The sequence below is a fragment of the Lissotriton vulgaris genome, chromosome 5, assembly GCF_964263255.1.
Source record: "Lissotriton vulgaris chromosome 5, aLisVul1.2, whole genome shotgun sequence".
Taxonomy (NCBI): domain Eukaryota; kingdom Metazoa; phylum Chordata; class Amphibia; order Caudata; family Salamandridae; genus Lissotriton; species Lissotriton vulgaris.
Window position 1 is genome coordinate 225,648,400 of NC_141693.1, and position 72,089 is coordinate 225,720,488.

A 72,089-nucleotide genomic window follows, 5' to 3' on the forward strand; every position below is an offset into this window, starting at 1 on the left:
CTGTCGGGACCTCTAGGCGTCCGCGTGCGGGATCCACTATAGTGAGGGCATCTGCCCATCCAAGTGCGATCCCCGTTGAAAGAGTCCGATCTGACCGATGTCCAGATCCTCACATCCCTGGGAGACGGAAGAGCAGGGGGTGCGCCGCTGCTAGTGATGCTCCTCCAGTCTAATGGATCCGGCCAAGGGGACAATGAAGTCCGGGCGCCGTGTTGGGTCGCACTCCGCAGTTCCACAAACTTCGATTTTCCGCCGGGTCACCACTCGTTCGGACTGCGCCAAGGGCCCCGGCAGGTCTCCGTCGGGCCGATCAACAGAATGCGGGGGTTGGGGTGCCCCGCAGCCTCCGATTTACAGGATAATCACGGGCTCAGTCCCGGAGCCGAGCTCTCAGGCGACCATCGCCATCGGCGCCCAAGCCACGCCCCCCCTCTGTGTCTCTACTATGACTAACAGTATGAATGTAGGCTTTCTTCCCAGGGGGTTGGTGTTCTTCGACAGAGGCAAAGACTCCTCTCTGCGGGGCTGCACGTGGGGCGTAGTGGGGCACCTGCATCAGGCGGGGGGGGGTCTTTCTGTACACCACGGTGTTTTGTTTCAACTCGGTCCTGGCCTTTTGTAGTGCTGGGCTTCTCCGTCCCTCGTAACAGGCCCCTCAGTCGCGCCCTCACCGCAGAGTTTTTCCGGAGTTCCAGGAGCGTTGTATGCCCACTCGCCCCCAATCAGAAATGGGCCTCTTTTGCCCTATAATTCATGGAGCCCGTCTGGGCAGGCAAATCACTCAAGGCCGCGGCTTCCACCACCAAATAAGGCCGCCAGTCCAAGGCTGCTGGTGTCCCCGGCGATCGTCGAAGCCGTCGTGTTGTGAACCCCGCACTCAGCCGTGTCTGGTCATGGACGAGCTTCGGAGCCTAGCCTTCCGATGTTTAGAAAGGTTGCAGTTCTTTTACTTTGCCAGGTCTCCCTGTCCCATGCTTTAGGCCCTCTGGCCTACCTCGGCGTCTTCACTGCTCCTTATGAGTATTGGGAACAGGCCCGCCGCTCCGCCGAGGCCACCGCCACCGCACTTTCCTTCGAGTTCTTCCGGGCAGTCGAATCACTCGAGGCCCCGGCTTCCATCGTGGAAGTAGGCCGCTATTCTTTGGTCTCGGTCGTCCCTGGTTATCTGCGACATTCAATGCCGCTCGGTCACGGACATGTGCGGGTGCTCCAGCCTCCCGTTGATTAGCAGGATAAGTGGTCGGATTTATCGGGAAGGGCACCTTGACTCCGGAGCTTCTTCTGCAAGCAGCCATCTTTGCCGGCCGGTAGCCACGCCCCCCCCCCCCCAGTATTAATTATTTTTTTAAGGTTTATTCCATTTCCCCCTGTAACACCTTGCCTAAAATAGGTGCAAACCAGCATTCAGTTTTTAAGCATTATTCAATTTTCCTCTGCACATCCATGACTGCCACAGGTGTCTCCCTTAGATGCACACAAAGCAAACAGTTACATCTGTTTGTTGTTATCCTGATTGGAATTTAAATAATATGCTAAGGTGGTGTGGTTTGACTTTGAAATTCACTGTTGTTGTTAATTGTTTAGGATACAAATAGTAACCACACTAAATTATATTGTCTGTAATAATTCAAAATGCCACATTGCACTAAATGTTTTTCTTGCTTGTTTGCTTTTAGTTGCTCAAGAGACATCACCTACAGTACTGCCTGTCAGTCAGGCGAGTTCTCCAATCGCTTCCGATGTGCAGTTGATGGCCCCAAAGAAAGGTGGTGCCAAGAAAGTGGCCAATGGGGAGATATAATAAGAATCAGATTTCCATCACTGGCATGTTGGCGAAGAGCTGCAGCACCAGCCCCCTCGGAGCAAGCTGGGAGCAGCAGTCCTGAATCAACAGCACCACCCCACCCTAAGCCCAAGGCCATGACTCTCAGCGAGGCATCCACTGCATTCATGTCTATGCCGACGAGCAGTGACATTGAATTGGATTTGTCTCTCTTGGAAAGTAGTACCCAATCGTTATAGGAAAATGAAAAACAGCTGCAGCCAGCAATGCATCTTACTGAAGTAGAAGCAGAACAGGAGGTTGAGCTTCCTGCTGAGCAAAACTTCCTCTTTTACAACCGTTGGCTTCCAGATCTCAAACAAGAAAAGGGAAGGTATTCCACCATCTTCTCCAAGCCCCCCATCTGATGATGTGGACATGGATTGGACCCCGCTGAGTCAAAGACACGGTAGGAAAGGCTCAGGAATCGGAAAGTTCCTGAAAGCTTTACATTTATGGAAGGGGATAAGGATGACAAGCCGGTCATTGTAGAAGCTGTCCACAGGAGATCGACATTACTCCTCCTAGTATTCAACATACTCAGAGGGATGTGGCACCAGTGCCAGCCTCTATATTTGTTATCCCATAGAGAAATGCATTCATCATAAGCTCAGTAGAGGTACTCACTGCAGAGATCCAATCATCAACACACCTGCCTACCTCCAGTTCTTCAGGCATTGGCAGTGGCCCACTGAAAAGGTACACCGCTCCAGTTTGAAACTTCTTTATGGTTAGCAAGCAGAAGGACATTGCAATATGCTCCATTTGGAACGCTAGTGTTTGTCGAAGTAAGCTCCGTACACACTATGGTACATGGCCAAGTAACCTATTTGAAAAAACATTACACACTCTGCTGGGAGGTGCACCTTCATCAATTTTCTGCACTTGGTGATGATCAAGGGGATGTGAAAGGGGATCGTCTCCAGAGGCTCCGATCAAAGTGGGAGGTTATATAACATCTTTATTTAGATATATAAAAACATATCTTTAAAAGTTTCTTCCAGCACATCAATACAATCTTACAGTTTAAAAAAGATTAAAAGATGAAAGAGAATAAAAACAGAATGCAATGTGGCTTTCTTATCAGTGCTTACTGCAACATGTCAATTTAAAGGTTAGCACTCCCAGACAATGCCGGTGGGGTTAGGTACACATTATTCTGAACAGTGGTCCAATTTTTCTAAAAGCCTGTAGGCATACTGAACGAATTTAGCAAATTTTATGTTTAAGACAGTGTTCTCTAAGGACAGAGCAGCAGTAATGGCATGTATGCAAGTCTGAATTCCCAACCTGTTCCATTCCGGCCTGAGTAGGCGTCTGCGTTGGGACATGAAGAAGGGGCATATACAGAGCACGTGCAAAAAGGTTTCCGTAGCTGACCCGCACCCTTTGCACGTTTGATCAGCCCTTTTTGGCGCCATACAGGGAGATTTTGTAGGAAGCGCCAGTCTCCAAGTCTTAGGGCGATCAGGCATTGCTTTAGATGGTAAGAGAATGTTATTGAAAGATAATTGGCCGGATAAAGTCGTTTTTAGGAGTTGGCTACTGCCCAAGCATGGCTACGTTTCGCAAGGAGAGCTTTGTCCATGATCAGGGATTTCAGTCTTATAACTTTTTTTATTGTGTTTTTGAAGGCAGTCTGGCTTGGGTTGAGGGCCCAGAGATCCGCAGCAGACGTTTGTTGGATGTAATCATTTAGGAGGCGGCCATATGTTCCTCCCGGATTGCTCACACTAATTTCATTCCAGACCAGGAATTCCAAGGTGCCAGCTTCTGCCTTCCTTAATTTGTGGATCAGATTAAGATATGAGCCAACATTAGAGGATTCATAGTTAGTTAAGCCCAGCTCTAGTCTGACCTGTGCTGGTGAGGAGGAACTCTGCAGGTGGAGCAGTTTCTTATAGAGTTTGGTTGTCAGTTTGTTTAGAGACTTATTCATTTTTCCCTTGAAGATCTCTATGCAGTACGAAAGTGTGGGGCCGATCTTTGCTCTAAGCACTTCCAGTAAGGGCAAAACCGTGGGACCTGAGAGTCTCCTCGATAGCTTAGCCAGGGATATCATTAACACTGTTGCCTTGGCTGCAATCACAGTACTCTGTTTGGTGAAACTGCCCCTGGAGTTCAAATGGACCCCTAGGTATTTGTATGATTGGCCGATTGAGATGCTTTCTTTGTTTATTGTCCAGCCTCCACCGCTGTAGCGTTTTTTGCCAAACGGGACAACCATAGTTTTTTTCATGTTTATTTCTAATTGGTTGTTTACCGTGTATTGCATTAAGGCATCCAGAAGTCTCTGTAGCCCCACTCTGGTGAGACTGAACAGTGCCAGGTCATCGGCATATAAAAGATTGCATAATGCCGTGCCTCCTACTTTTGGTGGATGACTAATTACTTCCTCTAGCGTGCTTGATAGGTCCGCTATGAATAGATTGAAGAGAAGGGGAGCCAGCACGCATCCTTGTTTGACACCACGAGAGGTCCAGATTTTCCGGGAGAGATGCGCGCCAGACCCTAGCTTCACTCGGACCCATGTGTTGGAGTACAGCAGGATAATGGGATTCAAGATGTTGTCTGGGATTCCCCACTGCTTCAGTTTTTGCCACAGCGCTGCCCTAGGCACCCTGTCAAAAGCTGCTTTGAAGTCGACAAAGCAGCAAAAAATCGACCTGGAATTTGTGAGTGCTTTATCGATGATGGTGGAGGTTGCCAGTAAGTTTGTCATTGTTCCTGATTTGGCAACAAACCCTGTCTGATTAAGAGGAATCAGATTTTTTTCCTTTGCCCATTGTCTAAGATCCTCCAAGATGAGGCCTGCAAAATGTTTTGCTTCTATGTCCAACAGGGCAATTAATCTATAGTTGTTTGGGTTGCCTCGTGGACCGGCTTTATAGATGGGATGGATAATAGCACCTCTCCAGGAATCCGGGATGGTTTTATGGTTCAGGGTGTAGTTAAAAAGATTTAATAGCACTTTGGACCAGAAAGGGATATCGGACTTGAATAGCCTCTGCGGCAGGCCATTCGGGCCTGGTGCTCCATCTTGTCTCCCTTTGGTCAGAGCATTGACTACTCTTTCTTCTGACAGTACCTCGAGTGAGGAAGGCCCCTGCATTTGATCGAGTGGAGGGTTCAGTGTTGTACCTGTGCCAGTGTCAGAGACCCGTGTTAATCCAGGGCAATCAGGATTGTCTTGTGCCTGGAAATGCTCTGTTAGGTACAAGATCCAGTCTGCTTCCTGGATGTTTGCTGATCCGAAGGATGTTATATTCCGATCAATATTGTTAATGAGTGACCAAAATGACTTTGAATTTTGTTGTTTGCTTTCCCATACCAGTTTAACCCAGAATCGAGCTTCCTGATCCTTTCTCTCTTGGGTAACTGCCCTCCTAAATGCCTTTTGGGCTTGAAGATATGTGTCGAGGAGGCTGCTGTTCTCTGGAGATTTTAAGAACAACCTCAGTGCGTTGTTTCTCGTTCTCTTTAATGTTTTTATCATGGGGAGTGCTGTTGCTCCTACTGGTGGTGTGCGGTTTGGACCCTGCCTTGTCGCTGGAAATAGTCTGATCAGATATGTACATAGCTGCAACCATGTTGCTGTTGGAGAGGCCATTTGGTCAAGAGCACACATGATAAAATCCTTGCTTGTTTTTAGGATGCACTGTCCGTTAGACTCACTCCATTTCAGGCGTTTTAGGTTGTCAGAATGTATTCCTTTGCAAGTAAATGGTGCCTTTTTATGGAGGACTAAGTTTGTGGCAAAGGAAACGACCAATGGCCTGTGGTCGCTCTCACGTCTTGGCAGGACGGAGAAGCTGGCCAGATTGGACAGGAATTCCGAGTTGCAAATAGCGAAATCCAGGTAGGATTTTGTTCTTCCATTTGACCAGATCCAGTTTGGGGGGGAATCGCTTGCTGATCTTTCATTCACCACCAGATACCCTGCGTTGTAAAGTCTCAGCACGGTGGTCTCGCCTAATGTATTGGAAGTTTGCATGGGGGGTTTAGATTGGGGGACATCCTCAATAATGCTGGTCAGATTGGGTCCGTCTGAGTCTGCTATATTGCCCTGGTAAGGTTCGTGTTAAAATCTCCAGTGATGATGCGGTCCGAGTTGGGATATTCTGTGGCTATATCGTTCATTGTTTCGCAAAATCTGGCCAGGTGGTCTTTTTTTGTGCGGGTGTTAAGATTGATATACACATTTATAAGTAGGAGCAATCGCTGTCTGTTCCGTAATTTGATTTTGACCCCCAGTAGCCAGTCTTCTTTCAGGTTAAGTTGACTCAATTCACCTTTTAGGTCGTTGGATATGTATATGGAAAGCCCGCCTTTAGGGTGGCCGAAGTGGCTATCCCTCAGTGCCTGCTTCCGATATTCAATGAATCCTTCAATGGGGAGACCCTCTAGCTCCCAGGTTTCCTGCAGGGCAATTGCCACGTGGTCCCCCAGGAAAGACATAGTGTCTTCATTTTGGATTTTATGGTGTAGGCCACAGATGTTCCATGAGCACAGTGAGAAAAGTGGTTCCCCCTTGCCACTGGCCTCATTGTGCTGTTGTACCCCTGGCGGAGGGAGTGGTTTTAGTGCCTTGTGTGTTTTTACTGGTGGGCCTGTCGCAGGTGGTCAGTTTCTGCTTTTGGTGGCCAACACTGCTGGCAGCCATCCCCAGGCGTGATCTGGTTCGTTGTTTGTCGCCGCTTTTTCAGGGCATTTAAGTACTGTATCTGGCCCTGAGGCGTTTTTTAGAACAGAAAACGGCCTCCCATTCTCTGAGTTTTTGGTGCAGGCCGGCTTGTTGGATGTAGTTGCTGCTGATAGCAGTGTGATTGGATACCCTGGCGTTGAGTAAGGGTGCACTCTAATCCCCCAATTCCGCAGTGTGGCCTTGTGTTCGAGGAAGGCTCCTGCCCAGCCTGCCTGCGTGAAAGTAACAACAGTGACCTCAGAGGGTTGATTTCCTCGTGGGGGAAGAAATTCAATGGATTCAATGTTGTTCGTATCCAGTCCCACTAGCCCCGGTATGCCTTCCGCTAATTTCAGCAGATTTGATCTATTGAGAATGTCGTGCCGCCCCTTAGATTTGTACTCGGGGGCTAATAAAATCCGATGACTCGATTGGTTTTTGCTTCGCGGCTCAGGTGCAGTTGTGTGTTTGGGGATCAGTTTTTCGATTGTTGCATCAGATCTGTTTTGATATGGCTTCTGTGGTGGTTGGGAGGGAGTCTGTTTTGATTGTGAAGTATGTCTGATCCGGGCAGCTATGTCATTGCAAATGGTTTTAGTAAGACTCAGTTTTGCCGTTGTTTTTTCATTCTCAGAAGGGCGGAGATCCATTAAAGGCTGAAATGTTCCTGCGCTATCTCTTGCCCAGTGTTGCTTGACCTGACTGGACTCACCCTTGTGCTTGACCTGACTGGACTCACCCTTGTGCTTGTTGCAGGATCACTGCCCTCTGTTTTCATTACCGGGGCAATTGTTGATGTGCTTAGGCTCTGAGGGCTCCTCGCCAGTTGTTGGATGGGTAAGTCCACAGTTGGTCCATTCGAGGTTGTTGTTGGGTTTGTTGTCGGTACCTCTGTGCTGGGGTCCGGAGAGGATTTTTTGTTTTCGGCTATCGAGAAGATGGGGAAGAGGTTCTGATGGGCCAAGTTGGAGTTAGGCCTGAGTTTATTCCTTGCTTTTCGTTGATGTTTGCGCTCTCTTTTGCTGCATGGGGGAATCGGCCTGGGAGAGACCAGGACTGATGGAACGGGCGAAGAATCAGGACTATTGATTTGTCCGTCCTCAGATTTGACATGCTGGTTTATAGGCCCGGTTGATGATGGAAAAGTGCAGTTTTCAACTGTCAAGGTTGGATTTATTAGAGCGCTATGGGAGTGATCGTTCATCGATGGAAGGCGGTTAGTGGATCTTTTAGTTTCCGCTTCTTCTTCCTTTGTTTTTGTGTTTTTGTTTCCACAGTCCTTCAGTGATTTGTCCTGTTCTTGATGTTTAGTAGGTTGCAGTATGGCTGACACGTTACCCCCCCCTCAGCTGCTTTACTTCCCGGATAACTGTGGAGAGGCAATCTGGGAGCAGGGAAAGGGAGTTGATGATTGGAGAGCAGCAGCACATTGGTTGTGCAAGGTTTGCGGATGCTTGCGCTCTTAAGATTAATGAATTCAATTGATCTAGTTTACCGTCAATCCCTGACGTAAAGAGTGCCAAGGTGTTTAGTAGATCCACTTGGACTTCTAATTTTATTGAATGGTAGTTAAGAGCGGTCACAATTTGTTGGAGGGTCTGCAGTAGTTGGGGCCAAGCGCTGGTCGTGGTGTCCTCTTCTGTGTTCGGTTTGTCATCTAGAGTGAGACTCGGGTTTGGGGAATTTGAGGTGGTTTTAAAGAAAAATGACAAATTCGGCGTGGATTGATCCTTTGCTGCCTTCTGCGCTGATTTGCCTTGACATAGAGTTCTTGTTTGGCCGAAGGGTGGAGATAACTTGTGTAATGGACTTGCATCTGTTGGTTCTGTTAATGTTTTTGTTGTTGGTGAAGTTAGCGAGTTTGGAGGTTGGCAACTACCATTAAATTGCGGTGGCCCGTGGATTTGGGCCGTCGTTGTTTGCTGTGGGAAGCCCGTGAGTGGCTTGATCGGGAAATGTGGAAGTTGTAGCAGCAAGGGAGAGGCTTCTATTGAATGCATTATGTCTTCCAGCTGTGAATGCAGTGGAGAGGCAGTCCCGTTATCGTCTGCCAGAGGGGTGGAGGGCTTCTCCGGAGTAAGAGAAACTGTTTTGGTGATTTCCCTGTTTTGGTTAGTGCAGGTGGACCCGAAAAAATAAATATCTGGCGGCTCTTTTGCTGGCATTTTGTTGAATACCCAATTTTTCGGTGATGCTTTAAGGTCAAACCCTAGGAGGTCAGAGGTTGTAAAGGTGGTTGCCTCCAAGGTTTGCGGGTATTGCTCTGATTGTTGTATTAATTCTGCGGGTTTAAGCGGGGTCTTTCTGAAATAATCCCGTAGAGTTAGGCTCTTGAGTTTCTGAGGTTTTAGGGTGTGCTTGACGTGGCCCTGAGCCCCAGCTGCGTCTAGTTGTTTGGACTTCCTTCGCTTGGGAGCAGTGTACTTTCTTTCTTTACCGGATCTCATTGCTCCGGGAGGGTCTTGGCTTGAACTCTTTTTCACCACTGCGTGTGAATCAAAGAGAATAAGTCTATTTCCCCGTGGCAGTTTATTTATTTGGATTATCTGGTAGGTGAGTGACAGTGGGAGGGGGCCACTTCAGATTGCAATTTCATTAGAGGTAAAATGATCAGTTAGATGTTTGTAGGCTACATACAGTTAATTAGCAGCTGATTAGTAGTGTTCTCTGTCAATTTCGTGGGGGGCAGAAAATGCTTTCCTACTGGGGTAGCTTTGTCGTGTGGCCACATACCTGGGTCAGTTGGTGTGTTCTTCGTGTCCCAGGTTCTCTAGCAGGCGGCTATCCCAGCTGGTCGTTCAAGCAAGGCCTCTGCCTCCCGTGGGTCTCACTGTATCGCTGTGTGGCAGATTGCGGCTCTCCGTCGCACTGTGGGGTGACTCTTCGCCGCACTGTGGGGTGACTCGCAGCTCGCAGCTCAGCAGCTCACTTCCGCGCTCAAACGGGCCCAGGGATTCTTGCCGCGTTGAGAAATGATTTGCGGCTCCTTTGTAGGGGATTGCAAAGCGTCCAGCCCGGCCCGGGGCACTTGGAGCTCACGATAGAGCACTTCGCCTCCAGCAGCAGAGGTGCCGGCTTCAGCGTTCTGAGCTGTAGGAGTAGTATTGGAGGTATGCGGTGGAGGTGGGGGTGGGTGTCCCGGCTGCCGATGCCAGCGCTCGCGGTCCAGGCGAACCGCTCGTGCCCCCCCCTTCCCCGCGGCAGGGCTGCTCCCTCCTTGCAGCTCCTCGCAGGCGGCAGCTCACCCCGCTGGCTCGCGGCTCGGTCCAGTGTCACCGCTGCCGCTGCCGCTTGACTGCGTCTTCTCGAGGAAGGAAGGGAGGGGCGGGGGATAGAATGCCAGCAGTGTCCGCCGCGGCCCCCGCAGTTCATAGCGGTTCGTGGCAGTTTGTGGCTGTGTGGAGCCTTAATGGCGGCGTGCACTCCTCACTCCTCTCCTCCATCTTTCCTCGAGTACCTCGGCAAAAACTCGACTCAGCAGCGCCACGTACTGATGGCTGAGGGGCGTGGGAGGTGTAGGTGATGAGGAAGAAGAGGAAGACATCTGTATACAAAGCAGCCTGGTCCTCAGCAGTGCACCAGTATGACTCGCCTCAGCAACCTCAAAATGGCACAAGAGTCAGATGGAGACACCACAGCAACAGCATACAGTGACTGCCCCAAGACGTACATTGAGAATACTACTCCCTAGTTCTCTCTGGAAGTCGCCTGCGTCAGTGGTACCAAAAAATGACAAAAAATCCAGGCTACAATTATGAACATGCTTACTCAGGAGGTGCCATACGGACATAACCAATCAATGCCATGTTTGTACAACGGGAAGCTGGCTAAATTGATATCGCTGGATCTCCTCCCTTTTTCTTTTTGTGGAAGGAGTAGGTTTTTTTTAGTTTATGGCATTCATTTGCCCGAAATAGAAGGTTCAACGCAGGACCTACTTTGCCAGAGTGTCCGTTCCTGCACTCCATCACGATGTGCTGGAATTGGTTGTAAAAGCTTTGCAGCAGAGTGATGTTCAGACTATCCACCTGACTACAGACACGTGGACCAGTTGTCAAGCCACTGATTACATGTATATCACTGCACACTGGATCGCTTTTGTGGGGATTAAGCAACAGATATCCTTTGGTCTCAGCACTGAATACTTTGAAGTGTGTTAGGTGGCGTGCAACATCCTGCAATACTTTAACAGCAAGGTGTTTGAATGGCTTCAGCCCATAGGTCTCAGAATTGGGTTTGTTGTCATAGACAATGGCAATAATATAGTTATGGACATGGCACATGGTGGCTATTACAGGGTCCCGTGTTTACACATTGCATCAACATCATTGTCAAAATGAAGACCTAGTTAGCAACTTACTGACTATCTGCAGAAGAATCTGCACTAATTTCAGCCATTCTTTTAAAGCCTGGAAGCAGCTGAGGATCATTCAGCATGCTAATAGAGTACCAGTTAAAGTCCTCAGACAGGAGGTGCCAACAAGTTGTAACTCAACCTATTACATGTCGCAATGTCTGTTTGAGCTGTACAAACTGATCAATGAGTATGTCATGCAAAGAGGAAGGGATGTAACTAAAAGCATGGCCATCGGGATGGACAAATGGAAACTAGTCAAATGCCTAAAAGAGATGCTACTTTCTTTTGAGGATTTCACTTGGGAAGCCAGCAAGGAGGACAGTACGTGGGCCAAAGTATCGGATTGTTGTATTTACTAAAGGATCAGTTAAAAAGCATGTCTGACAGTTTCGGAGCTGTGGGCGATGAAAATGAAGATGCGTATACTTTGGTTCAGAGCTTAATCCTTTGCTTGGCTGAGAATACAACTTTACAAAAAAATACTGGCCACTTTTATTCCTTTTTCAGAAGGGGATGATTCAGAATAAAAGACGTGGATTATTGAGCGAGCTAGAGTCCAGGGAGAAGAATGGCTGGAACACAGAGTCCCACTCATGGAAAGAAGTTTTGGGATGCCGCCTTCAATTTCTTCAGAAGGCAGACCCGTTGTCTCACAGCAGCCAACACCAGCAACAAGAACACCGGCAGCAAATACAACAGGAACTCAAGAATAGTCCACAGCCTCTGAATTGACTTGGTGTCAAAGGACAGGGCTTAAGTCCAATGCAGAAATGAAGGTAAAAGAGGTTGAGCAAGTGGCCGCAGCAATGACTACTGAGAGGGTGTTCCTTGAGTATTTAGATGACCCAAGAGAGATCTATATTGATCAAAACCCATTGGTGTTTTGGTATGTGAAGATGCACCAAAGGCCACAGCTGAGCAGGCTGACACCAAAGTGTGTGGCCTGTCTGGCAGCCAGTGTGTCTGCTGAGCAAGCATTCAGCGCATCTGGTGCAGTCATCACAGTGAGAAGGACCAGTCTCTTGCCTCAAAGAGTGGAGAGATTGACCATGATAAAAATGAACCAACTATTTATACCACTTAATTACACAATTCCTGAAAAACTACAAGAGGAGGAAGAGGTTGACTGGTCAGACTCATATCAGAGATGTTAGCTGACCAACTTTCGGCCGAACCAGTTTGATGATGAACTCATTAATATTTTGTACCTACCTAAACCTTACCTTGCGAAGACTGTTAGTCCTCTGATTGTTAACACGTCGAGAGCTCTTATAATCAAACAGTTATGTAAGCCTTACCTCATTCCTTCTCAGGAACCATGTACAAGCAAATGATTTTTTCTACTTTTCTTTATTCCTTTATTTACAAAAATTAATAAACCTTATTTGAAATCAAAATATTCTGTTAGAATGGACTTTGTCTCTCGATAGCTATGAATATTGGAAACATCTTACCACCTCTTACAGAAAACTATTAGCTTTTCTTTCCAGCTCAATTTTTTAATGCTGCTAATTCCATTGAATGTGACTGAAACCAAACAGCATTTGCATGCCACATGGCTTCAGTACTCCATGAAATGTTATATACAGATTTTAATATGACTTCCTATGATACGAGCCTATACATGGGACAGATTACAAGAATAACCATTTGCTTATGGAGAATGATTATTTAATACATTTGTGGAGTACCACGTGTCCCAATATGGTGACTTTGGGATATTAATTCTGCAGTAGTGACTGATAGAAAATGTGGTGTTTTACTGATTAAAGTCTAACCAGACATGAGTAGTAGCTCTCATTTAATATTCCTCAGCCATGAATGGCTTAATTTTGAAGAACATCATGAATCGCAGGTGAGCCATTCTGCTGAGCCTGGGATTTTAGGTGCACCAGAGACTGGGTCCCATAACTGTGAATTAAGCATCAATGCTAGGCCAAATAAATATCCAGAACTTCATCGTGGAAAGTTGTGATACATTGTGGATGAAAATATTATCTATCGATCAGAAAATATATGGGCTAAAGTATCTTCTGTCGCCGATTATAATTGTATTGCAAGAGATTTTGGAGTTCAGAGACCAGAGGTAAAAGGATGAAAGATGATTTCATGTATGATGTCACAGCTTTGAGAACTTTGTAATATCCTTATATATGACAGGGTATTTTATTCCTCATAATAAATGTGAGCACCATCACTCGCACTCTTAAATTTCTATTTGCTTGCTCCTTCTAGGAAAAAGATACAGCTACAGGTCACATAAATGTGCAATGTATATTCAGAAAGTTAGAACCTGCTGCAAACCATGTTTTAAGCAACTGAAAGTAAGCAATTAACAAAACTGCTGTTCTGAATTTAATATTCAAAAAGAATCCTCCCTCTGTGTAATGAACTATGGCAGTGCAATGCACTGCATACCTTTGCTACAGTGGCTGAATTTTCAGGCAATAAACAAATAATTAAAGCAAACTAAAACTTAACTGTCGCATTTTTGAAGCATCAGTTGCAATGCAAGAGGGAATTATTTCCAGGCAAAATATCCACTGACTTCCTGGAGCGCTGTTCACACATTCAAAAGCAAGCTTTGGCAAAGCCAACATTTTGCATCTTTGAAAGGTCAAAACTGACCTATTGACTTTGCCAATGCTTGTTCACAATGGCACTCCCATGTTAAGACACATGCGTGCCACAGAGATGCCAGTACAAACATTATAGGACAACATGTGCACACAGCCTGACTTTGTGAGTTTATTGGTGGGGATGGTTGGCGCAAGGCTTCCTGAGTGTGAAAATTACAAGAGACTTTACTTTTTGCATGTTCATATCGGAAAACGGTGTGGGCTGATACCAATGCCGATGAGAAGCCCTGTGAGCCAATTCCAAAAGTTAGCTCTAACCACGGTGGCTAGTGTCTGAAAAAATATGTTCAAAACCCTTTTCTGTATGTAATTTTATTATTTTAGGTTAGTAGTATGTTACAGCTAGATTGTGATAAGGACATTTGATATATTATCATCCAGTTATTGCAAGCTTCCATGTATTGGGAACGTAAATGAGGAGTTCCTTGACAATATAGACGAACGAGGTGGAAAACTGAGTTCCTTTATAAGGTTATGGAACTCTTGTATGATACAAGGGGTATTTTATTCTTTATAGCACATGGCCACACCATTTCAGTTCCCAGAAACCTGTCAATTCCTTTGTGTATTGCTCTTTCATGTTCAAAGCAGACAAGAAGTATAAAAGCAGAATCTGTACTGTATAATTAAACAAGGACAAAAGCAATTAGAAATATTTGCAAAAAAGATAATAATTTGGTTAATAAAAGTCAAGTTACAGATACTGTTGCTCTGATTGTTTAAAAGCAAGCAAAAATGTTATCTTTCCCCAATGATCCATTCTATGAAAACTAATAGACAAGCTGCCATAAATATCCCCTTTTTGCTGATAACTTTTTTCTTTTTAGATAAATTTATCAGAAGAAAAAGCCAGTTCTGATTTTCCTTGGTCAAACTGCGACTTTAATTAACTTCCGGGACAGACCTTTCTCCCTGGCTACTGGCTCTGTCAGCAGGCATTGTGACGTGAGAACTCAACTGTAAAAACGTATTGCAGTTGAGCAGCTATGCAATTTCCTTATTACAGGTGATTAGAGGCAGCAGCAAAAGTTTCCTGTATGTTTTGTATAATACAAGGAAGCCTGCAATTCTGAACAAAAGATAATCTCTAACCACCTTATTACAGTGGAGTTGTCATGTTTGTAGTCACCTGTAACATGAAAAATATGTAAATGCTCAACTGTTAAATGTTATTACAGTTGATTTGTTACATCAATGATGCCTGCGGTCATGGTGAAAGTCATGTCAGAAAGCATAATTATAGCTGCAGTTTAAACAACGAAAATAAGACCTGTTTTTTCTTTCTTCTGACCAATTCTAAAATAACCAGTGATCAGAAGAAAGGAAAAATATTTGGCAATTTGTTTATTTTTTGCATGTTAATAGTCATTACCGGAAACACAGAATCTCTGCATGTTTCTACACATTCAGAGTTACAGCATTTTTTCAAAGTCTGACTTACATTAAACTGATTCTAATATCTTTTTGTAGCAAACTACCTGCTGCTTTTTGGTGTTTTTAATTTCCACAGTATAGTTTTTACTTGTATAGTTCTTTTCTGCAAACATACTATGTATTTCATATGAAAGAGGAAGACACTAAGAACCTTATTTAGAATTTGGTGGGCCAAGTTACTCCATCACAAATGTGACTGATATCTTATCTGCTATATTACAAGTCTTTTGTGATGAGGTAACCCATACACCAAACTCTAAATCAGACCCCATGTTTTAAGTGGTTTGTGATGCTGTGGCCATGAAGGAAGTAAGAAGGTACCCTCCGACCTATGTTCAATGGATATTGCAAATCACCTCAAAGTTCCATTACATTTTAAAGGAACTGTGTCTTTGGCCTCGTTCCTATATACTCAACGAGCTCCTCGATGACTTGCAATATTCTTATAATGTATGGCAGGGGAAACTTTATCCGTCTGTAGTCTAAGGAAAATGCCAATGCCTGTGGTAGTGCTTGGTTGGACTGCAGGTGTTGTGAAGCCACAATTAGCTTTCTGTGGCTTACACTGTCCATATATAGACGGAGGACCACCTGCCCCATGGCCAGCTGTAGGAGTGTTGTAGTAGTAAAGATCAACAGGTCCTTAACAGGACAGTGTGAGAGCTACTGGGGCAAGTGATTACAACTTGAGAAGGAGCAGAAGGATAGTTTGCATTGAAGATGCTGTACAAGTGCATTTAAAAGCAAAACAAATGAAAGAAAAGTAGTCACTTTATTTTATATAAAATACTTTTCCTTTAATACTGATAGACACGATACAAATATATATTAAATCGAAACAACAGATGTCTTAAATAGACACTTTTTACACTCTACTGCATAGATACAATTTAAAAAATCGTGCCTCAATAATGAAGCAGGGTCTGAAAGAAACACTCCACTGCAGTGAAGTCTATATACAAAAAGATGCATTATACCCCCACCCCATTAAAATACAAAATAAAAACTTTTGATGAACCTAAAAATAAAAAACAAGAAATCAATAACGTTTTGCCTTCAAAAGGCAAGTCAGAGGGGGTGCCCAAAAATATATCTCTTTATGTATTATACACATTGCAAAGTACACAGTGCTTCCCCACAGTTGAACACACACAGTTAAGACTTATATACAGAATCTAGAATGTATATCAATTTAAATCAGCCACAGTTTCCAACTTCAGGCTCCAAATAGTCCTTTTTATGTTTTTTAAAGGCATGTGACTGTCTGTAATCTCATAGAGGAAAACTACAGATGGGATTTTTCCTGCTCTATTGGGGTGCTGTAATATTTCTGTCATTACTTGGTCAGACGTGGTGGTCAGCATTGCTATACACAAGTGTAGATTTGCAGAGTTCCACATTATTGGCCTTCACGCATTTTGTGGGGTTTCATGTATTTCCCACTGCTGAACATTAGTATTCATACATCCCACAGTAAATAATACTGTATGGTAAAACTTGCTACAAGTAACAAAATACCTTTTCTTTTTACCCTTTATTGCAATTCCATACTGCATGATAAGATGCTTTGAGCTCAGAGGTGGAGGAACAATGTTGGCATGGGAGTGCTGGCCAGTAGAATCACCTCTCTAAAAGCATAGGGAATATGTGGCAGTTGGTCTTTGAAAACAGCAACGTTTGAAGGGCCTCTGCATTGTTCATTCTCCATCCAAACTCAAGTTAAATGTGGTGCTTCAGCATGACCCGCGCCCGTAGTTCCAGTGCCATTGTTTGACCTTTAAAAAGAGCATGTTGTACAAAAGTGTATGCCTGTATAGCTTTTCCTCACAGGAGACCGAACACTTACACAGGAAAGGAGTGCCTAGTTATAAATGTGTACAACATGGTGAAACTGGGGTCTACTGACATTGAAAAGCCTCACAGAAATTGATTTTCACTCCAAAATCCCATCTTGTAGAACTTTAAAACAAACACATTTTCTCAGATTTTACAAAGCAGAGCCATCTTCGCAAGAAAGAAAAAGCATTGTAATCATTCACACCTCTAGATATGCATTTCCCATCCTATTGATAATCTAGTAGGACATGCCTGGCTGTGCTTAATTTGAGCTGGTGGTTGTCAGTGGACCCCACTGGCACTAATTTTTGAGTACCAGCATTTATTTTTTCTCATCAGACTTTGACCCAGATCAAGAGAAAATAAAGTTCAAAAAGGGGAAGAAAGAGGAAGAGAAAGATGGAAAATAATTACAAAAAATAAAGCAGGGATGAAAAAGACCCTAAAACAGTAAGATAAAGTGATTGTGAGTTTTGGGTGGTGATGATAGAGGCATGAGGTAGAATTAAGTCTACATAGCCTCGGTATTATGCACCGCAATTGTGGGCAGCTCAGGCCACAAGCTTCTGAACAAAACTGGGAATTAGCACTTATTCTTTTTCAAATTAAGCACTGTTGCCAGGACTGCTCCATGTAAATAACAAGCAAACTAGGTGTTTCAACAAAATTATGGAAAATGGAATTAGTTGTGGCAAGCAGAGTGTGCATTGGTGTAGGTTGATAAATCTTGACTAATGAAGAAGCTCAATAAACTTCTGGTATTACTGTTCCACAGTAATCAATATACTAATGAGATGGACAGGGATTGCAATCTTTTGGGTTCACACAAACAATCAGAGTCAATATGGCCCTGTTGTGTGTTCAACATTCACAAAGCCTCATTCATTATAAGGCTTTTTCTTTATTTTGGTCATGGCTTGCAGAGCCAGTCAGTTGTTTTAGCCTGAACATAGATGAAAAAAAAGGAGAAGGTACAATAATGTTGATCGCTGAACAATGGATGTAGTTTGTTGGAGAGTGATTTAGGATTATCAACCACGGGGACGCCCGCCGGGTCAAAGTCCTAGCATCACAAATGGATCTAACTCTGTCAAAGTCCAGTAGATCTGTGATGATTTCACTAGATCAAACTTCCATTGGTTCACTTCTGGATCTCAATAGGTCACAATGAAGATTTGGAAATGTTATTCATGAAATGTGTTCGTTTTATCGTTAGTTTATTATCTTGTTATGTTTTATAACTGTGCCGTATATATTGTATTATTTGAGTAAAAGGCTGCAGCTGAAAAGTTTACCTATAAAAGTTTTTTAAAAATGGGCCACAGTCCCACTGCTTGACTAATTGATCTCCCTTTGTCAAAGTCTAATGCACCACTACTAATTGGACAATAATTTCGAAGGCATACACAGAATTGCAGCGCTACTAACAAAACGTGCAGTGTTCATGTGTAGAAGGCAGAGCTCATGGCCCTTCCTCTGCATTTGCAGGAGTTTAAAATGCAGGTTCGTTCTTCTATGGATCAACCCAAACGCTTCTGCAAACAGCGCCACAACAGCGTTCCAGCTCAAACTTATGACAATCATTAATTTCTCTACTGTGTGGTCACAAGAAGGAGTGTAGCTCATGGTCATGAATAACTCCACCATTAATAACTATTTATTATCCTCAAGTGAAACATTACTTAAAAAATAGGCTCTCTAGATGGCTGACAGTAATGCAACTCGCTAATGATTCATATTTTTGCTGTTCAGTCCTTCTCCATCACAGAGTCCTGGATCATAAGCCACTTGGTTAGTCGAATGTTGTTTGGTGACATTAGTCTGTTTTCAAGTCTACATAATGCTCAGTCCCATTTGTTATTTAGGAAAGTGCACGCAACCTTCTATGTCCCAATATTCTATGGGCAAACCCAAGAGGAATAACAGTGAGTGGCCCCCTTCTAATATTCCTCCAATGGTGATCTCGGGAATCCAAACCTGGGGACCCAAAGCCACATGTCACAGACAAAGGGAATCTGCTGCTTGTGCAATTATAACAAGAAATAAGCCTCCTTGATGCGGTGCATACATAGATAGATACCAAAGGGTGCTTCCAATTCTCCCAAAAAAAGTGTCTAGCCATGCTTCAGCAATAAGTGCCACAAACGTCAAGCTGTCCCAGGTATTTTTCCACAAGTCAATAGTGTCTGGCATAGTGATGCATTACTATGTTTGCGAAGGGGTTGGTGAACATCCAGCTATAGGATCGGGCATAGGATCAAACACACAGATTGCTTCATATGAGGGGACTGGAAATGCATTTTACAAGGCTATGTCTCATCCAAGTATTTCTATTTTTGTGACTCACGAACAATAATAATTACTTATTGCTAATGAGGTATTGAAGAATACAGAGGCTTTCCAGGTGTTACACAACGACAGCAAACAGGGCGCAGGGGTTAATTAGTACTGATGAAGGGCAGCGGTTGCTTTTTGTTCAAAAAAACATATGTCTTTTAGTTCTAACAAAGACTCCTAATAAAACATTTTGTCTTATTTAGGAGGTCTCAAAACCAAGTCAATTTATTTATAATATTGATTACTGAGCCTACACTCCCGTAATATTGCTCATATTTCTAGTGTCCAGTACACAAAAACAAGCAGAAGCAGTTTGTGGGGAATATTACATATTCTCAACATTTCTTGAAGCTTTCCAACTAACAGTAGAAATTTTAGGTTTACAGGTTTGCATCCATTTATTCCTTCATTAGGTGCATCCAAAATTGAACATAAAGTAATTCTTTCAAAGAGGCAGGAGTATCTCAACAGTCTTGGAGCTGCCTCCATCTCTGAGAAAACACATAGTTCTAGCTTGAATCTCACACCCTATTTTTTCCTGATGTTTTAAAAATAGCACATGTTTGGCAACACTTTTATGTTTGAAGTTGTCAAATACTGTCTTTGCAGCTAGTTTTCTTTTTCAGGCTGTGCACCCACAGAAAAAGCTAACTGCGACCAATGACCCCAAAGTTTGACATGAACTTCAATGATGGGGCCCTTAGTGCATCATTATCCACAAGCCTTAAGGATCTGAATAAGTACAAGATCCGAATCTAGTTCATAAAGTGTCATCCACACAAAAACAAGCACAGGTGACTAGCAAACCGCAGGGATTCCTGGAGTATATGGTTGTTACATATGGCAATGTGGTGACACCTCTAGTTGTTCATTAGGTATACGCCTTCTTATTCTATGCAGCTAGTATTCTTCATACCATTCCCTCATGGACACCATTTCTCCTCCACAACATGATAGGCCACTCATCAAGAACCACCCGGTATAACACCATATAGAAGCATTTGAGCCTAAACGTCAGAGAAGCACAAGCGAATCCTACTCCACTTTTGCTGTTGACTACTTGGTATTGTTTTCATTTAGACAGGTCAGCTTTTCATTTTCCCCAAGAGAGGGTCATGACTCTTAAGTTACAATCTGTACAGCCTCCATACTTAATTACAGGTTTTCAACACTACTTATCCCAGCCCTCATTATTACACTTAATAGTGGCTGGTAACACTAGGACGAGATCTAGAACAGAAGCAATTAATGAACAATCTGTAGCCAAATACCAGAAAGCATTTAACAATACAGTCATATATACATGTTTGGTGGTTAGGCAGAGATTTGCGAAGGCTCGCACAAACATGAGGCTAATGGTGGCACTGGTGAGCCTGGAGGGCTACAAGACCTGGGTGGAGAACTCACAAGTAAATCATGACTTGTGTCTACCACATTTGTTGTGCATGGTTCTACAATGCTGCACATTATTGGAATAATGTATCTCCTAGTGCACAAGTGCAGCAGAGTAAGGTTGAATTGGGTTTCTAGAGCACACCCAACCAGGTGCAGGTACACATATACCTATGTCTAGATTCACTGTGACTTGTGTTCATCAAGATAGACATCCCAGCCACACAAGCCACAGGCACTCGTTGGCCAAAGAGACATTCTGCTGTTTTGATATGTGCACCATCGGGTCATAAGAACATATCAATGTATACCTGGATGCCCCTTCAGTATTATTCATGAAGAACATAGGCCCGCATGCCAGGCAATGGCACTCTCTGGAACACAGAGCACTTGTACACATGGTAAGGTGCGATTCCCACATAAGCCCTGGATTCTAATTTAACACCACACCGATTGGCGGGAGAAGACGAAGAAGGCCTCTTCCAGGGCGCTATAGTTTAATCATTCGGGACCCCAGACTTCACGGGGGAGTTGGTACTGCCAATGCTACTGGAGTGCTTCAGTCTGTGAACCTGTGAATGTCATTGTGAAGCCGGTAGTGTGGATAGGACAACTCGCTGTGGTAAGGACAGCTGTGGTGGCATCGGCACTTCTCAACCCACATCATGGCTTTGCGGAAGGTCTCACCATCCTCACAACGGAAGCGGACATGTACAGTGCGGGTCTTGGCAGGGGTACAACAGCGGCCATCAGCGCATGAGCCGCAGAAGTGTGGCTTGTAGGTCCGCGTGCTCTGGCAGCCTGAAAAGGTGAACTTGACGGAGTGTTTCGATTTTCGGGTCCGGGTGCACTTCTTACCATGCTATAAAAACACAAAAACAAATGGTCAGCATCTTACTTGCTTTGTACAAACGATATATTGAAATTTAATATCTTAATATTAAAAATGAGTGACTGTGGAAAAAACAACAAATGAAAAGCAAATATTTTATTGTGCATTACAAAGCCACTTTAAGAGGCAATGCCAGCTCTTTCCCCAAATTCTCCATATGCGCCATTGTCAGCAAGAAAAGTTCTCCTCTCTAATCAGCCCCACTGGTGGGACAAATGGCTACCAGGAAAAAAGTGTGCTTTGTTAAGCATCTTTGAGGAGTAGGTGTGCTACATAACCAGATTGCAGCCAGATTGGCAGCAGATCTCTGGGAAATTGTCCTTTACTTTCCTGACTACACAGCAGCTTATAGATGTTTTGTTGAAAAATGTAAGGGTGGACCTGGCTTAAAAGGGCCCTGCTCCACAAGATGCATACCTGTGATCACGTTTAAAAAGGCACAAGCTTAAGCAAGGCCCACTGAAAAGAATGACACATCAAGAACAAGCATTGGAAATGTAATAGGTCTCGCAGCATTAGAGTTAGTGCTTTTAGAATTGTTTATGGGTTTTTTTGGTAAATGTTTAGCATTTTTGTTTCCTGTAGCCAATGCTAAAGAATTACAAATAAAAAAAGCCATAAACATTTCTAAAAGCTCTAACTGAAATGTTCTGAGACCTATTGCACTGTGTGAGGGTGAGGTGTTGAGGGTGAGTGAGGGTGAGCGTGAGGGTGAGTGAGGGTGAGGTGTTGAGGGTGAGGTGTTGAGGGTGAGTGAGAGGGTGAGTGAGAGTGAGAGTGAGAGTGAGGGTGAGAGTGAGGGTGAGAGTGAGAGTGAGGGTGAGGGTGAGTGAGGGTGAGTGAGGGTGAGGGTGAGTGAGGGTGAGGGTGAGTGAGGGTGAGGGTGAGTGAGGGTGAGGGTGAGGGTGAGTGAGGGTGAGGCGTTGAGGGTGAGGTGTTGAGGGTGAGGTGTTGAGGGTGAGTGAGAGTGAGGGTGAGTGAGAGTGAGGGTGAGGGTGAGGGTGAGAGTGAGGGTGAGTGAGGGTGAGTGAGAGTGAGAGTGAGGGTGAGGGTGAGAGTGAGGGTGAGAGTGAGTGAGGGTGAGGGTAAGACCAGGGCCACTGGAATTATGCGGCAGGGCTAAGTAAATGATGTGGCAAGAGAAGGCGAAATCCCATCAACTCACCACAACTCAAACAGACTAAGTATGAAGATAGATTGATAAGCACAAGACCTCAAACATCCATACAGTCACATATCACAGCCTAATTAAAAACACGAAACACCACACACACATCTACGGAGGATAACCGACTAAAACACAGATACCTGAAAACAAACACTCTCGAAGATACACAATTATACATAAACGCACACACAAAAAGTTAGGCAGGGAATCATACTTATGGGCACATAGTTGGACACAGGCGTATGTATACACATGGAGATGCACCCACATGGGTGCCACAACAAAGACAGTTGGGTACACAGCTATCCTATTAAAATTGCTTTAATTCCGACGTTAAAAAAACGTGCCACCACAGATTTTAGCAGGCTAGTCACGTTGCCAACAGCTGTACAGAGATGTACACACACTGTTACACAGCACACATGCACGCCGACTAACAACGCTCTCTGTAACCTGTCGTGTAGCAGGCGACCCCCACCACTCACTCACACACGCACCCTGCCCGTGAACCACCAGATTGATACGACAATTTGCTTTTCCAAACTGCTTAGGGTTGGGCCCGGGAGGGGCCAGCTGATGCAACACGGTGCATTACAGCACCTCTCTCTGAGGGCAGATTATATCAAAGGTGATTACTGACTCAGGATAGTTTCCTCCGGTCTAGTGTCTCCCTCTTGCAATTACTTGTTTTCTGATTTCTCCTCCAGTCTATCCCTGGCGCCGGGAAACCCACTGCGGGTAGCTGCGCGCAATATAAGTTCAATAAAATAAATAAAATAAATAAATTACCAGCCAGAGACAGGTGGGGGGCAGGAGGGGTAGGGAGGGGCAGCCAGATAAGGAGAGGTGTTTGTGTGCGTCGGAGGAAGAAAGAGGCAATACAGCAAGGTGGGGCTGACAGGGCCGATAAAAAAGAAATAAATAATCAAAAGCGGGGCAGCGGTGACAAGCACAGTATCTCAGGCCAGGCGAAGGGGGCTAGGGGACAGCAGTCAGGGTTCACGTGCATCGGAGGGGCGCCGAGCTTTTCCCAATCCATAACGTGTTCACCTCAAAGGAGCGATATTTACTGTAACCTTTGGAGAGCGGCTTCGCCCCCTCCTACCTCATACACGCAAACACCTTTTTGTGGGGGGGGGGGTGTTCTCATAGACCAGTGGAAGGCAAGAGAGCAGAAGAGAAATATGATAGGAGCAAGGGCGAGGAGAGAGGGAAGGACATATTGGAAAGAAGAGGAGAAAGACAGGGGACGAAGTAAAGGTGGTGAGACGTAGGAGGGAGAATGAGAGAATGGTTGAAGTATGTCTGGGGATAGAGAAAAGAGGGGAATACGAAAGAATGGATGGAATAGGGGGGGAGATGGGGCAGTGCGAAGGAGAGAATGTAGAAAGGGACAAGGGATTGGGGGGGGGAGAAAAATGCGGCAATACGAACATTAACTTTATCCATCTAGCGCCTCAAACCGCAGTGTTGTTCCCTTTAAGTGAATAAAAAAAACGGGGGTAAGGAGAGAACACGTGAAAGTACCAGACATAAGGAGGCAGAAGCTAGAGAGGGGGGAGAGGCTATGGCTGGAAAACGAGAGCGGAAAGGCGGGCGGGGAGCGCGAATTGTCGAAGGAAAGTCAAAGAGAGTGGGTGAAAAGGACGGGGGTGCGAAGGGAGGCTGAGAGAGGGGGGAGAGGCTATGGCTGGAAAACGAGAGCGGAAAGGCGGGCGGGGAGCGCGAATTGTCGAAGGAAAGTCAAAGAGAGTGGGTGAAAAGGACGGGGGTGCGAAGGGAGGCTGCGCGGAGGAAGGAGGGAAGCAGAGACGGGGAGAAAGAGAGAAGAAAGCTGAACAGGGAGGGTTTAGAAAACTAGACTTTAAACGGCGAGCGGGCGGGCAGAGAGAGTGAGGGGGCGGAGCGGGGGTGTGGGAGGAGTGCGGCTGGCTGCCTGATAGAGTGGAGAGCGGGCGGGCAGAGAGAGTGAGGGGGCGGAGCGGGGGTGTGGGAGGAGTGCGGGAACAGACGGGAGGGGAGGGGAGGAGAGTAGGAGGAGGAGTAGGGGAGGCACGGCCTAGCGGCCGTGCAATCAAGAAGTGAGGGGGCGGGAGAGTAGGCAAGGCAGGCGGCTGGGGCCATGTGCACGCGCTTTTAAGCTCAATGCGCATGCGCATTGAGCTTAAAAGTCACGGGCACTGCAAGGAATCGCCACGATTCCTTGCAAGTTAGATAAAGAGTCGATGAGCCCCCATAGTCTCGCTTGCTCGATGCGCATGCGCATCGACAGGCGAGACCTAAAAAAGAGCTACTGTCTGATGTGACAGACATGCCTGGTCAAGGTGACTTTGAAGTTCCTGAAGGTATGATTAAATATGTTTGGCTTCGTTGACAATGGTAAATTTGTTTGTAAACATAAGTTTAAGAAGCAATTTATCTCTCATACACCAACCAAGATTTCACAAAGGGATTCCAGGCACAAGTAAATGGCTTTACACGCAGAGCTACCTCTGCCTCGAGTATGGAAAAGCCCCACTTAAGAAGGTGCTAAAAGGCGTGGTATGCCTTGCATGTTTCGGAGTTCCAACAAACATGTACATTTGTGGGCATTCCCACACTGGTCCCTTTCAAGCCTGGAAATGATAGAAGATACTCGAGGTAACAGATGGAGAATTTCCGCTTCAGGGAAACGAAGAGGAACGGATCACCCACAGATTTGCTGCGGTGCACCAGAAACATAAACAGGTTTTCCCCGCCAGCATATTTTAAAACTGCTGGATTGACACAAAAGGATTTATTGCCTCTGCCTGGAGTTATCTATCCACTATGAAGAACTCCACACAGAAGGAATAGGAGCTTGATGTTCCCTCAATAAGGCCAGGAACCAGTGCGTGGAGCATCTTTCCACTTGTACGTCTGGGAATGTGTGCAGATTTTATGTCAAGACTGGAGGCTTGAAAGTGCACGAAAGCGATGCAGAATAAGGCTTTATCTTTATTAATAATATGACTTCCCACCATTAACACCGAGAGAAAAACCTGCATTTAAAAGAGGAAATGTACACTCAGGCAGACAGAAATCTTTGCCCATACTTCTCATTTTCGTCAGAACTACCAGTCATTTTTCTAGTATTTTATGAATGGAAGTAGGCTTGTTGTGCTTTTGATGTAGGATAGAGAACATTGGAGGACTTCCAAATACAGCAGGTCGTTCAGGGTCCAATTTGTAAAACTAGTTTTATCAGTGGGTTTGAGAGTCATGACTAACATGTCTGGTTACTCAGAAAATAGAGACCGGTATAATGTAGGGATACATTATGCAAACACGATGAACTTTGACTCGGATTTTAGGACAATCAATTATCTATTTATTGAATCACTTAGTTACATAAGCCTGTCTGTGCATCTGTTAACTTTCCATCATCCTGTTTGTTTGCCTCTCCCCTGCACCCTGTGTCTGCTGTACATCAGCAAAGCCTGTGTCCTGCTGATTCCAGGAGTATACAGGCTGGGTGCGGGGCATGGACAGGGACCTAGTTATTGATCAGATGACAAATATATTTGTGTATTGAAAAGCATAGACATGCCTCAAAACGTCAGTGAAGGGGCATTTGGTTTATGGTGCATAACTATTGAAGTTTATTCTTTAGGTTTTGTATTATTGACCTTTTTAACCACTAGCAACTCCATTTTTTTTTAAAAGAAGGGTACCCTTTCTTCGAATCTTTATAGAGAAGTTAAACCTTCAGATTTTCATATCTTAAGTAAAGGCATCCAGGTTCTGAGTCGTATTTGGGGGAGTCCAGGTTCTGAGTCGTATTTGGGGGAGTCCAGGTTCTGGGTCGTATTTTTCTGTTGTTACCATCATTATTATTTTACATCTATCCAAAATAGAGTTTATTGAGGACTACAGACATCAATTAGTGGTAGCCAAGGGTGGGAAGTGGTACCACTGGCTTTCTCTTGATAGATATAGCACTGCCCTCTGTACTAGATCTCATAGGTTATTAAGGCAATGAAAGGAGTCATGCTTTAAAAGCTGTCTTTACTTTCTGAGTTGCTGTTTGCCCTCACTCTATATTCTAGCAGCCAGCAGTTTGCTGTTGATGGATAAAGATGAGAGGAACAGGTCAACCCTATGATATCAGAGATTAAAAGGCACATGATCATTGTCATCTAAGGAATTTTCAGGCCCCAGGGAAGACATATTTTAAGGCCTGTTCATAATAATTTTGAATGTTATTACCCATTTTCTGACAATTGAAGCCTATACATGGTGTCAAAAAAAACTTTCAGAAACGGTTCACAAAAACATGTTTTAGACCATTCTTTCCACCACTCCCCCCCCTTCCCCTCCCCCCTCGAAAAGAAAAATCCTTAGTATACTACTGGGCAAAGAGAGACAAATTCAGAAGGAGAGGGAGAGGAGAGAGAGGTTGCGATACGGAAACATACAGAGGTGGGCTAGATAGAACGAATGTTTATTTTCCCAGGGAGACTTTTGCAAGCTGCGGTCTCTAGGCAATTGACCACATTGCTCATGCCTTAAAACGTCTCTGCACATGATGTCATTTCTGATATCCGTGGCTTTTTGGGGATTGTTTGTCAAGTCTGGTTCCAAAGAGTGCTGCCGATTCACTTTCTTCCTTTTAATTTTTGGGAGATTCTCAAATACAGACTAACGGTGGTGAGTGGGAGAGAAATGACTTCTGTAACAACTACTTAAAGAGGAGTGTAAATTGACCTATAAGGAATAAACACGTTTCGGTAACAATCAGAGAATCTTCATTTGCGGAGCAGAAGAATGGTAATCAAATGGTGCACTTATAACTGTCCTTTACCTTTGGTTTAGCGGGCAGAGGGGTGTCGCAAGGTCGTATCTGGCAGAGCCGCATCTCCTTCATCAGCTTGCACAGAGGGTTGTCGTTGGTGATGCGGGTTGAGAAGCCCATGTCACACGTCTTTGAGCATGGCGACCATTCCGTGGTCTGGACCGCACACCTAGATTTGCTCGATCTGGAATGTGGCATCAAACCTGTCCAGGGCGAGAAAGAAAATCTTATTATGACACAAGAATTAAAACTAGTATTAACTCCTACTTAGCAGTCGCGGCTGGTGACATTTGAAAGTGGCGGGGCGTGATGACAGCTGTCGCAGCTTTACAGGGCTCTGTGGTAACACTCATCAGAGAGTCTGCACACCCGACAATGTCTAACCCTCTGCATAACGCCCTAATCCACACCTGGCCACCGACACCTCTCTCTCTCTCCACAGACTGTCGAAGGGACACGGAGGGAAAGTGAGCATCAAAGGGCACTAGGGCAGGAAACGGAGAGGGGCCTCCCGCTTCATGTGAAAAGGTCGGAAGACATTTCAATACATAATAAAACAGTCATAAGTCAAATAGTCAAGAAACTTTACTACTTACCTTAACTTTCCGGCTTCCCGCCTCCAAGTCCGCTCCGACTCCCGCCGCCGTTCAGTTCTTGAATTCGGAATCGTCATCATGACTCATCAGACTCGTCATGCAGGAAGCCAGGCAGCCTCCCTCCCCTCTGGCTCCACCACAGCACAGCGCTGCAATTGGTTCGGCCGGCTTCCCTAACACCACGTGATTTCTCTGTATGCTGCAGCATACAGAGAACAGGGAGAGTGGGAGGGGTTACCCGAGGGCAGGGGGGAGCGGCTTTCCCCGCTGTTATGAATACAGTTAATACTGTCTGTTTGGACAGCCTCTCAGGCTGTCAAACAGACTGTATTTACAACAGTGAGGAAAACCACTCCCCCCTTCCCTCGAGTAACCCCTCCCACTGTCTCGAGCAGGAACTCGAACTTATCCTTTCTCGCCGTGCGAGAAGGCAGAAACAAATGGTAGTTCTCTACTATTTGTTTCTGCCTTCTCGCACGGTGAGAAAGTAGTGGGGCGGCGCCCAAACGCCCCCATGGAGGATCCGCCTCTGCTACTTAGCATGTCAATAACACTGCACAGACGTGCAATATGGCGGTGTAGACTAGATGTTTTAGAAAACACAACTTGCCTATCCACGAAAAACAAATTAAACTCTTCTGCTTGTCCTTCAGGGTGTGCTATGCTACCAGGAAACAGTCACTATTAGTGTGCAATTGAATGTATGAGGGTGTTTGAACCTGGTCTAAAATTTATGATGAAGCTGTCAATTCTAACAAACTCAATCATCTCTTTCTGCTTAATAGGGATCACTGCTATTATTAAAACTCTAACGTATGGCATGGTTTAGCAACTTCAGAAGGATGAAGTGTTGAGTCTCCTGTCCTGTAATACAAACCTCTGAATCTGCCGGTTACTTCCTCACAGTCAGTGGAGTAGCTAGGTCAGGGGGTACCCAGTGCAGAACATTTCTTATTACCCCCAGTTTGACAAAATAGCAAAAATATGTGTTTAAAAAAATTGCCATTTTATCACCCCTATTAGTGATGACACCCGGGGCGGCCGGCACCCACTGCACCCCCTTCCTACACCACTGTTCACATTTCTTTGCAGCAGACGCTGAAGCCACTGAGCTACATTATCTTTAGTCCTCAGAAAATAGCACTATTTATATTACTTTGACTGAAAGAATATATAAGCACCTCCACCCTTTTTACGGAGAGTTCCAACAGTCCATCAAAACTTTCATTTATTAAATTTGCCAATCCTCTGACGTCTGATATCTGTGGCTGCCTTTATTATTTCTCCAAGGTCTCCCTCCTCAAATGAATAAAAAAAATACACTAATAAAATCCTTCCCTGTAGCTTATTTTTGAACTAATTTTGCGGCATCCTCCTTTTATTGGGTCTTTGTGTAAATATTGCCATAGTATGGAAGAGTTTCCTATCAAGAATAGGCAATCAGGGACTCCAGAGTGTGATTCTAGTGCTAAAACTGACGCATCCAGTATTTGCATGCTAATAGAGCTATGGGGAGATTCTGAGCTGAGCACCAATAGCTGCAGAGACATTAAATGAGGATCTACTGCTGAACGAACGACAGGTACATGATGCAATAGAAGCTAATCACAAAAAAGCCAATCAAAAAGAAGATGGCAACTTATAAGTACAACCACTAAATCTTCAAGCATGAATTCTAGACCCTTCCTAAACAGCCATTCTTGTCACATAACATCCTCATTAACACATGGAGCCCTCAAAGTTGTTTTTTTTTTTAATGAAATTAAAGCTTTGTAAACTTCTTGATTTCACCATTCGAGGAGAACCAAAGTTCTCCTTCACCAGCCAGAGGTTTTTCTATGATTTCGTAGCAACTTTCACCACATTGTGAGATAATATCCACTCTAATCAAATCCAGCCCAAAAATTGAAAATATATGTAGACGCTTTGTCTGCAAATGCACCTTTTGCAGAGTTTTTCTGTGCACACCTTTAAGAATTTCTCGCTGCAAATTTACAGCTTGCGGCATAATTTCTGGCATATGCTCGAATTTCCGCACAAATGTAAGCATACAGAACTGAAAGTTAGCAAGAAGAAAATCTAAACCACTTCGCACCTCCCAATAAAAGCAGAGCCGTATCCGTAACTATATTGCATATTAAGGAATGCGAGACAGTGACACCTGAGCACACATGAGAGCTTTGCGCCTTACCTGGTCCTTGTTTGACACCGCCGCGCACTGGGCTCATGATCTCGTTGCTGGAGACCAGGTCGTGGTCACTCTCCTCCCTTGCCTCTTCAGAGGACCTCCGGGTGTCGTCTGGGTCGCCGGTAGTGTCACCAGAGTCTTCTGGGATGTGGTTACTGTCGCACATCCACTCCTCGCAGCACTGGCCAGGTACCTTCACCAGCCGGGGGTTAATGCAGTCGCTGCTGGGCAGCGCCATCTCTTTGGGACAGAGGGGCATGCAGCCCACCACCCCATCAATGCAGGTGCACTGGTGCTTGCAATGGGGCTGGAAGTTCTCCCCATTCTGGTAAAGCTGCCCAAAGAACTCGCACGGCCTGCCTTCAGACTTTGCTGTGAACGACAGAAAAGCGAACAATCAACCAGACTGGAACAGATCAACGTGAACGAGCAATTCACAGACATTTCCACTTTAGGGCAAAAATGTCCATGTACAAAAATAGCCGGAATACATTGTTCCTGTAATAAAATGCTTTAGCAAATCCAATAGACCTGCTTTGCATTCAGAGCCCTGCCTAAAACTTTTTTTAAACCTGCTTCTGTGAATAAACACAACAAAAACGATTGCTTTGGGAACATAATGCATCTATGAGATAACGAATTTCATGCGTGATTAAACAAAGTACTTTTGAGATGTAAAATAGTCCCTAATGCATTGCAACAAAAGCATTCCACAGTGGTGGGAATGATAAATGGCCAGTAGCATGAAGTGAGAGGGAAACACTTCTCTGGGCAGAGCAAAGGGCCACTATATACGCTTTAAAGAAAGGTTACCAAAAGGTCACACTCATGTGCTATCGGGTCAGACCTTAAAATAACAGTGTTTATTTCCAATCAGTCCCATTACAGGCTGCTAACACTATTGCATATAACAATTTCAGCTACAAGTAAAAGCCAGCCAACCATTTTTCTGAAATAATAACAGGACCAGACAGAATTTCACACTACACTTTTTATGTGAAATTCTCAAAATTACACCCTTTGGTGTAATTACATGCTGTTTGCAGTAAATAAGGCGTGAAAACAACAGAACATGCACAGCTTTTTTGCACTTTTTTTTAACATGAAACGTCTATTTACCTCAAAAAGTGACACAAGGATGAATTTTATTCAAAAAGTATGCAAATTTGACACACCCCAAGTTCTCAATTTGATCACAGGAAATTCTAGCTTGGCTCTCAGTCCCCTCAGTGAAAAACATATATTTTTCATATTAACCCATCTATGATTCGGTATGTTGTTCACCAATTTACCCTCATGAATACCCTCCCAGAATTAGTTTGAAGATGTATTTCCAGAAATTATGCAAATTACATCAGCATATTTTACATTTTACTCACACCTGCTGAGACCCCAGAGGTGAAAAAAATCCCGGGGAGTCGCTTTTTACCCATTCTTTAATTTTAGGTTATGCATGCTTCCCCACAAATCATCTGCCCCTGCCCACAGGCAGAGGAGTATGGGCAAGCCATACATAACATTATCCCAACAACTCCTCCCAAAGATCAAAAAAATAATACCTGGCCTCCTGCCACCCACCTTCATCATATTTACACACATTATACCGAAACTGAATAAAGCAATCACTGCTTTTCTGCCATTCAACCCCCTCCATTCACACTGGGCTGGATGTACAACCCGTATTTGCATGGGCAAACGGGTTTGCGAACCTGTTTGCACTTGCAAAAACCTCTGGGGCTGTGTACATTGCCTATTTATCGAGGCACTATTTTTTTGCGACTCGCTAAATAGGTTTGCGACTCGCTGTTTGGAAGGGACGTTCCCTTCCAAATATCGAGTCTCAAAACCATGTACAAATGTTTTGTGACTGCAATTGCGGTCGCAAAACACTTGCAATTACCACCTACTTCAAGTATTTATTTTATTTTTATTTGGAGTGTTTTGTATAGGGCGAACAAGACCCTTGTGGGTATCAGAGCGCTTTACAAGGCAGATATAGGTGGTAGACATAGGCGTAAAATACTGTGAGTTAGATAAATACATAAATGGTATCAAATATAAATAAGCACATATATAGACCCAGGGACCACTGCCTGCCGTTAAAAAAATTAAACAAAAACATTTCATTTTTCTTTTTTAAAATGCAGCCCGTTTTCCTTAAAGGAAAACGGGCTGCATTTTAAAAAAGAAAAATTAAATGCTTTTGTTTCATTTTTTAACGGCAGGCAGTGGTCCCTGGGTCTATATATGTGCTTATTTATATTTGATACCATTTATGTATTTATCTAACTCACAGTATTTTACGCATTTTTAAAAAAAACTGCTTTATTTAAAAGCAGTCCCAGACATGGTGGTCTGCTGAGCCCAGCAGGCCACCATCCCTGGGAGGGCCAGCCATTCCCAATGGGCTCGCAAATTGCAAGAGGCTCATTGATATAAATGAGCCTCGCAATTTGCGTTACCCATTTGGAATCGCAAACAGTGTTAAACAGACTGTTGTACTTTGTGTCGCAAATTGCGAGGCGCTAAATAAAAAGGTGGTACATCTGGCCCAATGTGTATTATCTCACCCTTGCCCAAACTGAAAAATTATTTGATTTCCAAGCACCACCACGCTCTACGTCCTTCCTCCCGCTCCCTATCCAATGCATGCGCTCCACTCTCACATGAGTGAACAGCCAGCCCCATGTGAGCGCTGCTCGTGGGCTGACTTGTTATCCCCTTTCGCGCGGATCTGCAGAGACCTGCGACAAAAGAGCGCCATGGTTTTCCCTCTGGTCTGTAGAGACTGGGAGAGGCAGGAGAAGGTGGGTGACTGCCCAACACCATTCCGCTTCCTTACTCATTCTACCATAGACCTGGCAAGCCAGGTGACCCATGGGAAGCAAGTGCTTCTTCTGGTGAAGTCACAGATCTGGAAAATTACTCTTGATTCTCTCTTGATACATCATAGCGGTAAAAAAATATAGATTACGATCAAGTTATTTATGCAAATAGCTTCCAATGGAGGCTATGAATAGCATACTGAATTTCCGATGAATAACAAGGATGTTTTTCACTGAGGGGTTCTGAGTGACATAAAATAGCCAATCAGAGCGAATATTGTGTTGTTACAATGCCAATCATAACATCACGGTGAAAAACATCTGCTTTATTCACAGTTACCGAGCTACAATATTATGTTGTGTATGAGCTCAAAACACATCCACTATTGTAACCAGGAATTTTGGAATTGAATTTCAAACAAAGATATAAGCATGGATTGAAAGAGACAGGCTCCCTCTCTAGGACTGATCATTGGTCCATCACAGCAGTGGGACAGAAACTCTGTTTCCAACTACTGTAATGTAATTGCAGCAGTTGGAAGCAAAACTTCTTCCTTACTGCATTGTAATGTAATTGCCATTAATAACATCATTTTGTAGAGACCCTACAGGATAGTTAACATGATTGGGGCCCGTTTGGGAAATATACAGAATTAAAGACAGGTAACTGAATAACATGGGTGTTTTTACACAGAGGGGTTTGGCATGACCTCAAATAAACAACAAGGTCAAGTGAACAGCACTCAGAACTGAGATTAAACACGCCCCCTTTATTCACTTTTTACCCAGCAATAGTTTTAGGTTATGCATGCTCCCCAAAATCATTTGCTCCTTTAACTGCAATTAGGGGCCACGTGAGTAATGGGCCATCCATACATCACGTCGCTTCTCCTCCCTGTCCCCAATGTAAAAAAAAAAATCAAAGATATACCTAGTCGGTAAGCAACCTTTACAACGCAACTTTTACCACGCAGTGCCTTTACGACGCAACTTTTACAACACAAACCATTACAACGCATTGCGCTGGGGGGCGCTCTAGGATAGGGAATAGGTTTAATTTACTATCCAACACCTTCCCTACTATCCACGGGGACTGGAGTTGGAATAGTAAATTAAACTATTCACTATCCAGCGCCCCAAAGCACTATGCATTGTAAAGGCATGTGTTGTAAAAACCGCGTTTTAAAGGCATGCGTGGTAAAAGCATGCGTTGTAACGCCATACATCCACCTAGTCTTGTGCTTCCAACCCGCTGTGCAGTCTCTCCATTTTTCCACCCAAAGCTGTGCCCTCTGCCCTCCATTGAAGCAGAGAACCAGCATAGCACTGACAGTCTCTCTGGGTGCCTGGAATTCCATTCCTGGATTGTTATGATGTCATAGAAGTGAATTACCTGATATAGAATTTGTATTCACGAGAGTTGCTGTCAGTGAGAGCCATACATAGCATATAGAATTATAGATGAGTAACAGTGAATAATGGGAATGTATTTCACCAAAGGGTTTTTAAGTACAATCAAATAGACAGGAGCAAAGTGCAAGTTGACTTTGATGTCCCTCAAAATCCAGAGATAAATAACATCCCTGTTATTCACTGTTACCCATCTATATTTTTTTAATCTATGGCTGACCAAAATCGCCTGCCACTGTTTTCAAGTACTGTGTAGGAGTAGAAGAGTAATGAGGGAGACATACTTAAGAAGGTGTCTCTTACCAGTGCAAAGACATAAATAAGCAACAAAAACAAAATAAAAACAACTGCCCTTCTTCCAACCACCTTTATCACCATTTGCAAGAGCTGGTGCTGCACTTAGACTCTGAGAGCCCCACCAGAGCTGCCTGGATTCCCTCATGAAGCAGCAACGATGGGTACAGTTTAGGTTAATCATTGTATACCAGATTTAGAACCTGCCATTGATGCTAGTGGGGCGCAGTGAGAGCTACACGAAACATAAGGTTTTAAAATCAATCCATAATTCAGATACGGGTACTGACCTCGACAGATCCCTTTGGTGGACGTCAGATCTGCCCCAAAATCACAGTGCAGCCCTTTGATGTGATCACAGGGATGGTCCAGAGAGCAGTCTTCATTGTACTGTCTAGCACACACTCTGCAACAGCTGCAATAGTCCAAGATCAAACTGATGCCAGGTGAGCAAACCGAAGGAACTTCAGGGCAACTGCACTCGGCAGGGCAGGCACAATCCACCTGGGATGGAGAAATGAAACACAAGTATAAGAAAGATCTGCAACAAATCATGCTAAATATGGTGCTATATCATCAAGTTTACTTTCTGCTAGTGGGGTATTGGCCAGATTGTGTGTCATGAACCGAGTGTGCAAGAAGCATGAGAGTTGTGAAAATCATTGATACATGGCTCGTGTCTTCTTTCAAGTAGAAGTATGTGGTGGGAGAAGTGACTTCTAGGAAACAGGGCAGAAGACACTAAACAAAAACCACATCACAACTATCCTCTGCTGGACATCTTAGCAGAGAGATCAGGAATGAGTTCATATGGACTCAGACCAAAGTGGAAGGTTATTGAGCATGAACAAGCACTAAAAGTAGGGTAATGCTCCTCCTGTGTGAGAGCTCAGTCAGTGGTCCCACTGCGGCACTTGTATCCCACAATAAGAACATTCCTTAAAAGAATGGTCTAAGTGGCATACCTGCAGAGTCATGGATGGACAAGCATCACAAGTAGGGCCATGCTGCTGCATGAGACCTCAGTCAGTAGACCCACTGCAGCACTTGTGTCTCACAATTAGAGCATCGCTCAGAACGATGGTCTATAAGGCGTACCTGCAGAGTCATGGATGGACAAGCACCACAAATAGAGGCCATGGTTCTGTCTGAAATCTCAGTCAGTGGTCCCACTGTGGCACCCGTATCCCACACTTAGATCCTCTCTTAGAACAATGGTCTAGTAAAATAGCTGCAGAGTCATGGGTGGACGAGATTCACGGTACTCTGGAAATCCAAAGATCTATTTCACCAGTCTTCAGCAGAATGCTATTACAACTGGCTTTTGAAGCTTTATAAACAGTGCGCGCAAGACCGGTAGGGGTTTTGAGGGTCTGCATACATTTTCCAGAATTAAATTAGGTCACAAATACACAAGGAAAATAAATAGCGCAATGCAGGGTGCGCTTAATTTTATTAGGTTATTTTTTCTAGCATTAAAGAGTTCACACTATGTGGAGACAAAAAAAAAACTTTGCATGGGCGAAGGCTAAAGAAATCATGGAAGAATCGCACCCTCTGCGATGGGCAAAAATCATAATCTTTATAAACATACACTGATGAAAAAAACATTGCATAACCCTACTTTAGAGCCAAGCTTGCTGGACAACTGTCGTCAGTCACCCACTCTCCCCACCCTCTATCCTCCTCCTCCTGACTTTATCCCATCCTTGGTGTCTAACCCCATTTACCAGATCTTGTTCCTGGACATCTGGTTGTGTTCTTCCATTTCCATACAGAAGATTTGAGTTGTGTTTTTAGGTTTACCACTAGATCCATTGGGGGCTAAGACAGCAAGGCACTGCATTGCATCACACGGACCATGCTCAGGTCATTGAAATGCAGAATAGCTTCCACTGTGGGGATCACTTGAGTTGCAAAGTCTGACAACTTCGCCTGCCAAGAAAACACTTTCTTGCAGGAGAAGTATCCCACAAAAATGGTTTTGCTAGGTTTTCCCTTTTTTTACTTTTAAACTTCACCAAATTTGCTAATATCCTAAAGCTGGCAAGTTTTTCAATAAACCTCCCGGAAGTGTCACAAAGAGAACTTTGACACACATAGTAATATTATTTGAAAAACATGTTAAAGATATATGGCTCTGGATTGTAAAGCTCCAGCAGATCCTTTAACAATGGTTGTGGTAGCAAATACTGTTGGCTCTGAACTCAAATGCAGTTAGGATAAACTAAGCCAAAGACCACAATACTGAAAGGATGGCAGTACAGTGTATGCAGGCACGTTGCACTGAAGACCCCATGCCCCGTATTGCCAGTACGCCACTGGCACACCACGTACAGGCTCAAAGAGGCAAGTGCACAAAATAATTGATGCCAACAGGCAGACTTCCTAAAGGTGTACGGTCAACAAAGCTGAAACCAAAGCCAAGGACAGGATCCCTTCCCACCTGTGGAGTACAATGGGACACTGATAAAGTGTCAGGAGTATGCATCAACTGGGAGAAAAAATACATTCCCTCCCTTGTACAGGTCACTGAACAATTCCTCACAGCTTTGTAGGGAAGTAAAAACCTGCCTACGGCTGCTATATTAGGGAGAAAGGACATGGTGAGGAAGGTAAGCGGCATCCTTGACTCAATCAATTCTCTGTAGACCTGATGATAACTAAATGGACATTAAAACACTCTGGTGCCAATCATGTCTGCTGGACATTCCCAGCGGTTGAGGTCTTCATTTACCACTCATATAAAATAATAGGGAACAACTGGTATGTGACGTGCTTTTGTCCATATTGCATCTATTATAACAGAATTTATGTGCTTTTCACTCGCAGTTACCACCTGCGAAAAACTGGTAACCAGTGAGCTCAACACTTCGTGAGCACAATTTGCAGGTACCGCAAAAACAGTTGCAAATACTGTTTGCATTTACTTCTGTACCATTACTCAAGCACTAACTTTGATCATAACCACTGCAGAACTTGGCTCTTTGGACAAATGCCACACGACAGCCACATTCTGCTATCTCGGTAAGAGTGATCTGGTGGCCAGGCAATACGGCCTAATCACACACCGCCAAACTAGAACTTTTACGAGGAATTCAGAAACATGATTCCTTCTAGAGGAGGAAGGTGTGTGGACTTGACCCCTCATGGACTTTTCAACCTATTGGTAGGGTTGTGCAGAAAAAAATTCTGCCACCCTGGCAGTGTTCTTGAGGCTTTCTTTGTGTCTGCAGGAACAGAGGACCCATTCACTGCCCTTATGCACCATGTTTCCCATTGCATACAATGAAGGGATCAATTCAGAGGAAGGGCCCTACCTCTTTGACCCCGTGGACCGATGGAGGATGGACCAAATGGGGAATGGTTTCGGACACTCGACCCAGCTGAGGCTACCCTGTCCGAAACCCCGCGGTTCCGCCAACTCTAAATGAGGTGATGCTCTCCTCCCACCAAACTCAGAAGAATCTCTGTTTTCTACAACATGTCTTATGCACATCCATTTCAAATAAGGAAATAGGACATACATTGTTACAAAAGCGTCAATATTTAAATGAGCGTGGCAAAGGGTAAAAACGTTGCAACCTTGATAAAGTTACAAAGTTATCAATAGTACTTGGAAAGGTTTTATTGAAGGTTGAAAAAGGAATACTTATTTCAACATGATGTCTGCACCCACAGAGAGAAGAAAGTCAGAATACCTGAGTTTCTACATAAGTGCCTATCCAGGTTGGCTTTTAAATATGGGACAGCGCATGTAACATTATAGGGAGACCCCCAGCTGCACAGGTCTCAAGCAAGAGCCCCCAGGTACATATTATGCACCGTATGCCTCAAAATCAATTACCTTGAGGTGTCAGTGACAGTGGAGACTGTTTAGGAATGGTTGTTCGTTGGTCCACCGCTGCAGGAGCTCATTAACTGTGAGCATCTTGTGAAATATCACACAAAGACGTCACTGCACATAAGAGTCCACAACGATTCCATACACTCAGGAGGTCTTAAAAGCCACATAGGCCCCCTCACACACACCCTCGTTCTTACTAACAGGGAGCATTTTGGAAACTGCACAGATGTAATAGTTCTTCAATTTTTTGTAATGGTAATGAAATGTTTCAAAAAGGATGATAAGAAGTTTTAACTAATCTGTAACAGAGGTTGCCTTGAAACAGCGTATGTTTAATGGTTTCATATTGTGTGTGCACTATTCTTATTTAGACTTTCACACACACACTGCTTCACACTCCCCCATCTGTCTTTCCCAAGAGCACTGAAGTGGAATAAAATACACATATTCCTTTCAGTGCCCTTCAGAAACAATGCCCCACCACCAACCTAGGCCCATTTACGGAATCTCTCAAATAAACAATTTACAACTGGGCCTGAGCTTCAGACTAGGAAGGAACCCGCTGCTTATAACCCGTGAAGTCAGGCCACCGCGGGCAACCCTTTTTCCGCCACATAAAACAAAGTGGTTTATGGAGTAGTCTGGATTCATTTTATTGGGTACAATGGTTAGTTACCACACGCAGCCACGGATTAGTTGCACGTCGTAATAACAAAATTACTGTTCAGCATTCATTCATTATTCATATTTTGGCAGTCCTTGGTGTTGTGTCTGGATATGAGGGGATGGGCTTCGGGGAGGAGGGTGAAGCCCTACCACCGATTCCTGGCTTCCACTTAATACCGACTGCTTGTTTCTGTTGTCGGCACATATGCCATTTGGGCCACATCTGCCCTGTTGGGTACCTCCAGGGTTGGATTGGGATCAAAAATAGGCCCAGGCCACCCAAGAAAATGTTCCCATATTTTGCAGATTGTGTCATTTTGCAAGACATTGCTTCAGTGTTTTAAGTATTATGAAAAGAAGGGGGTGGGGTTGGGTTCTCTAAAAGAGGCATGTTTTCTCAACTTCACTGAGATTAAACAAAATGAAACTATTGCCAGGACTCTCTGTGCAACAATTAGTTAACACTGTGGAACCACACCTGAATAGAAGTGAGGTCACTTCTTCTAAGGCCCCCTGCCCGGCTCAATCTGCATACATTAATGGGACGGGCCAGCAATAGACTGGGAATTACACCTCTTCCCCGTTAGTACAACAGAGATAGCAGAGACCCCTTTGCCTCCAGAAGGACTGCTCAGGCACCCACTGAACAGCACAGACACAGCCCAAACCAGCCACCACGCTGCCCCAAAAGTGGCCCACAGCAACAACTCACATACCGGCACATCACCCATTACCCGAATGCCTGCCTTACCAATCCGACCCTGGGTACCTCCCCTAGTCGCTCCCATCAGAGAGCCATGGGAGTCCATTCCCCTCCCTCTTTAGTTCCACTTGAGGCCCAGGGTTCCTTACGTTTTTTCTGCCTTGACCACACCACTGCAATAGCTCCTTTATGTTCAGTCTTCTTACCAGCATGGGTGGGTGGGCAAAGCATCCACAGCGCACTCCTGTAGGTAGGTCAAGGTTTGCCTGTGCCTGCTGAATGCCCACCTTTATTTGTCCTCTTGGCTTGTTGTTGATCAGTTCAAATGTTGCCCCTGATATTGCCCAATCGGGTTGATGTGATGTCATGGTCTCTGGCTCCGAGGACTTCATGCCCTTTGCCTCCCCCTGAGGTTCACCTTTGCCCACTATCCCTCCTTGACCTTGATTCGGGGCTAGAGGAGTCGACCATGGTTTCTGGTCCACCATGTGCCTGAGGGGCCCTCCGCCTCAGTCATGGCTGCGGTGACGCTGATTGGACGCTTCACATGCCGGGCCTCGGCACATTTGTGGGGGTGGTTGCAGGTACTGGGAACAGGAACTCATGCTAGGGACCCATCTTTGGGAATGAGGAGTGAGAATAGAGGCTGTAGAACAAAGAACAGCACAAGGCAGCCATACAGGCATAGCGGGAAGGGGGTGGGGGGGGGGCTCCTTGCAGAACTGTAGTACAGACCACACTAGTGACTAGGGTGATCTCCCTATAATGCAACATAATACAACATAATACTACATAGAGGCAGTGTACACAGGAAGTGTGTAGGCCATTCGCAGTTTGCAGTACCAGAAGTTATACAGGCATGTAGGGAGAGCGGGATCTCACTGCAGAGGGTAAGGCAGCACTGATGCAGGCAGAGAGAAGTAACAGACTGCTCACTCGGGGATTTTACACACACACACGAAGACAATTCCATCACTTGGATATAAACAATGCCATAACATACTTCAGTTCAATAATCACACTGTCCATGATACTTGATCCCGTGGGCTGTGATATCATACATGGTAAATGTCTGTATTATTTTCACCCAAGAAAGGTTTTCCTCGAAATCACACCAGCATTTGCAGTTCAGAGTGAGGTCATGTGTACAGTACTCGAACCCACCCATCCCGGAAAATGTAAGCTGCTAATTTCTCCACAAGTTACATTGGGCCAAGACTTAAGCTACTTTCATTAAACTACATTTGAAAAATGGCAAATGTTTGCATATATTGTTTTCTCTGCAAGTTTTCCTTTCTCTGAATTTGTCTATGAACAAGTGTCAAAGCTGTAGATTTCACAACCTTCACAAAGTTGTCAAGTTTTCCATAGAATTTATTTCGTGAATTTTGCAAACAAAAATGCAAAAAAACAGATTAGTTTGACTTTAAAACCAAATCGTGTATGTCCTTTATCTGGAGATAGGCCTTGAGACGTCATATGATGTAATCGATTGCACAGGTCTGTTAGCAGATGTGCACCACCCATCTAGGAAGGCAGGACAGGGTCCCTGGCTGGAAGAGACGAGACAGCTACTGGGGGCAGCGTCCAAAGGAATGAATACTACTCTAAGCTACAAGCCACAGGAATGCATGCTGTGCCTGGGTGGGCCAACAGATGTCAGTTTAAGAGCAGCATTCCCCAACCCCTCCCGCCCCCGATAGTAACATGCACCTGCTGAACTGCTCTCAGCACAGTCACACATATCCACATAAACTAGCTACTTGCTCATAGGACAGACTGTGGCTGTTTCAATAGCAAGCCTCACTTTAACTCGTGAGCTGCCACCAATCACCCCCCCCCAAAAAAACTTTTCACTGTTTAAGGCCAGACAGCTCACGGATAGGAATGTATCCCCAATATGCACGCAGTGTTACTGAGCTTGTTGCACGTTCTGGTTTGTACTTTGGTGAGCATGGTGGTATCAGCAGTAACTCTTTGCCATTGTTTTGTGATCCTGACCACATGCATGATTTGTTTCATAAGAGGTGCAGGTGTCTGCCACATGCTGACTTATTTCATTTGCTCTTCACATGCAAACTCGTTCGGACTTTTTAGGCACAGGTATGGTCACAAATTAATTTGATTTTTCACTCCAACCACCTTTTCTCTAATCCACATATTTTTTTTAGGAAGTTTATCCCCTATTTGGGACAATTGTGATCTCAATGTCAAGATAATAGACCTGTTAATAGCAGTGGCCTTTCAACAAATAACCAAGAACTGGAAGGACTTCACCAAATTATCATATCAAGCATGGTGGTATGTGGTCTGTTACAATCATAGACTGGATACAACATTTGTATATCCGTTACACATGGCATCCAAACGCTTAGACTTGTGGTCACCTGTTAAGTTGTTCATTGATACAAGCGCTAGACATTCTCTGCTTTCTACATCTCTACAACAAGAAGTGGGTAAACCTCCATGACTTCCTATATATTGTTGCTATATAGTTTCCGTATTACTCTAATTGTAATATGACTTTTTTATATGACATATATGTTCCTTCTTCTTACCGATGTACCATATACTGCTGTTACTATATATGCACCTGTCTTATTAGAATGATTTTAAATTATACCATTTATGTTTATTCATTCCAACTGATTTACTGTATGTAACCCTTTTATTTGCACCGTTATTATATTTTGTATATTAATGTAATTCTTTACCTCAATAAACTCACTTTTGAACTTAAAAAAGAAAAGAGGCGCAGGTGTCCAGATACTACATGGGACGGTGACTCTTTGCTTTACTTTCCTCTCAGTTGGGCATGTTTTGTCTGTGCCAAGTTGTCTGTTGGACACCAGGTGTGCGATCCAACTATCTGACAGGACCAGTGAGATGGGCTCCAAAGTATTTTGTTTATTCTTTGTGGCCTTGGGGAAGCACCTTACAGGGTACACCTTTCTTTATCCCTGACCCCAATGGTTTCCATCATGGTGGAGGAACCGGACAGTAAGATTTGCTTGAGGCCTACCCCAATACTATTCATCTGAAACCCTGTAGGGGCGGAAAGGGGCGAGTGGAGATCTTAAGTTTCTGACTTATTGTTTAGATCAAAAAGATGGTGGAAGACTTTACCACCAAAAACTCCTGTTGCTGGCGTACTGCTGCGATGCCTGCAGCCACCTCACAATTAAAAAAATGTTTGGTGGTGCGCCTGCCTCTTAAAGGGGCACTACAAGAATGAAAATATTTTAAGTTAATACCCTAGGGAATTATGCAGTGCCTCTTGCTACGAGCAGTGAATAATAAATGGCTGGGTCCTGCTACTCATTTATTATTCTTTTTTACTGTCTTTTTATATGTAGAATGTCCTGGTGTCCACTCAGCACACTCAGATGCTTATTTTTTGGTGGGGGCTGGTCGGGGGAGCCTCAGGGCCTCCTTGGCCCCATCGTCTCCCCTGCCAGCACCCATGCTGGTGCTGGCGGGAGCCATCAATTCTTTCTATTTTGCTTAAATAGCTGTGGGGAGGAGATTGTATAGCCCCCCCCCCCCCCATGAGCATTTACAGGCTCCAAGTCCCCCATCACCCTGCCCATGTTTTCTTTGTAGGGAAAGTGGGGTGCAATGCATCAATCACTGAGTCTTAACATGCCCCGCGCCATAGTCCTGTTTTAAGAGGGGGGCATGGCACCCCTCCCCAAGCTAATACTGACCCTCAGTACACCATCTCCCGGGACCTACTATGGGACCCTGGTGCCCACCCGGGTCACCCACAAGACACGAGGTTGGGGCCAGCGGCTCCCCGCAGGCATCCATACTGGTTGTAGCAGGAGTCAGCATTGCTCCCACCTGGTGGGAGCAGATAATTTTCTATGCTCCCACCGGGTGGAAGCAATCTTTGTTTCCCTGCCCGCAAGAGCATGTGCGGGGAAAAAATATATGTGTGCTTCCACTCAGTAGGAGCATGTTTACAGCTCCTGCAGGGTGGGAGTGCACATTTTTTCACCGCCCACCTCAACATTTGTTTCCGTGTTGTCAGCAGTCAGAGTGCTAACTCAGAACTGTTTGCTTCTTAAAGTTGTGCATGTGAAATTCTTGCAAAACTCCAGCAAACCCAATCGTCCAGCTATACAAATATTTATCCACCTTATTTTCCCAAAAACAGCTGAATGGCTTTCCCCCAAATCACCAAAAGCACGCTTTCTAGACTAAGATGTAGCTTCCTGTCAAATCTGGTGTAATTCCGTTCTGTCATTTTAGCTGCAGCATTTTCCAAATATAATTATGGAAATTGCAGTGGAGTTTGTGTTTTGGGACTCCACTCCCTCTCCACTGTCTCTCCCCCCATCACCTCCCCCCCTACCCCTACACACACACACTTGAAGGATCACTCCTAAATTTTCCAGGAAGTAAGTAAGCAGGAAAGAGCACTGTTTTGGAAAGTTTCCTGAAGATTTGTCAAACTGTGCCAAAGTTAATAGCAAACCAAAAAAGCCATTTCCTAAGGAAACAAGAACACAGACAGACAGACAGAATTTAGTGCTTTCTTCGCCTGGGAAGGAACAAGGACACCAGTGGTGACAAGGAGGCGGGAGAGGGATTATTGATTCCTTGCCACTGGTTTCTATTCACAAAAGTGAAATGCAAACCAACTCGTGCCATCCTCTGAAAACTGACCAGGCCTGGCATCTGTTAATACGCGCAGAGCTTGTCGCAACAGGCCCGGCTCCCGTCACTCACTGGAGTGAGAGCGCAGTCACAACAGGTGCTCGGGGAGACAGCGATCCCCGAGGCCGCACTCCGTCTGCTAAAGTGGAGGCTAAGACCGGGCAGCCAGATACACATCGACTCTCACACCAGGCGTTAAAAGCCTGGATTGTCGAATGTGGCACTGAGAGCCTGCACGCGGAGGCCTGGATTGGATGACAGAGGGCATGACGGGGCTGGCCGGCGGCCACCGAGGAGCGGCAACCTCTGAGGGCAGCGCCGCGCGTGCACGCGGGCTGAAAGATCTCCCGCGAGACTCCTGGACGCCTGCGAAGTATTTCATTTTGAATTATAACCACAGGCACTGGAAGCCTGGTTCAAGCAGACAGACACAGGGCCAGTGCCACTGGGGCTTATTCTGCACAGTGATAACGCCTAAAATGTCACATATGTGGGTGCCTGCAAGACTTGTCTCTAAGCAAGGGTGTGAAAGATTAGTGTGGTACAGATGAAACCCTAGCGGTATTTAATGACGCATCAGAAAGATAAAAAGTAAACAGAATACTAAACAGGAGACCCCTAAAGCTATACTTACTAAAGGTTTCAATGGCAGATGCGCGATGCAAAGCTATTTTGTGCAGAAGGTTAAATAAACCTCATGCGGTGCCCAGACCCCTTCACGCCAAACCCTTGCTAATCTGTACCAAGGGAAACATCATTTACTACGAAGGCATCACCACGCATAACGTTTACCACGGTACACTTACCACGCAAACGTTTTTTCAACTCGGGTGCCTTCCACGACCGTCTTTACCACGTTCTGCGTGGGTTGGGGGAAGACGTGGTATTCCTTCCAGTCGTTCTGCGTGGGGTTGGGGGGTTGGGGGGGATGTTGGGGGGCTGGGGGGGTCTCCCCACCAAAAATAACAAGCAGGTTACTTTAAAAAAAAAAAAGAACATAATTTTAGAAGAAAAAGGAAAGAGCCTCCCCCAAAGACGTGCCGTGCACGTCAAAAAAGCAGTCCTTTTTTTATTTTGATATACGTGTTTTGACGCTTGTTTCCATGGAGGATGGAAGTAAGGGCTCGTAGAGAAAGACGTGCAGGTAAGACGTTTCTACGCGTAGTAAAATCCTACGTTGTAAATACCAGCGTGGTAAAGCCACTTGCGATGTAAAATTCGCGTGGTAAAGCCATGCGTGGTAATTGAAATCGTGGTATAATCATATATTCGTGATCTGGCTCTGTGCCAAATCCTAATGCCTGGTGAAAGTTAGTGCAAGCAAGGGGGTACACCAGTGTATCTACGTGTAATATGAACGCAGTACAAAAAGCACACATCTTACAAGGCTGCCCCCTGTGTGGTGGTCTGAATGAGGGAATGTGTACTGGGGGGTGCACCTCGAGCACAAACCCCAGGCTGGACACTGCTGGCTCACCATGACACCAGACAGAGGCACAATGTCCTACAGAATACCCAGATGTAGTGCCAGTACCGCAGGCAAAGTCAGTTGTCTGATGGAATAGGCTCTGCATCTCTGTATCTTCAAGATATATATATATGGTCACGGTACAGATATGAGGAGCTAAGTATAGTAAAATGTTGCTTACCCAGTGAAACCTTTTACAATATTTTTGCCCTCTATTCTTGACACGATATTTTGGACTCAATCTTTTGTCCAAAGGCCGGCGTCGGCATCAGGTAACTCTTGCTAAAACTGATGCTTCGCTATTTTCTGTTCTTCATACACCAGGATGGTCTGTTTGCATGCTGTGCACTGCTGCATGAAAGACAGTAGATCTGGGTCCAAATGTTTGCAGGTTGCCAATGCCATTGCGGCAAAGGTTATCAAGAAATCACCACCTAACAACATAACCTGAGCAGTAGGGCCTGCTTTACCCACAAGGTCTCCTCCCAGGGTTCGGCCTAAGACCTGTATCACTCACACTGCCAGGGTCTCACCCCTTGCTTCTTCCTCAAGACTTGCACTACACCAGTTGGGTGCTTAAGTCTCGCTGATGACCAAAAGTCTGAGTCCCAGGCAGTATAAACAAGAGGTATCTGTCTGTCCGTTGGGCTTGGAAAGTTCACAGAGTAGCCACAATTCCAGTAATGGGATGTTTGTTAGAGGGTGGTCAGCTAATATCTGTGAATTGTCTTATGCGGCTGGTAGCGGATGTCCAGCTAGATTGTTTATTCCAGACTTGACTTCAAGAGCACAGATAAAGTCAACTTGACACAGAGGATGCGGCAAATGCAGCTGAGGCAGCTTCACAGTGCTGTAGTGAGTGACTATCAGCCTAGAAGATTGACCACTACGAGAGGCCATTCGTTTCAATGGCAGAAGTTACTAGCCCCCATTATATTTACGAGATCCGCTGGAATGCCATTGATTTTGGTAGTTTAATCCATAGACTTAAAACAAAATCTGAGAATGCAATCCCATGGAAAATGAGGATTTACCAAGAGAAATCAACCCCAGAATGATCTTATTTCTTAGTAGATCCTGAAAGTCCAGTGCGTTATACCCATGTAACTTCATCTCATTGTTACCTGGTATCTGTAAATATAGGGGTGGGGTGGGACAGAGTGACAAGCAGATCGGTGGGTTTACCATAATGAGGACGGGAGAAGGCACTTTACATGCAGTAAGCAGCATGTGTTACAATTAGACAAATTAGGGTAGTAAATTTACCGACCTCTGAATTATGAAAGATTTAGCCAGCCAGGATGTAATTCAAACACCTGACCTTCATCTCAGCACATTTCCCAGTGCCAAACAATCAGATCACTGAGCTATCCTGACAGCTTAACTTTGGAATGCAAGGGCAACGGTGTAATCTTAGCTCTGCAAAGTTTACATAATACTGCTAGGGTGCAACAGTACTACATACTGACCTGGAGGCTGGTGCTCCATCCACCCTAGAGTTTAGGAGCGCTTCCAGCGGGGCGACTAGTTGGAAAGGCAACAATCCTGGCACAGGGAACAACCAGCGCCACACCTTGCTGGCACCAGTCTGCATTCCTGGGCTGATGCAATTCACACCTCACTTCGCTAGAAAAATGTGTAAGACAATGGCTAGACACCAGCTACTGCTGTTGGATCACACGCTTAACCTGCCAAGAAGTTTTACATAATACAAAATGTGTCACCAGTGTTTGGTGCAACTCATGCCAAATGAGCAGATATTAATACCGCCTTAAACAGATAAAAAGGGGCATAATACACAGCAGCAAAGGCACCAGACAGCTGTTACACAATATTGTATGCGTAGATGTAGTGCATGTACACCAACAAGTTAGTCTCTAGGCACTACTGTCAGATTATGGATGTTGATTGCTACCCAGCTCTATCCTACTGATCAGGCAGCACTGTCAGCCGGCGAGAAGAGAGACAAGGACATGTGTGCATCCGGACACTTTATTCAGCTTCATCCAGTTGCTTCTATGTCAGAAGAAAGTGGGCCTTATACATACATCAGTGACCATACCCTCTGCGATGCTTCAAACATAACATCTGGCATTAGCTAAGACCTTTTGATTTGATGACAATTACATATTTACTTACTTATAGGCATAGCAGCTTTCAGCCAGCCCTTTCAACCATTCGTCTGCTGTGCCATTCACATTTTTCTTCAACCCACTTCAGCAATTGGCTAGCTTCGCTGTGAGTGACAGCATTCCACCCTTTCACAAGGAGCGTATCCACACACAAAGTAGCTCATTTAAGAGCCAGGTATGCCTAGGGAAAAGTGTGCTTTTTAAGCCCCAAAAATATACTTGCTGATTAATGGTTGACCAGCTTCCCCAGGACTAAAATTTTGCAGAAAACAGGAAACAAGCATTGACAAAGCCAAACGACTGGTGGCCAACATCAGAACTATTGACTTTGTTTATGCTTTTTTTCTAGGTCTGGTACAGCCATCTTTCAATATCTGCCAGAGCTCATGAGAGCACACTGAGACGGAGGTTTGGTCAACTGTCTTCAGCGATTGGTTTGTTTTGGTGAAATGTTTTTGGTTCGGTGGGAGCTTCCTACAGTTTTGGACCAGACCAGACAGTTTAACGTGCACGCCTCACTTCCTCTGAACAACCGCAGCACTCAAGAAGTCAAACTTGCTTAGGGGCATCAATAGTTGCGGTGCAAGCAGCATTACCGCATAGGATTCACAATCATTCCTTCTCGCCCCAGTCCTTGCTCAGTGAGGTGGTAGATGAGAGGGTGAGGACCCAAATTAGTCTAACTCACCTATCCATGCAGGGCTGCCTTACTATGGAGCTCTGAAAGGTACTCAGCCCATATGGGGTAAAGGTGGGTATCGGGAGAGAACTTCCTCCTTGACCTCAAAGTCACCTGGTCCTAACAAGTTCAGACATCTTTCTCAGAGAGCTCCTTCCCTAGCCCCTCCCCTAACCCCCCTTAACTTTCCTTGCGGAGTTTACCACAGCCACTGATCCACGTGCATTTATAAAAATTATTTAACATAGAATGCCTGGCGATAGCAACAGCGCCCTCAACGTCACCAATGCAGAAACAAGTTGTCAACCAGTAGCATAGCTTGCATGCTTTAGGTGCTGGTGTAAGCAAGGACATGGCCCCTTGGACTGCAATTGTAGTAGTAAAATATAGCAAATATCAGGGTTCAATGGCCCGGTGCCACTGCAAACACAAGATGATGGACTGAGTGCTGAAACAACTTTTCAACCACTCAACGCCAGTCACATATGTTGGTTTAATCCATAATCATTTTGCTCAGTATGCCACCCCAGTTTGGACCCAGCCATATTCAAATCCATCTTGACCCTGTTCCTCATGGGAACAGTCCAGCCAGAACTGCCAGGCCAGGTCCTCCCTGGACCGGAAACAAGCATCCTGGGAACGGTTTGGTGGTTTCACCCCTCATCGGCCAGGCTAGCTTGAATCCAGTGGCACAGCGAGCAAGAGACCCACCCACGTCCGGGCATACCCTTGTCCACTCTAGCACTAATAGTATCCCCTTCGTCAGCTTGGTCTCAAACCGAGAAAAGCCAGAACTCCGTGCTGGCAGAGTTTTCATGTTATTCCACAAGACACCAATCTAGGGGACCCATAACATGCGCCCTGACAACCGCTGCGTCACGGACGTGTTTATGCGGCATGCCGCTATCCCTGAACCACTTCCTGACGTGCATGCCTCTCGCCGTCTCCGCCTGCTGGGCTCTGGGCAGTGGGCACGAACTGGCAGAACTCTGCGTACGCCCGGCGCTGATACGAACATCAGACATGGCGACTGCACTGCATGCATTTACCGCATGGCACAAACTGGACAGCAGCCTAAAGCAATGTGACCCCCCCCCCCCCCTCTCGCCGTACAGTGTGTTGAGAGATGCCCCCGAGACACCCTGAAGGGTGCGCCCTAGAGGGCTGCAGGGGAACATATGGACACATAGCTCTGCAGGCACCCACCGTCTAGTGCGTCCTGGGCATCATGTGAGCACCAAGTTTTGCAGACATCCGCCACTTGCTTAGCCCTGTCTGCACACCGCTTGATAGGACATATGCAGCGAGTATTCCATTCCCCCACTGTGTGCAACATCCTAGGGCACGCGCCGGGAATTAACGCAGCCACCAATCACAGCACTCGAACACTCGCGCATGAAAACTCTTCACTCGCGCGCCGCCCCTCGCACACGTGGATATGGGCACCCAGGCACACATGCACCAACCACACCTGCTGCACGTTGGTACTTGTGCGCCCTACTCTTGCATTATTCACCCACTTGTATTCGAACAGGCAGCTGCAGCAGGGAGCAACGTACACCACGGAGCATGCATCCTGCGCGTGCTGCACTCTAGGCACGCGAGTAGTGCGGCGGCTCTGCATGCTTTATCTACTGGAATGTCAGACAGCAAACAGCACTTCAGCTAAGCCCTCACGTAGCAGCTTTCTCTCCAAACAATCGTTAAAGTGGCGAGTGAATGAATAGGCAGTAATTGTAATTGCATTTATATAGCGCTAACTACCTATGACGAGGTGTCGAAGCGCTTTAATTGATTAAAGTGCAGTTTGCAGTACTAAGAGAAGAGGTCTCCAGTCCCGACTTCATCAAATGAGCTGGAAATGTGTTAAATGACGAAAGTTAAAAACCTGGACAGTCTAACTGACTGAATGAATTACAAGAAAGTCGCACACATAGGCTTCGTCAGTTGTCTCATTCCCATACGCTTGAGTGGAGTCTCACACCCTGACATATTCCGTTGCCCCATGCATCCTCTTAAGTAGTCTCACGCCCTGGCAGTCACCGTTGCCCCATGCACTTAGTGAAGTCTCGCACTTAGACGTCCTCAGTTGTCTATTGCACTTAAATGGGATCTCACATCCTGGCAGCCTCCATTGCACCATGCACTTAAATGGAGTCTCACACCGTGACAGTCTCCATTGTCCTATACACTTAAGTGGAGTCTCACACCCTGACAGCTTCCGTTGGCCCATGCACTTAAGTCGAGTCTCGCACTTACATATCTGTTGTCACTTACACTTAGGTGGGGTCTCACACCTAGGCAGCCTGTTAAGTGCAACCTCACACCTGAGGATCTTTAGCGGTCCCACGCACTCCAGTGGAGTCTCACACCAGGTCAGGCTCAGTCTCATCATATACTTGAACTGAGGCACAACAGGAAAGCAGTGCGGGCATCCCAGGGTTTGTGGATTTTCCTCTACCCTCAGCTCTGTGCCTGCTCTCTCACACATGCAAACACCTTTCGATGCTCACTCACCGGCCGGGCGGGCAGTAGCAGCAGTAAGCAGGGGGCCCAGAGCAGGATCGTCATCGCCATCCTTCCAGGTGGATTTAGTGGGGGGTTTCTGGGTTCAGTGGAGTTTAGAGCAGGGAAAGGGTCGGGTCTCAAGAAACAGGGCTGCGAGTGAGGGGCTCTCGCAACTGCGGAGGGCGCTCGGCAGGCGGCGCAGTCACGGTGATGGTTGATGCACTCGGCGGTCGGTGCACAGGTCTGTCCGGCTCGTGCCGCTGTCAGCAGGCTGGTAGCCTCAGCTGGGGTCCGGTAGCCTCGGCTCTGTCAGGAGTATTATGAGAAAGCCGGAGCCTGCAGCTGCCTTTATAGCAGTCCGCGCGCCCCACCTCCCTGCCTGGCATTGGGGGCATGCCCTCCTCTCACACCGCCCTCTGACATCACTAGCACGGCTGTCAGTTTCTGTGACATACTGTACACATACAGAACAGCAGCGTCCACACATGCAGCACCACAGACTGCCTCGCACTCCACACTACACCGACAAGACACACACAGACTAGACGCACACAAACATCGCGCACGCACAACCACATGCCATACCGACACTAGAAAGACACTGTTACACACTTTACATACACATAGACATGACATGCACACAGACACGAACACAGATATCAGACGGGCAAACTGGCACACACACAGAGCCGATCAATATCAAACACAACCTGTCTCTCCCATATACAGACACACTGATAAGAGACAACACCCACATACATACTTGCTAGGTAGACAAGATATAGAGACATCAGACGCACACTCACACAAATCATATAGACACGCATCCAGACAGCACAAGCATAGCGATGTGTACATATGCACCAGACGCACACTGTTTCTCTCACATACAAATACACACAGAAAAGAGAGCACAAACATCACACACACATCAACACAGACACGAGAAAGACAGACTTACATTTTTAGATACATACCAAAGACATAGTCAGAGCTAGGATAAACCACACACAGTTACATGAGATTCACAACAAGGGGCGCAGCTGCCAGAGGTGCAGCCAGTGCAATGCACCGAGGGGTGAGGGGGCCCAACTACAGCAGCCCCTTAAGCCCAGAGAGGGCACCTATATAGTCATGCTGGAGTGTTAGAAATGGGATTTCTGGTTGGCTAAGGTTTGCGCCAAAGCCAGGCAGAAACCACCACTCTAGTCAGGATACGGGAATTACACTCCTAAAATAACCCCTGCTCACCCCTTGGTAGCTTGGCACGAGCAGTCAGGCTTATCTTAGAGGCTGTGTGTAAATCATTTGCACATAACCAAGAGTAATATGTAAATGTAAATGTAATTTATATTAATATAGTGCATTATCACCAACGGTCTCTAAGCGCTTGCTTTGGGAACCCGTCCTGGTTTTTCCTTGTGAGATAACCCGTACTGGGCACCCCCAAGGTGAAAGCCAGGCACCCCGCTGCGTGGGGCCATAGTGGAGATTAAGCAAGCTATTGCCCGGAGTTGCAGAGTGTGAACCCGTGATTCGAGCAGGCACCGAAGCGAGAATTATCGAGTCCGTGGACATTTTTTGGGCTCAAGACCCTGCCGCGTCGGGAATTGAACCCTGGTCCCGGGTCTGACCTCTGCTTCATGGTCTGCCTCCTCTAACCATGTAAGCGCTACAAACGGACACCACACCTGTTTAGAAAAATAGCCAATTTTTTATATACAAGACCAAATTCAATAAAAATCCATAGTACAGTACTTTCAAAATAGATGCGTTGCAAGATGTCTTTAAATTGAAAAGATACAGTAAGAACACAGTTCCTTGATGTCGATAGCTTCGTCCGGGGTTATCACGGCGTCATGAACAAATAAATCCAAACAGTTCTGGCTGACTGCAGCATCGCGGGTCAGCTGCAGTGTTGGGGAGACCCGCAAACTGTAACTTTCAGAGATGCAGGTCGTCGATGACCTCTCATTGTCACACCCGTTGCAGGTCGATCTCCTCTCGGATGGAATCAGGAGCGCTGGCGTGAGCAGGCATCGGGTGCTGTGGTGCGGCGTGCGGTGCCCTCAGGTCGCGGTGTGAGAAGTGGCTTGGTGGCGGCGTCGGATGGCATGGTCGGTTAGACCACGGTCACGGTGTGAGATGAAGGTGGTGCTCGTCGCGGTGCTAGCAGGTCACGGTGCAGCAGCGGTGTTGCTGTCACTGAAGCGCTGTCATCGGCTGACAACTGGAGTCGATGGCACAGGAGTCAGTAGGCCAAGGCTGCGGTGCGGGATGAGGGTGGTGCGTCGTGTAACTTTACGAGCGGTGCTCTCGAACCACGGTGCAAGCAGCGGGGTCGAGTCCGGCATGGAGCCGCGTCGTCGGGGATACCAAGGCGTCGTGGTGAAGCAAGGCGGTGCTGTGCCCACAGGTCACAGTGCGAGCAGCGGCTCGGTGGTGGCATCAGCAGGCGTCGTCTGTAAGACCAGGGTCGTGGTGCGGCATTGCGGCGGTGCCCTCTGCGGTGCCTTCAGGACACGGCATCGGCAGCGGCATTGTAGACGGCCTCGAGCTTGAAGACTTTGCTGTTCCTGAAACTTCTTGAATCGGGGCAAGCTCTACCCTAAGCCCTTGGAGATACTCAGCAAAAGTAGAGAAAGTTCAGTCCAGTCCTTTCACTGCCCAAGGCCGAAGCAGCAGCTGCAGGCCAACCCAACATAGCAAAAACACAGCAAAAGGGTGGCAGCGCTGTCGCTGAAGCACTGTCGTTGGCTGACAACTGGATTCGATGGCGCCGGTGTCAGTAGGCCAAGGCTGCGGTGCATCGTGTAACTTTACGAGCGGTGCCTCGAACCACGGTGCAAGCAGCAGCATCGAGTCCGGTGTCGAGCTGCGTCGTCGGGGATACCAAGGCGTCATCATGAAGCGAGGGGGTGTGGAATGCGGTGCCCACAGGTCGCGGTGCGAGCAGCGGCTCAGTGGTGGCGTCAGCAGAGGTGATCGATGAGACCAGGGTCGTTGTGCGGCGTTGGAGCGGTGCCCTCTGCGTGCCCTCTGCGGTGCCCTCTGCGGTGCCTTCAGGACACGGCGTCAGCAGCGGCATCGTAGACGGCTTCAGGCTTGAAGTCTTTACTGTTCCTGAGACTTCTTGAACAGGGGGCAAGCTCTACCTCAAGTCCTTGGAGATACTCAGCACAAGTAGAGAAAGTTCAGTCCAGTCCTTTTACTGCCCAAGGCAGACGCAGCAGCTGCAGGCCAACCCAACAAAGCAACAACACAGCAAAGGGGCAGTACTCCTCCTGGCGGCTCTTCCAGTTCTTCTTCTTTGCAGGTTCCTTGATTACAGCGAGTTCTAAAGTTCTGGGGTTTGGGTCCCCCTTTTTATCCTCAATTTCTCTTTGTTCTTTGAAGGCAGAGAGGCTTTTGCCTAGTCCAAACCAGTTCTGGTCAGTCCTGGAGCACTTTGTTGACAAGACTCCGTCTTTCCTTTCACAGTGTAGGCCAGGGACATCAGACGCACCACAGGAGGTGGATCCAGCATTGTGGAGGGAAGGCCCAGCCCTATTCAGGTCCCAGGTGTAACTCCTCCCACCCATCTACATGTAGATCTTGCTTTTCAGCCCTTTGCTGACTCATCCTGTCTCCTGGAATCCCCCAGCCCCTGTCACTCAAACTCCAGACAAGGAATACACAACCTAGCAGAGGCAAGCTTGGATGGTTAGTCAAGAAAATACCTACTTTCTAAAAGTGGTATTTTCCAACACAGAATGTTAAAACCAACTTCACTAAAAGATGTATTTTATCATTCTGAGTTCAGGCATACTAATCTCAAATTCCTACCATGTTCCCTGAGTCAGTTAGGATTGTAGGTTGTAATAATCAAACTGCTCATTCTGGCCTATGGGGAACAGATAGCTTTGCAATAGTGAAAAACAAAGTAGGCTGTAATTCACTAACAGGACATGCCACACACACCAGGGCATGTCCTACCTTGTACATACAATGCACCTTGCACATGGGGGTTCCTTGGGCCTACTTTAGGGGCGACTCATATGTGGAAAAAGGGAAGGTTTAAGGACTTGCAAGTGTGTGCACTTGCCAAGTTGACATGGAAGCCCCAGGCATCGTACAGGCTCTGCAATGGCAGCCAGAGTTACACTTTACGGGCTGTTTGAGTGGGTGGCACAATCCAGTGATGCAACCCACTAACAGCATATGATCTATTGGCCCTGGCACTCGTAGTGCACTTTACTAGGGACTGACACATAAATCAAATAGTTCTAACAACAAGGGGGACAGATAGAGGACAATATTTACCGGGGTCCAATGTACGTGTCCACGTACATTGGACCCCAGTAAATATTGTCCTCTATCTGTCCCCCCTTGTTGCTAGAATTTCCCAGCGTGGGTTTCCCCCACGGGACTTTCGGGTTACCAACGGTGAAAAATTCTCACTAGTTTGGCCCATCTCTAACCAGTAACACTGATTACTCCAGAATCGGAGCCTGCACTTCTCTGGCTAGCATATCCTTCCGTACCCTCATCATCTCCCATCAATATGGAGGATGTACCGGGCCTGAGCTTCGACGAGGATGCCATAGCCGAGGCGTTAAGAACAGCGCCACCATTGCTGACCAACCCTACTGCCTCTACATCTGGCACGTCCAATGACGAATGGGCGACATTAACGGAGATGAAAAAAGAACTCATAAGAATCACGACCCACAGTATTATGATGACCGAATACCTGAGGAGCAACATAGCCCCACAGGGCCTAATCGTCAATATTATCCCGAGACTATTTCTGGAGGACAAGCAATTTAAAGTCGACTGGTGCCAGGTATCCTGGAAATGTACTAAATACCTACTTTTCCTGATTTCTCAAACAGCGAAACGCCTTTCTGATGCCCTATTAGAAAAAATCTCAGCCCTAGAAGCTACAATGAAGAGTGCCATTAACAAAAATAACAAAGCAGCCTTCACCACCAAGCTAGCCGAGAATAATCAAGAAATGGCAGACCATCACAAATTTCTCTTAAAACAAAAAACAGCTAAACTCCAAAAAGACATCACCAAATTCGAGAAAGAGAAAATCTATCCCTATCTTAAGGATGGTTTTAAAGGGAAAAGGACCAATTATTCTTCTGATGATAATTCAGATAACAACAACAACAGACGTGGCTCTACGAGCAGCGATTCCAGTGGTGGCCATCCTGCAAGAAACACCCAGGCCCCACAACGCACCAACTGGCAGCAGGGTTACCAACAAGGTCCAGCTTTCCATGGCCCGCCTCACATGACACCACCCTGGCAATACCCATTCTTCCCACAAGGTCCCCCACAGTTTTACCCTTTGAATCCGCCACCTTTTCAAGGCAGAGGTTGGGGCAGAGGAAGAGGGCGAAAGCGAGGTGAGCAGAAAGGAGTACAGTGGCAAGACCAGCCGACACCACCAACAACGATGGAAACCAGGAGCACAACCTCCAGGGGGAGAAGTGTCTGATTGTCAATCTCTCCAAGAAAGTCCTCTCACCGACGGAGAAGAGCGTCCTGGAAAAAGGTCTCGGGTTTGTCCCGATACCCACCCCAGACAGCTTCCAGGAGATGATTGAAATAAAACAATTATTTAGGAAAGTACGCCTCCGTGCTTTCTTTGATAACAAACCTGAGCCTACCAGCCAAGACACTGGATTGAGGAAACCGTCCACTTTTACTCCCACTGATGGGATGGTTCCCCCGGAAGTCCTGACTTTCGAACGAGCAGTCCTGACGAGCCTGAAGAACAAACCATACATCAAACAGTTCCACAACTTGACGTCTGCAGAAAGACAAGCATCCATCAATCTGGGCAAGGATGAATCTATTGTCATCAAACAGGCAGATAAGGGGGGAGCAACAGTCATCCAAGACTATGAGGACTACGACCGCGAATTTAGACGACAACTGTCCAATAATACTCACTACAGACCCCTCACTGAGGACCCTACTAAACGGCTGACGACGACCATCATGAGCCTCATAATTGAGGGAGAGACGAACGAATGGATTACCAAGAAAGAGGCTGACTTCCTGACCACCACAGAACCTGTCACGCCTTACTTTTATACCCTCCCCAAGATTCACAAGGGGACTACCCCAGTCCCCGGGAGACCTATTGTCTCCGGAATTGGGTCACTCTTGGAGCCATTATCCCAATTCTGTGAGGCGTTTCTTCAGCCCTTGGTGAAGCAAATTCCTTCATACCTCCAGGATACCAGAGACGTCCTCCGTCTGATCAATGAAGTGGACGGTAGAGAAGATGTTGATCTCCTCCTAACTTTAGACGTAGAGGCGTTATGCACCAACATCCTGCAACAGGCTACCTTGGAGGCTGTGGATTCCACTCTGCTGCAGGAAGATTGGTCCTCCCCCACCCCTATAACCTTCATCATGGAACTAGCCCACATAGCCCTCACTGAAAACTTTTTCAGGTACGAGTCACAGCTCTACCACCAGATCCGCGGCACCTCGATGGGTTCTACGTTCGCACCGAGCCTGGCCTGTATTTATATGGCGACTTTTGAAAAAAACTACATCTATCCATCTGAACAGAACCCGTTCCGAGAAAATCTTACCCTTTGGCGTCGTTATATTGACGACATTTTAGTCTTCTGGAAAGGTGATCGGACCAGCTGTGAGGCCTTCTGCACGTGGATTAACCTGCAAGATCCCTTTTTGAAATTCACAGGCACGATCTCTGAGGACTCTGTACCCTTTTTAGATCTGACAATCAAGTTGGATCCCACAGCAATCACTACGACCCTTTTCAAGAAAGAGACCGACAGGAACAGCCTGCTCCTGTATAACAGCCACCACACTAGAGCCTTAAGGGATAACTTGCCTTTCGGGCAATTTCTACGGCTTCGCAGGAACTGCACCTCAGCAACAGATTACAAACAAGAAGCCAATACCCTACAACACAAGCTTCAGAATAGGGGGTACCCGACGCGACTTCTCAAGAAATCATCAAAAAGGGCTCTCAATAATAACAGAGACTCGCTCCTGGAAGTCCACACTAAGGAGAAAGATGACACGATCACCTGCGTGACGTCCTACACAAGAAACTCTACGTTCATAAAGAAGACTGTGAATTCGCATTGGGGAATCCTGAATACGGCGGGCCTAGATATACCTCAGCCCCGCTTTGCATTTAAGAGGACATCCAACCTCAAGGACACCCTGATCCATACTCGCCCCAAAAAATCGAGCACTCGCCCCCTGAATACACTCGGGGATTTGCCCCCTGTCACGGGACATTATCGATGTGGATCCTGTGTGGTATGCCCTCAGACTATCCAGGGTAAAACCATAGAACTTCCTAATGACTTTACCTGGCACCTTAACAAGCATACGAACTGCAACAGCGCAAAATGCATCTACATGTTAACGTGCCCATGCAAGTTGACCTACATCGGTATGACGATGCGCACTGTGAAACTACGCATCATGGAACATAACAGCAACATCCGCTGTAAAAAGACACACACCAGGCTGTATGAACACTGCAGACAACAGAATCACTTGGCGGAGAATATACAATGGACTATCCTTGAATGCCACCCTTCCATTAACCAACAAGGCCTATACAGAATGGAACAGCGGTGGGTGCATCGTCTCCAGACAGATGCACATGGTCTCAATGATTCTGTATCTTGGAATATGCTAGCCAGATAAACCATGCTTAGATTGTTCCCACTCCAGTCTAAGCACCATCCATCCACATCCATTAAGGTACCCGTCACATTCGCCTACAATTGGGGCTACTCCGTTCCAAGATGGCGCTCCGCTTTGAACGCTTACCGGCTACTGACTGCCCTCTCTTTCCACACCACGCTTGGCCGCATCACCTGGCAACGCTCCCCAAACACGCCCACTCACGGCGCCCGCGGCATTCTGCTTCTTAAGCAGCTCAGCCACACACGATTCACCGGCTGTCCTGCGATCTCGCCGCTGTGGTAGGGGTAGGTGCTTACAAGCCTAGTGCCTCGAGCGAATAAGGTAAGATGTGGTCTACGGACACAATGTGGTTCTTTGTGGCATCAATTGGCGATCCTTTAGGTGTAATCGCCTCAGGGCCCACTTGAGACCGTCCTGTTCCATTAACCACGATCATAAACAGAATGTTTCCCCCCCCCCCCTCCCATTTAGGTAACTACCTTACAGCTCAGGCCCCACAAGGACAGTCTGTGGGGACCGTCTACCAGGGATTAAGGGTAAGGACTTCTTGAGAGTGTTCCACCCTGGTGATCCCATTATTCCTTCACCCATTGAAGTGCTCATGGTTCTGTTTCCAATTTTTATTTTAACAAGTACACTACCCCTTGGCGGTAAAACACAGATGAGTGATTAAGCATGGAGTGTAAAGCCTGATGTATATCGAATTAATGTATTCGCATCATTGATGACATATAACACACATAGTGTAAACCCCTTCCCCTTTTATTCTCTCTCTCTCTTGTACCTTCACTGTGTTTAGGTATAGGCCATTGAACCATACCTATTTTTGCATGATGTTTCCACGTGTACATTTTCCACTTGATGGGCCCAGTAATGATTGTGTCCTTCTTTCCTTCTCTCCCCATACCTAGGGCGGGAACTCACGTAGGATTCCTTCCTGCCATATCATGCAGGTTGTATACATAATTTCTTTCTAACGGTTTGAAATTCCCTGCAAGTCGATGAGCTTACTTAGGTCCTGAAGAATTGCCAGAGAGGCATGAAACATGTTGACCGCACCATAGACGAGGGTTGAACGAGGCCAAATTACCTTACTCTTTGTGCTTCGGTACCCCTCCTTTCATCAATTTTAACGAGACAGTGAGCCATATCATTAAAGTTTTCTCAATGGACTCTACTGACCTCTTTTAACTCTTCACTCACGCTCACTACTGCACTCTTTAGGCCCCTCACACACACGCATCTATTGGCCTAGGAATAAAAGAACTCTGCTAAAGAGTAGCACCCAGTGCTACCCGGCAGGCATTGCACCGCCAGCCTGTCGCTGGAGCAGGAGGCCAATGATGACACAATACAATCATCGGGTAGGATGGCAACAGTCGTCCAGCCTTTTAATTGTGTGAGGCATCCTTAATTCCGTCAAGGGATTACCTTATTCCCTGCTGCACGACCAACATTTTTCAGAGAGAGAGTCACTCCCTCATTTTACTCCACTTCATGTGGGGAACTCTGTACACGCTTTTGATATCTACATAAATCAAATAGGCCAATCATGGCATCAATTGTTTCTTCATTCATCCACACGCTGTCCCTTGTTCCACTTTACGTCCCATCATATGTCTCTCTGCCCACTCAGAGTCCCTCGCCCACTTGACTTCACATCAACTGTCTCCTACCCCTTCCACCCACTGTCCCTTGCATCCTTCACATTACACTGAATTTTCTTCCACCATCCAACTGTTCCTTGGCCACACTACTTCGCAACTATTCTCTAAACCAACTCATTGCACCTTTATTTGACATCAATCGTCTCTCCATTCACATACACATCTTGCCTCCCTACTTCACATCAAATGTCACTCCAGCCAGCTACTGTCTTTGCCCACTTTACTTCACATCACTTGTCTCTTCCCCCATCCACTGTCCTTGACCACTTTACTTGACAGTGATTATCACTTCACCTACCCATTGTCCCATATCCCCCAGTACTTCACATTGAATGTCTCTTTCTTCACCCACCCACTATTCCTTGCCCTCTTTACCACCCATTGTCTCTCCACCCACCCATTGTCCTTGCCCATTTTACTTCACATTGATTGTCACTCCACCACCCACTGTCTCTTGTACCATATGCTTCACATTAAATGTCTCTCAGCCCACCCACTATCCCATGTACACTTTAATTCAGATCAATTGGTTCTTCACCCGCACACTGTCCCTTGTCCCCCTTTACTTCACATTGATTCTCTCTCCACCCAGCCAATGTCCATTGTTCCCCCTGTACTTCACACAACTTGTTTTTTCATCCACCCACTCTCCTGCCCCTCCTTTACTGCCCATTCTCTCTCCACATATCCACTGTCTCTTGCCTGCTTTATCCACATTGATTGCCTCTTCACCCACCCACTGTGCCTTACCCCCTTCACTTCACATTGATTGCTTCAGCACCCACCCCATGCTCTATCTGTCCCTCTTTTATACAGCACTCCACTGCTTTGTGGCAGGGTTCAAGTGAACCAAGGGGTGTATTTTACACAGGTATTGCGCCTCTGGAGCATCACATTTTAGGACACTCCAGTGGCTCATATCGCTGCTCCATATTTACAAAGCAGCATTAAGCTACTTTGGAAACATCGTACCCTTTCCCGTAGGTATCTGCGGGAAAGGGGGCATGAAATGGGTGTTGCAATGGGTGTTGCTGTGGGTGTTCCACCACAACAGCAAGTGCTTTTTAACACTGCCCCAGATTTAGAAGGAGGTGTAAATCTGAGGCAGTGCCAAAAACTAACACCACTGAAAAGCAGGCGTTAGATTGGCGCAACGAGGAGATATACTTTTATTTCTTCTAGTTTTTTGCTCTTTCCATGTGTGCTGCATTCACATAGAAGGAGCAAATCACCTTTAATGATTGTTTATTTGCAGAAAGGTGTCCCTTACTGCACATGGATATCCAGCCCTACAATCCAGGCACCCTTGCACCATGGCGCAAGGGTGTCTGTGTTGGTGCTAGGCAGCTTTTTTTAGCGGCTGGACAAGGCAAAACACAGGGGTGCACAGTATTGTTGTGAATATGGTGCAGCCCTGCATTTTTTAAATGACGCAGCATGGAGTTGCTAAATTGCTGCATCATTTCTTTGTAAATATGCTCCCAAGTGTCTTGAGGCATTTAAAACGATGTAAAGAATTTATCAAGTCGATATCTCTGTCAAAAAGAAAGCCCACACCCTTAGATTGCCTTCTAGGATATTTTACCATGACAAGTTTGAAAAGAATTTACACCCCCTAGAATGAGGGCTAGAATGTAAAGCTTTTTGAAGGTGCCACAGATGACATGAAGCCTCTTGCCATCTACATTAAATGTAACAAGCAAAATTAGTTACTTCAAAGATGGATTTTTCTTGCGGAGCACAACTCCATATGATACTCAGATATGACGAGCAGTGCAGCCCAGAACTCTACAATCTATAAAGTAGTAGGCGCGAAACCCACATCTTGTGAATAATGTCCACAGACACCTTAGTAGGATACTGGCAACTAGCCCAGGAAACGTTCTCCCGGACCCTATTATTGGCAGGGTCACCTGACTGGTGACCCTGTAATGGTTAGGTGTACAGTGTATAACATCACACTCCTGAACACTAGAAAGTGTCCATCAGGATGCTACACAATCCAGTGCTTTCACTAAACAACAAAACTCTGCAATCGTGCTTGAAGTGGAAAATATTTACACCTGGAAGACGTACTTTCAGGGTTGTGGCAGAATGTCAGTGGGGTCATGAGGGGCGGTACAATGATGCATAGAATGAATGGCTGTCAGCGTATGCATTATTTTTTACAAACCCTATCCCCAAAGAAATAGTCAACAGAGACAATGGTTGATTTGTTAAGGATTAAATAACATGTAAAATAATGCCCTGTTAGCTACACTATGTTTAAGAGGTGTGGTGCCGCGGCCAGGGTGACTGAAGCTGGACGCTGGGGATCACGGTTCGATCCCTGGCTCCGGCGGCAAAGGTCTGCCCAGCACCATGCGACTCTGGTCAATAGCTCGCTTAATCTTCCCAATGGCCCCAACGCAGAGATACCCCTTCGGGGGTGATTCGTGCGCTATCAAAGTACTGGATTTATTTTTAGGTTTCGACTGGGGAACAGAGCGTAAGCTCCGCCCCCAGAGAAATCTCTAGTCTTCAGTAAGGGACTCTTGGAATACGCCCTCTGTTTCATTGGCTAGCTCCATAAATGGAGGCTAGCCATTGGAACAGAGAGGCGTCCGTCATGGCCGGACCAGATTCGGGGGCGTTCCCGAGAATTTTTGGCTTTTGGCTACGTCATGCTACGTCAGCCAAAAGCCGGGAACGCCCCCGAATCTGGTCCGGCCGGGCCGTGCTTGCTGCTGTCCTGCTTTCCTCCGTGTCCCTCCTCCCGCCGTCCCCCCTCCCCTCGCTGTCCTGTGCACGTTTCCCGCCTCCCTCCCGCCGTCCGTGTCCTCTCCCGCCGTTCGTGTCCTCTCCCGCCCCCCTCCCGCCGTCCGTGTCCCCTTCCCCTCCCACAGAAGCAAAACATTACGTTCTCACAACCCTTGTTTCCCATTGTCTTTGCACCATAATTTTTAAAAATACATGTATAAATTGGCTGTTAGGCTCCACTTTAAATTACTCCGCCCCTCATGGCTCCAACACTTTTAATCTGCTACACCTTGGCCCCAATGTATGGGTTCCCAGAGTATCTTTTCCAGTTCCAGCACTGAACGTGGCGCCTGGCTTTGAAGCACCATGACTCCGACATCAAGCGCTATAGAAATCAAAATGTGAGATCTGTGATCTTACCTGAGTGCAGATTGCGTCAGTGTCTGCCCATGTGGCCACTTGTAAAGTTCTCCTGGGTGACGCTGGAGTCTCTTGATGCTGCGGTGGGTCTAGGTGGCCCCAGGGTGCACGGCGTGCACTCGTCCACATCTCTCCAAGATGCGAACACTGCGGCTCCCGGGCAGGATGCTCTGTGCAATCAGATGTCAACATCGAGCATTCTCGCGGACTGTCCCTTTCACTGCTCGGGCCAAGTGTCCGCCAGGAGCCCAGGGATGCGACAAGCGCCAGCAGATGGGGGGAAAAGATGAGCGCACACCACGGGAGCAGGACCCTCTGAGGGCGAGGAGTCCTGGGCACAGCGCAGAGCATCCCTCAGAGCAGGGCGCGCTTCCTGGCGAGGGCTGCCTTCAAGAGCTCATACTACTTCTGCGCCCCTCGGGGAGCCGTGCAGCCCCTCGGACCCAGAGCCAGTTCTGTCAGGACGTCCCTCCGAAGTTCAGAAGGACCCGCGCTGCCGCCATCAGCCCTGCACGCCTCCTGGAAAGCACCGCGTTTCCATTGCAAATCCGTTGCCTCCTGTAACAAACCGCTCCAGTGACACATGTTATTCAAGTCCACCCTGAAGAGACTGCTCCGGGCTTATCTACAGACAAACACATCAGGGACAACAAAGAGGTGCGCGCTGCAGGGTTGATGTCTTTCAGCTCAAGTCAGAGGCTGCGCTAAACGCAGGGTAGGTACTGTTACCAAGTTTCTCAAACTCTTAAACAATAACTAAGCGTGCCTGTGAGTTAGCAGTCACCCACGCAGTGGAACGCCTACATTCCTGAATCCTGAAGCGCACAGGCCCTGTCGCCCGCCCTGTCTTCTCCCCATTGGTTAAAACATGACGCCTCTCTGGAGTTGTAAACGGGTCGGACAGCCTGTGTTTTCAAGTCTTGCCTACGCGCTGCCGGGATATGTAGTGAGCTCTGCTCTGTCCATGTAAACCTCTTCATCTTTTGAACACACCGTGAAACAAACAAAAACACGAAAACAACCAATATCAAGTGATGAAAAGTGCTTGGTCTCCTATGCTTCTTGTGGCAGCGCTTGAAATGTTTGGCAGCTTTTCTCTAAGTGGAAAACTACTAAAAACTCAATGTCCCAGAATCCCTAGCAGCTGTTCCGTTCGCATCACTCCCAGATTTCAGTTTCTGTTGCCAGACGAGCACTTCAGAAACTTTAAATGCTCTGTAAATACAGGGCAGCTATTAGGTAGCAAACCGCCTCTTATAGAGGCACAGCGGATACTTTGTTTATGTATCGTTTGAAGAAAGACTGCACCAGCCAAATGGGGTGAAGCCATGGGGTGCGGGTAATAAGGGGAGCATGCCCTCGGAGGGACCCTAGACGAGCAGGGCTCGCTTTGCCCCGTCTGTGATGGCTGACTCGTGCTCGAGCGATGTGGTGCTGCGGGTGTCCGTGGAGTCTCTGCAGGTGGTCCCCGGGCTGATGGCGGCCGCCGTGGTCGTGGGAGTGGTGCTGGGAGTCGTCGCGGGGGCCCTGCTCTGCTTCTTCGTGTTCCTGCCCCGCTTGAAAAGGAAGGTAGGTGCTCCCCAGCCGGGACTGACTTTACTGCGAAAAGAACTCGTATTTTTTTCTTAGCTCGGAATAACTTGAATTTGACTGATTGAATCCCAATGGAAATCACGTTGTAGATGGTGTCATTAATGTTTATGCGCTCTTGTATCTTCTTGTATTCCTCTCTCTTTGTTAGTAGTAGACACTCTTTTAGATTGGTCTATTTAAGTGCATAATTATAGATTTGCAAATCTGTGCACATTGTAGTTGATTTCAGCAACACAAAGATTGACAAAACATGAAGGGAAAAATCAAGCTTTCGCAACAGATGTAAAGCCGGGAGTGCAGGATAGTGCGCCTTGATTTGCAGCATTTCATAGACTTTGAAACAAGTGAGTAGTCATAACAGTGAAATAGCTCCCACATTGAACCATATCCTAAATAGCACCAAGGGACAGAGCCCAACACTCCCTGGAATAGTTTCCTATACCCTGTCGTCGTTCTTCCTTTCACTTGTCCTTTCACGTATCCATCCATCCATCCAATCATCCATCCATCGGTTCCCACATCCACCCTTTAATCATCCACATTTGCATGTTCCCTTCATTGCCCATCCACTCGTCGGTATATTCATTCATCCCTTTATCTTTTTAGCCATTGATCCTGTCACTAGCCCATCACCTATCCTTCCACCAATCCTCAATTCACTCTGCTACTCATCGTTCCATTGCTCTGTGTGGCTGTGTGTGTGGGGGGCTCTGTGTGGCTGTGTGTGTGGGGGGCTCTGTGTGGGTGTGTGTGTGGGGAGGCTCTGTGTGTGTGTTTGTATGTGTCATTTGCGAGAGATAAAGCTAGTGGCATTGTAAATGACAATGCCATTTATTTATGTTAAAAAAAACAGAAATAAAAATAATGTCAAGAGCAATGCCAATAGCTCTAGCAAAACCATTGCATTGTAAATGCTTGTTTTATCTGTTTTCAATACCAACACATAAATAAAAATGTTGTCATTTACAATGCCAATAGCTCTAACTTTTCCAAAGGCAAAACCGTTGTATTGTAAATGCTTGTTATTTAAGGCACCCACTGCAGAGATCTATGTGTATCCAGAAAAATTCAGGACATAATACAGTCAAGCTAATTTTTATGGTCTGGTCACTTATTGTCACAGCTTTTATCATCATAAAATGCTTTAAAATGTAAATGTGACTGAAGGAGAGTACAGCATGTAGGGCGCTGATTTGTATTTTATAATTTAACGCTGTGCTTTAAAGCTTGCAGAAATCCTTGTGTTAAGGTGAAGTGAAGGTCCAATGTTATAAATCTGGTAAAACAGCGTAGTTACTTTTGAATCCACTTTAAAATGCTGCATGTATTCTAAAATACATATGTTTGAACTCTTGTATGGTTTACGTCAATCTCAGAGTATCCTAAGGTTTATAAAACAGGTTCCAGTGAGTAGTAATAATCACTTATTAACTAGGAAAATCAGTCTGTGTCATGCATGCTTTATAACTGATGCTCGCTAGTGTGAGTATGAAGAAATACTGGGGGTGAGTGGTTGAAAAGTTTCAGCACTCTATCCATCATCTTGTTGTGATTGCTATGTTTGCCCTAAGTTGCCATGGGTATGCCCAGATGTAGATCCCTTGCTCGCTGTGCCACTGGATTCAAGCTAGCTTGGCTGATAAGGGTGATACCCCGAAATAGGTCCCAGGATGCTTGTTTCTGGGCCAGGAAGGACGTGGCTTGACAGTTCAGGCTGGACTGTTCCCATGAGGAGCAGGGTCAAGACTGATTTGCATATGGCTGGGTCTAAACTGGGGTGGCATACTGAGCAAAAGAACAATGGATTTAACCCAAATCTCTTGACTGGAGGTGAGTGGTCGAAAAGTTCCAGCACTCCGTCCAACACCTTGTTATGTTTGCTACGATGAAATATATACATAGTATTTCTACAAAGCACGTATTATATAGTATTGTGTTGTACTTTAGCATTGATATCCCTTCATGCCGCTGACGGGGGTAAGCATAGATCTACATAACATACGTAAAGTCAGAGCTTGGGAAAGTCAAAAGCACTTCACTCTCCTTTATCTTTAAGCAACTTGTGAAGTTACACTGATGAGTCTATTAGTTTCTATGGACTGCTGGGTTTGGAGACCAGGTCTGATCTTTCAGCAGTGCTACCTGTGACCTTCAGCTGCTACTGGCCAGGACACCGCTTGGACAAAATGAATCAGCTTTATTATAGAGTGAGTCATACATAGCGGGTCACCTAAAAATAACCTTCGTCGGTTTCGAAGGTCGAAGCACACTGAATGCCAGACGTCAATGCATGTGTCTTGGTGTAAGCACACTGCACCATGAGGGATGTGGAATGATTCACCAGCACAGAATCAGTTTCCAGCTCCAGAGCAGCTCCCGGAACCAGAAACTGGCAGAATTTTGCTCAATTCCAGCAGTGCTCCTCAACCTTTTATTTACCTTGACAATCATGATTGTGCTACACTTGATGTATAAATGGCCAAACAGCTTTTACGGGTTATTCAGTATAAAGAAAACCAATGAGCAATGTGGAAGCATTGTTAGGGGTACAGGCAGGCCAGGGCCCTCACGCTTCAGGCCATCTGCATCCCCTTTACTAGTGCAGCTCTAAACTCATTCTTAGCTTGTCATAGCCCTGGATACCCATTCACAGATACCCAAACGTACCCAAGCACTATCAGACACTCTTACATCACAGGCATATTGATGACATACTTAACATGGTTACCAAGGTGCAGATGTATCAACGCAATTTTTAGTCGCAAATGCTGCGATTCGCAAAAAAGCAGCGTTGGCGACTAAAAATTTGCAAAATGTATGTAGTAGGGAAATCGCATCACAAAATTAAGGAATCGCAAAATTTGCAATTCCTTAATTTTGCGTAAGCATTTAAGGAATCGCAAATTGCCAGGGCCATAGGGCCATATGTATCAACATCCTGATTTGCAATTCTCAAATAGCGATTTTTTAGAAATCTCTATTTGAGAATTGCAAATAGGGATGTATGTAAAAAATGGCAATTTGTTAGCGATTTCTTAATATTCCTTAATTGCGATTAGCAAATTGCAAATCACAATTAAGGAATACTTTCCCATTCATTTCTAAGGACCAGGAGGCCCATAGGAATGAATGGGAAGTTATTCTCAATTTGCGATTCACAATTTTAGAATCGCAAATTGAGAATAATTTCAAGGATGCAAGGGTGTCATAAGGACACCCTGATGCACCCCTGAAATTTACATGTGTGCGCATATGGCATACATACATACATGCCCTAAGGACATGTATGTGTGCCACATGGCACCTTTACAAATGCCAAAAAGTGCATTTGTTAAAGAAATCGCAAATTACCACCAACTTGAAGTTGGTGGTAATTTGCGATTTCTTAATGAGAAATCGCACAACTTGGGTGCTTCTTACATAGCATTTAAGGAATCGCAATTTGCGATTCCTCAAATGCTGACGCAAATTTAAGGAATTTTGAGATGCGATTTTAATCATACATCGCATTTTCCGATTTTTGAGTCGCAAACGCTGCTTTTTTGCGAATCGCAGCGTTTGCAACTAAAAAAACGGATGATACATATGCCCCTTAATTTTGGGAATTCTCCTTAAGAAATCGCAAATTACTACCAACTTCAAGTTGGTGGTAATTTGCTATTTCTTACACAAATGCACTTTTTGGCATTTGTGAAGGTGCCATATGGCGCACATACATGCCCTTAGGGCATGTATGTGCGCCATATGCGCACACATGTTCATTTTAGGGGTGCATTAGGGTGTCCTAATGACACCCTTGAAATTATTCTCAATTTGCGATTCTCAAATTACGAATTATAAATTGAGAATGACTTCACATTCATTCCTATGGGCCTCCTCGCCCATAGAAATGAATGGGAAAGCATTCCTTAATTGCGATTTTGCAATTTGGAAATCGCAATTAAGGAAAACTAAGATTCGCTATTAGGGAATGCCTTCCCATTCATTCCTACAGGCCTGAAGGACCATAGGAATGAACGGGACAGCATTCGCAATTTGGAACTACCAAATAGGTAGTCGTAAATTACGAATGCAATTCCAATGGTGCTAGGGCCTAAAGGCCACCCTGATGCACCCCCAAAACATGCATGTGTGAAGATGTGGCGCACACCCATGCCCTAAGCGCAACATGGCGTTCAGAAAAATGCAATTTTATGCATTTTTCTAAGGAATTGCAAATTACCATCAACTTGAATTTGATGGTAATTTGCGATTCCTTAATCTCAGATTGCTTCTTTCATTGCATTTAACGAATCGCAAATTGTGGTTCCCTAAATGCATTCGCAAAATAGGTACCGTATTTTCTGGCGTATAAAACAACTTTTTAACCCTTGAAAATCTTCTCAAAAGTCGGGGGTCGTCTTATACGCCAGGCGTCGTCTCATGCAACTTAATGTTGTGCGGAGCTGCGCCCATAGATTGTGCCCGCACTTCTACTGCGCCATAAGCGGTGAGAGAAGTGAGCCTCATATGGCATTCTGCCCTTTCCTACCGCTGTGTCAGATTATCAGAAATTATTGCTACAACATTTAAGGCTGATACTTTATAGAATCGTACATTTTCTTAGCTTTGAACTTATTTAAGACATTTTTAGCACACATTTTTGCAAAATGTAGGTGACTTGAAATGAAAACAATAGCAGTTTGATTACGGAGGTCCATAGTGGTTAGCTAAATAGTCTATACAGATCAATCCACCATTGATCCTAAATAGCAGTCACTGGTTATTACAGTTGCTAGTTCAGTAAAAACTACCTTCCCTTTTTAAGCTTCAGCAGGATGTATTTTCTACTCCCCATTTCTAGATGAGATAAAAGCAGTTTATCCAATCACTGATGTAATGAAAAAATGTTTTAGTTTGATTGAAAAAATATTGAGATTTTGGCAAAATCATAATTGCATTTACAATTATAAAATTTCAAAATGCTAATCAAATACTAATATTATTGGCTACGGTACGTTCTATACATGAATTATATCTCTCTTTTAGGTCATCTTAAACATAATTAATTACTTGAGTTAATCCGCCCTTAAACAGTAGTTTCAGCTGCCTCATTATCACTTGGAGTAATCTTGGTTCCAATGTTGATCTGATCCTTGGAGCTAAGGGTTGACTCAATTACATAAAATAGATTGTGGGAATCAGCTACTCCTGCCATGTCCATAAGATAACTGTAATATGTATGTTAAAATCCCGGTTATCAATACCCTAACCCTTTGCAACACGATAGAAGGGTGCACGTTGGAAGAGGGGTAGTCTTATAGGGCGAGTACAGTGCAAACCCTATATTTTAACAAGAAAAGTAGGGGGGTCGTCTTATACGCCCAGTCGTCTTATACGCCGGAAAATACGGTAATCACAAAATTTGTGATTACCTATTTTGCAGATGGCTTTTCGTTTGATGCATCCCAAATGGCAAAGTACTAGTTGCAAAGGTGACGATTCTGCTGATCGTCCGTTTTGCAGACGGTCTTTTGCTTGATGAATGTGCCCCGCCCCCATTGTGTTTTAAGTGTTTTAGATTTTTTTTAATATAGTTGAATGTAATATAGATTTGTCATGACTTTGTAATATTGTATGAATTTGTACTTTGGTAATGGTCTTCAACTTTTTCATTTTTTTCATTTTTTGGGCAATATGTGTAAAGTGTTATTTTTTAGTTTATCTTAATTGTATTAAATATTGATGAGTTGTTTTATTAGGGAATAGGGGAGAAGTGTTTGTATTACATACATTAAAATATGCTAGACACTTTCTGAAATGTTTATATTTTAATTGGTTGATTAGATTATTAATTATGTAAACCATCTCATTAATAAATTCTTAAATTATTTGTTTTGTAAATTGATCTTTTTTTTTCAATTGGTCAGTTAGGGTATTGGTTATGCAAATTAATTCATCAATAAAGTATATGAGAATGTTAGTACCCTGTTATCATTTCATCATCATTAAATCTTTATTTCGGTTAAAATAACCATAAAAGAATACAGTACATTTAAAAAATATCAGCAGATACAGCAAATACATCAAGTGCTAATATCCGAACAAAAGCTATTTTAGGTATACATAATTATTTAAGCTGTTTCGGTGTATAAAAAGGATTAGCCAAAGGGATCAGGTTTACAGTGAATTTAAAATTCAAAGGCATTCAGGTAGTTCATATTTACAAAAATGAATTAGTACAATAAATATATTAAAAGTAGTTTAAAAAGAATCAAGGAGCATGTTACAGGGAATAATTTGAGCTAGAGTAAGTGGGGACTGCTATAGTACCAATGCATTTTATTTAATTATACTATCAGTTGAAGCAGAACTAAAAATATTATTACATTTTTAAACCTTTTTTCTTCCTCACTATCGCTACTGCAAGAATATGGGCCGGGATGCCCACCACCCCTTCCACCATCAATCCCAATGGGAGGAGACAGACACAGTTTGAACCTTTGGAAGGCAGGGGGCCTCACAACCCCCCCGGCTGTATTTATTAAAATATGAAACAAAATTTTAAACTTTAAATCAAAACGTTTCATGTATCATGCACAAATTCAACTTCTATTACATTTGATGAAGACAGGTAT

The 72,089-nt window shown here is 45.5% G+C and overlaps 1 protein-coding gene across 1 annotated transcript; it reads right to left on the reverse strand.

Moving 5' to 3' along the window:
* Positions 1–20,896: 20,896 nt before the first annotated feature.
* Positions 20,897–51,674, reverse strand: LOC147710547 (CCN family member 1-like). Its single transcript, XM_086921209.1, has 5 exons — positions 51,362–51,674; positions 34,978–35,191; positions 30,162–30,530; positions 27,384–27,577; positions 20,897–21,363 (listed from the first exon to the last, which is right to left on the reverse strand). The coding sequence occupies exons 1-5, from the start codon at positions 51,419–51,421 to the stop codon at positions 21,061–21,063; spliced, it is 1,140 nt and encodes a 379-aa protein (XP_086777335.1). The 5' UTR covers positions 51,422–51,674; the 3' UTR covers positions 20,897–21,060.
* Between the last annotated feature and the right edge of the window lie 20,415 nt (positions 51,675–72,089).

Coding starts and splice junctions, on each gene's coding strand:
- LOC147710547 (XM_086921209.1), bottom strand. CDS start 51,421: ATGGCGATGACGATCCTGCTCTGGGCCCCCTGCTTACTGCTGCTACTG. Junction 35,192..51,361: donor TGCTACTGCCCGCCCGGCCG/GTGAGTGAGCAT, acceptor TCTCCATCCCAG/GTGGATTGTGCCTGCCCTGC. Junction 30,531..34,977: donor CACCAAAGGGATCTGTCGAG/GTCAGTACCCGT, acceptor TGTCGTTCACAG/CAAAGTCTGAAGGCAGGCCG.